The sequence below is a fragment of the Oncorhynchus gorbuscha genome, linkage group LG17 (assembly GCF_021184085.1).
Source record: "Oncorhynchus gorbuscha isolate QuinsamMale2020 ecotype Even-year linkage group LG17, OgorEven_v1.0, whole genome shotgun sequence".
NCBI lineage: Eukaryota > Metazoa > Chordata > Actinopteri > Salmoniformes > Salmonidae > Oncorhynchus > Oncorhynchus gorbuscha.
Genome location: NC_060189.1, coordinates 22,359,067 through 22,431,155, shown reverse-complemented (window position 1 = coordinate 22,431,155; position 72,089 = coordinate 22,359,067). Strand labels below are relative to the sequence as shown.

At 43.7% G+C, this 72,089-nt stretch overlaps 1 protein-coding gene across 1 annotated transcript; it reads right to left on the bottom strand.

Annotated features, from left to right (window-relative positions):
- Positions 1-28,917: 28,917 nt before the first annotated feature.
- On the bottom strand, positions 28,918-49,880 carry LOC124001297 (bcl-2-modifying factor-like). The gene is made up of 4 exons (XM_046307971.1): positions 49,748-49,880; positions 44,814-45,010; positions 44,205-44,395; positions 28,918-29,787 (listed from the first exon to the last, which is right to left on the bottom strand). Exons 2-4 carry the CDS (start codon positions 44,983-44,985, stop codon positions 29,671-29,673), a joined length of 480 nt encoding a protein of 159 aa, XP_046163927.1. The 5' UTR covers positions 44,986-45,010; positions 49,748-49,880; the 3' UTR covers positions 28,918-29,670.
- Positions 49,881-72,089: the final 22,209 nt, after the last annotated feature.

The following is a 72,089-nucleotide window of genomic DNA, read 5'->3' as shown; positions in this document are numbered from 1 at the left end:
CAAACTCGCAAAGGAAAAACGGAAAGACAAACAAAAACAGCGACACGACAAATTGCAAGACACTTACCTGAACTGAAACCTGGAGATCATGTACGACTACGAGACATCACTAGAGGAACCTGGATGCAGCAAGGGTATGTGCAGAGAGAAGTTGCACCGCGATCCTATGAAATCCAAACGGAGCATGGATCACAACTGAGACAAAAGTCAGAACACCCTGACTGACAATTAACGCTGTCCAACTGTTTCAGGAAGCACTTCAGCAGAACAACCAAAAAGGAATGTCAGAAAGGCGTATTAAGAATTGCTAAAAGAAATCAATAAAGGGGAACCTAGACTGAATGTTGGGTTTATGTGAAAAGAAATAGGGCCACAATAGAGTATTGTTGGACAGACTATATTTAATTGAAAAAATACCTTTTTTTCAGGAAAACATTTTTTGGGGGAAAGAAATGTGTGTTATTGAAAATAGCATGTTATTCAGGTTGAGAAAACAAATGTGATGTGACATGTGTAGTTACATAGAAAAGTAGTTTTCTTTTAAAGGAAAGAAGATGTGTTGTTATGTGTTAATAACATTTAGACTACGTTACCCAGCAGGCTATGCGGGAGGCGGATGGTTAAAGAATGTCTTGCATGGCTAAACATAGAGTTTTCTAGCTGAAGTATATGTTCATTAAAAGTAGTTAAACCTACACCCCGGTTTGTTATTATATAAGGAACCAACATAACATGGTGTCAGATTGGTCATCGCTATGAAGAGACAGAGATAAGAAAGGAGTAACTCTGCAAATTTCCGCAACGAAAATTTAACATTCTACCACAAGTCAAGTGATGTGAGTAGTCGAAGATGCTAGCTTGCAAACATAACACTTCTAGTTCTACTTCTTGTTCAACATCTAGTCCTACTTCTAGTCCTACTTCTAGTCCTACTTCTAGTCTTCTAGTCCTACTTCTAGTCTTACTTCTAGTTCTACTTCAAGTCCAACTTCTAGTACTACTTTTTGTTCTACTTCTTGTTCTACTTTTAGCACTACTTCCTGTTCTATTTCTAGTCCTACCTCCTGTTCTATTTCTAGTCCTACTTCTAGTTCTACTTCTTGTTCTACATCTAGTACTACTTCTTATTCTACTTCTAGTACTACTTCTAGTCCTCCTCTGCCAGTTCACATTCTCTCTGTCAGGTCTAACGTTCCTGTGCCGCTCTTGTGGCTGAGAAGACATATCATGTGATGAAACAGGAAAGAAGTCCCCTATGAGTGGTTTGACTGCAGTTGAGGGCACCTACCCGTCTGCCTGTTCTGTTCTGGCTCGCATCAAGACTGTCAGTGGCCATGATCCTCCGTCTGTAGAAACCACAGACTCACCGCTATCTCTCCGGCGTCACAGCCGTTTGCAGGGGAGGGTCCACCCACACCACACCATACTACACCACACCACACAACACAACACAACTGAACGGCACCACAATCTGACACATAGGAACCCGGTCAACCCAGTCCCTACACAGCAATGCACTATCTGCAATGCATGGAACACCTGAGCTACATAATCTGTTTGTTTTGTGTATAAATGTAGCAAACTGGGAAGGTAGAGGTTTCACACATCAGCCCACTGGAAGACTGATGACTAAATCAACAATGATCTTTTGGCTTCCTGTTGTGTCTGGCTTCAAGTTCGTGCATGAAATGCAGCAAACTGAGAGACTATTGTCTGACCTTTATTAAGGAACTCACTCACACAAGCCAACAGGAAGTTACAGTGCATTTGGAAAGTATTCTGACCCCTTTTCCACATTTTGTTACGTTTAAGCCTTATTCTAAAATTGATTAAATAGTTTTTCCCTGATCAATCTACACACAATACCCCATAATTACAAAACAAAAACATTTTTATTTTTTATTTTAAATATCCCATTTACATAAGTATTCAAACCATTTACTCAGTACTTTGTTGAAGCACCTTTGGCCGCGACTACAGCCTCGAGTCTACTTGGGTATGACACTACAAGCTTGGCACACCGGTATTTGGGGAGTTTCTCCCATTCTTCTCTTTTGATCATCTCAAGCACTGTCAGGTTGGATGTGATGTGGAGCGTCGCTGCACAGCTATTTTCAGGTCTCTCCAGAGATATTCGATCAGGTTCAAGTCTGGGCTCTGGCTGGGCCACTCAAGGACATTCAGAGAGTTGTCCCACAGGCAGTCCTGCATTGTCTTGGATGTGTGCTTCGGGTCATTGTCATGTTGGAAGGTGAACCGTCACCCCAGTCTAAAGTCCTGAGCACTCTGGAGAAGGTTATTATTAAGGATATCTCTATACTTTGTACCTTTCATCTTTCCATCGATTCTGACTAGTCTCCTAGTCCCTGATGCTGAAAAACATCCCCACAGCATGATGCTGCCAACACCATGCTTCACCGTAGGGATGGTGCTAGGTGACGTGGCGCTGGGCATTCAGGCCAAAGAGTTCAATTTGGTTTCATCAGACCAGATAATCTTGTTTCTTATGGTCTGAGAGTCTTTAGGTGCCTTCGGCATACTCCAAGTGGGCTGCCGTGCCTTTTACGTCCGTCTGGGCACTCTACCATAAAGGCCTGATTGGTGGAGTGTTGCAGAGATGGTTATCCTTCTGGAAGGTTCTCCCATCTCCACAGAGGAATTCTGGACTTTCAGAGTGGGTTCTTGGGTTCTTCGTCATCTCCCTGACCAAGGTCCCTCCATCCTGATTGCTCAGTTTGCCCGTTTTGGTGGTTCCAAACTACTTCCATTTAAGAATGATGGAGGCCATTGTGTTCTTGGGGACCTTCAATGCTGCAGACATTTTTTGGTACCCTTCCCTAGATCTGTGCCTCGGCACAATCCAGTCTCAGAGCTCTACAGACCATTCCTTCGACCTCATGGCTTGGTTTTTGCTCTGACATGCACTGTCAACTGTGATACCTTATATAGACAGGTGTGTGTGCCTTTCCAAATCATGTCCAATAAATAGAATGTACCACAGGTGGACTCCAATCAAGTTGTAGAAACAATTTTTTTAGTCTCATAGCAAAGGGTCTGAATACTTATGTAAATAAGGTATTTCTGGTTTTTATTCATAATAAATTTGCAAAAATGTCTAAAAACCTGTTTTAGCTTTGTCATTATGGGCTATTGTGTGTAGGTTGATGTGAATTTCTTTAATTCAGTGGTCACCAACCGATTGATCGCTTGCGCTTTTTTTCTTTGTGTTTTGCTTTTGGAGGTAGACACTTGATTCAGAAGCCCGCAGACCGGGAGAGCTGTGGCTAAATTTAGTTGTGCTGGCCAATCATAGCTCAAATCACTGTGCCCACAGCTTCCATGACCAGGCCACAGCAAAGTTTGATAGCCTACATGAGATTGCATAACTTTTAAAACCATGACCAGAGACAGACTCTCAAAGAAATCAGCAGATGCTGTTTTTAAGAGTGGGTTCATGTTTAAGTGTATATTCAGCACTGTCAACAATGTTTTTATTCAACACAATTACAAAACATAAAACGCTGCTGTAGCAGCAATGAATGAGTAGCCAAGTGTCTCCATAGGCCTGCGTTTTTATTATTAACTGCCCCCCTCTTTTTTAATATTCCTCAGGAAAGGATTTGACCTAGTTTTTTCCCCGAGTTGCCAGTATTCTTAAAGGCACCATGACAGATGCAGGTACCATCAGTCCACTAAAATAAAAAAGCTAATTATTTGCTAATTATTTCAATTCATGCTCAGCTGTGCCTTGCAAGCACTACACCAACTGGTCTATTTTGTTATCAAAGCTTGAGTTTGAAATATAATATGGTCTGAGAAGAACAATATTGGCAGGCCAGGCAAAAAGCCAATATATTGTGATAATGTATAAGGCCTACTGCACAGACCTCATTCCTACAGAACTGTTTTTGATAGGTTAGTTTTACATTTTTAAGTGATGTTAAACATTTCTCAGATCTCGGCATGCTTTTTGAATGAGAAAGTGATCTTGACTCAGAAAAGGTTGGTGACAGCTGTAGTAAATCATGGGCAAGGCAGTCACCAAAATGAAGTTTAAAATACAAATGTTACACATCACTCACTGTTGATTAAATTCACTGTTTTTTAAATTTTGATCTCCACATCTGACTGTCTTTGAACTGAATAATTTATGAGGAAATCTGTTCATTTGAGTGTCTGTATTTGTTTTGTTATGCTGTGTTTCCCGAGTGGATTCAGCTGGGGTTCCATGCCAGGTTATTTTCAATACTTTTAACAAAGTCAATATCCAAAGTGCAATTTAAAAAATAATAACGTAATTGCTGAAGTACTACTGAAGTACTACTTGGAATGATAACCTTCATACAAGAAACTCTGTACTATTCCCCAATGTTATTCATGAGATACAGTGAATTTGTTGTTTTGTTTATCTTGAGGAATGTTTTCATGTGTTCCCATGGTACAGTAGTGTCATCAGGTTAATGATGAGCTGCCAGCTCAGAGAAGATCATGGGAGTCTGAGTCCATCCCAGGTGGCTTTCAGCTCCAGATGTCTGTATGTTATCTCTTAGAGGAGTCTGGGTTCAGGAGTTTACACGGTTCCACTGAGTAATAACGCCAGCCCTCAGCATTAGGGATGAGCCTGTTGATTAGCTGTGATGGCTGGCACTGTGACCTCAGTATGTGAATGAATGACAGTTGGGACAGGACCCACATGAAAAAATATTTCTGTTTACTATAGAATACCACACTATTTACAATAGAATTCTGTAGTAAACTGAAGTATACTGTTGAATACTATACTACATGCTGTAGTATCCCTCGGTCATGTGTAGTACTTACTATAGAATGTTGTAGTAGACTGTATTATCCAGGGTGAAAAAAACACTACAGTAATGTTAGTAAAAACACTACAGTAATGTTAGTAAAAACACTACAGTCCGCAAAAACACTGCAGTTTTTAACTATAGTAAATATTACAGTATTTAATTTGTGTATACATTGCCAACACTCTCCCCCATATCTCAATTTGTGCCACCCATAAGTGAGAAACCTACATGCCAAGTATAGAGTAGACCATATATTGTGTTCCCTACAGGTTATAGAAAGGAGCAGAAGCTCTGAACTATCCAACACCAGTCCTATCTACCTACAGGTTATACAGTACCAGTCAAAAGTATGGACACACCTCTACTCATTCAAGGGTTTTTCTTTTATATTGACTATTTCCTACATTGTATTATAAACTATGAAATAACACATATGGAATCATGTAGTAACCAAAAACGTGTTAAACAAATCTAAATGAATTTTAAAATAGCTTTGCACACTCTTGGCATTTTCTCAACCAGCTTCATGAGGTGGTCACCTGAAATGCACTTCAATTAACAGGTGTGCCTTGTTAAAAGTTAATTTGTGGAATTTCTTTCCTTCATAATGCATTTGAGCCAATCAGATGTGTTGTTACAAGGTAGGGTAGCGGTGGTATACAGAATATTGCCCTATTTGGTAAAATACCAAGTCCATATTATGGCAAAAACAGCTCAAATAAGCAAAGAGAAATGACAGTCCATCACTACTTTAAGACATGAAGGTCAGTCAGTCGCAAAAACCATCAAGTGCTATGATGAAAATGGCTCTCATGAGGACTGACACAAGAAAGGAAGACCCATAATTACCTCTGCTGCAGAGGATAAATTCATTAGAGTTTACCAGCCTCAGAAACTGCAGCCCAAATAAATGCTTCACAGGCTTCAAGTAACAGACACATCTCAACATCATCTGTCCAGAGGAGAATGCATGAATCAGGCCTTTATGGCCGAATTGCTGAAAAAACCCCACTAATAAATGACGCAAATAATAATAAGAGACTTGCTTGGGCCAAGAAACCCGAGCAATGAACATTAGACTGGTGGAAATCTGCCCTTTGGTCTGATGAGTCCAAATTTGAGATTTTTGGTTCCAACCGCTGTGTTTTGTGAAAAGCAGAGTAGGTGAACGGATGATCTCTGCATGTTTGGTTCGCACCGTGAAGCATGGAGGAGGAGGTGGGATGGTGTGGGTGTGCTTTGCTGGTCAGTGATTTATTTATAATTCAAGGCACACTTAACCAGCATGGCTTCCACAGCATTCTGCAGCGATAAACCATCCCATCTGGTTTGCGTTTAGTGGGACTACCATTAGTTTTTCAACAGGACAATGACCCAACACACCTCCAGGCTTTGTAATGGCTATTTGACCAAGAAGGAGAGTGAGGGAGTGCTGCATCAGATGACCTGGCTTCCGCAATCACCAGACTTCAACCCATTTGAGATGGTTTGGGATGAGTTGGACCGCAGAGGAAAAGCAGCCAACAAGTGCTCACAATATGTGGGCACCCCTGCAAGACTGTTTCAAAAGCATTCCAGGTGAAGCTGGATGAGAGAATGCCAAGAGCGTGGAAAGTTGTCGTCAAGGCAAAGGGTGGCTACTTTGGAGAAACTCAAATATAAAATGTATTTTGATATGTTTAACATTTTTTTCATTACTACATGATTCCACATGTGCTCTTTTATAGTTTTGATGTCTTTACTATTATTCTACAATGTAGAAAATAGTAAAAATAAAGAAAAACCCTTGAATGAGTAGGTGTGTGCAAACTTTTGACTGTTACTGTAGACAATTTGCTATTTATCGAGCAGGTTTCCTCAAGGAGAAAGCCTCCACTTCTATGTTTGTCACACTGTGATCTGTTTCACCTGTCCTTTTGCTTGTCTCCATCCCCCTCCAGGTGTTGCCCATCTTTCCATTATCCCCTGTGTATTTATACCTGTATTCTCTGTCTGTTTGTTGCAAGTTCGTCTTGTTCGTTCAAGCTAACCAGCGTTTTTCCTGTCAGCTCCTATTGTTTCCCAGCCTCCCTTTCCTCGTCCTCCTGGTTCTTGACCTTTGCATGTCCTGACTCTGTACCCGCCCGCCTGACCTCTCTGCCTGACCCTGAGCCTGCCATCCTGTTTCTTTGCGCCACCTCTGGATAACAGAACTCTGCCAATCCCTGACACTGAGTCCACCTGCCGTCCTGTTCTTTGCCTTACCCTGGTTCTTCGACCCCTGCCTGCCTTGACCTGTCTTACCTGTCCCTGTTGCTACAATAAACATTGTTACTTCGACAGTCTGCAACTGGCTCTTACCTTGATTCCCGTTAATGTTAAACATAAAATAAATAAAAACACTCTAGTAAACACTACAATAATGTCCGCCACAACACTACCGTAAATGCTACTGTATACTACAATCTGAAAAATCACTACAGTAATTGCTACAGTATACTACAATCTGTAAAAATACTACAGTAAATGCTACAGAGTCAATGTGCGGGGGCATCCGGTTAGTCGAGGTAGTTGCGGTAATATGTACATATAGGTAGAGTTAGTGACTATGCATAGATAATTAACAGAGAGTAGCAGCAGTGTAAAACAGTAAAAGAGAGGGGGCAATGCAAGTAGTCTGGGTAGCCATTTGATTAGCTGTTCAGGAGTCTTATGGCTTGGGGTAGAAGCTGCTAAGAAGCCTTTTGGACCTAGACTTGGTGCTCCGATACACCTTGCCGTGCGGTAGCAGAGAGAACAGTCTATGACTAGGGTGGCAATAATCTTTTACATTTTTTGAGCCTTCCTCTGACACCCCCTGGTATAGAGGTCCTGGATGGCAGGAAGCTTGGCCCAAGTTATTTACTGGGTCATACGCACTACCCTCTGTAGTGCCTTGCGGTCGGAGGCCGAGTAGTTGCCATACCAGGCAGTGATGCAACCAGTCCGGATGTTCTTGATGGTGCGGTTGTAGAACTTTTTTGAGGATCTGAGGACCCACACCAAATCTTTTCAGTCTCCTGAGGAGGAATAGGTGTTTTCGTGCTCTATTCACAACTGCCTTGATGTGTTTTGACCAGGACAGTTTGTTGGTGATGTGGACACCAAAGAACTTGAAGCTCTCAACCTGCTCCACTACAGCCCTGTTGATGAGAATGGGGGTGTGCTCGGTCCTCCTTTTCCTCTAGTCCACAATCATCTCCTCTCCATCTCATCGTTGTCGGTGATCAGGCCTAACACTGTTGTGTCATCGGAAATCTTTATGATGGTTTTGGAGTCGTACCTGGCCATGCAGTCATGAGTGAACAGGGAGTACAGGAGGGGACTGAGCACACACCCCTGAGGGGCCCCCGTGTTGAGGGTCAGTGTGGCAGATGTGTTGTTACCTAACCTTACCACCTGTCAGGAAGTTTGGGATCCAGTTGCAGAGGGTGTTGTTTAGTCCCAGGTTTCTTAGCTTAGTGATGAGCTTTGAGGGCACTATGGTGTTGAATGCTAAGCTGTAGTCAATGAATAGCATTCTCACATAGGTGTTCCTTTTATCCGTGTGGGAAAGGGCAGTGTGCAATAGAGATTGCATCATCTGTGGATCTGTTGGGGCGGTATGCATATTGGAGTGGGTCTAGGGTTTCTGGGATAATGGTGTTGATATAAGCCATGATCAGCCTTTCAAAGCACTTCATAGCTACAGACCTGAGTGCTACAGGTCAGTAATCATTTAGGCAGGTTACCTTCGTGTTCTTGGGTACAGGTACTATGGTAGTCTGCTTGAAACATGTTGGTATTACAGATTCAGTCGGTGATAGGTTGAAAATGTCAGTGAAGAACCTTGCCAGTTGGTCGGCGCATGCTCGCAGTACACGTCCTGATAAGCCGTCTGGCCCTGCGGCCTTGTGAATGTTGACCTGTTTAAAGGTCTTACTCACATCGGCTACGGAGAGCGTGATCATACAGGCATCCGGAACAGTTGAAACTCTCATGCACGTTTCAGTGTTGCTTGCCTCAAAGCGAGCATAGAAGTAATTTAGCTTGTCTGGTAGGCTCGTGTCACTGGGTAGCTCGCAGATGTGAGTACAATTGGTTAGGTGGCCATAAAATGGCAGCCATCCCTCCTCCTCATTCTTATGCTATGATGTCTAAATAAGTCCCTTGCACAGACGTTGAAGATGGGTTCTGTTCCCAGCTGCTGGACACATCAGGCCTGCTGGGGTTTAGCAGTGCAGAGAGAGGCAAAGAGCCAATCTACTACCTTGTTGTCATCAGAACTTGGCTCTGCTGGCCCTGCAACTCGTGCAATTTTTTAGATGAGATGGCAGCCATCCAAGCCTGGAGTAAATCAGCACTGTCCGTCAGTCAACAACAGCCAGCACAGAGAGGAGGGGAAGGAGGAAGTGTGCATATGAGAGAGAGGATGAGGGAAGGGAGGGGGAGCATGAAAAAATTTGTGGAAAATTATGAGTGGGGGAGGGAAGACAAGAGAGATCGAGGGCTTGGTCTGTTTTTGTGAAACCTGAGCTGGGAAAAATGTCTCTGAGTTTAACACTTACCCAAAATGTTTTGCAGTTGTTACTGTTAGGAGGGATCCATTGCGTGAGCCAACACACGCAGGCACAGAACCGTACACACGTACATGCAGAGCCGCATACACAGCCCTGGTGTGCTTGTTTTTCTCTGTCTCTGCCCCATCCCTCACCACACTTATGTTATCAAGGTGAGGCACACACACACTAACAAGGCAGCCTGACGTCTCTGGCCTGACGTCCAGCCAACTGTCTCCAGAAAAACTGTCTCCACCCACTGAACCGGACCGGCTTCTGCCAGGAGGCTCTATCAGCTCTTTATCTGCAGCCTCCCTGCCTCGCTGTCTCTCAGCAAGGGGCTGTCTGGAAACTGGGCATGAGCAAATGCTGCTCTCATTACTGAACACCTCATGCAGAGTGAACACAGAGGGTTGAGACTGGTGTGTCCTCAGGAAACCACAGTGACTGCCTTATTTTATTCTGAAAGGAGCTTTTTCCTGCCAATTAATTCTCAACAATACCCAGCCTTGTTTATGTCCTGTATATTGTATATTGCTTGAGCCTCCTCAAGTGATGTTCCAAAGCATGGATTATCAGACACATGAAACAACAGCTGCCTGCGGTGGGAAGGTTTACAGTTTGAATCCTTTAATTAGGGTTTAAATGTAATAAGATAAGCATAAAAAGATAACATGTAAAAAGTAGCCCACAAAACAATAGGCAGCAGGAGACAAAAATGGCAAGTTCACTAGGTTTATGTGCTTTACTTGGAGGATTTTAAATCCCTCCCCTTGACCGCAGGATACTGCTAGTGTTTGTGAGTCAGAGATTGTGTGTGTGTGTGTGTTTTGGGTGTAACTATCCTTGTTGGGGCTAGAACAAGGACAATTCTGACAAGTGGTAACAGAAGGAAATAGGCTATTTTAGGCTTAGGGGTTAGGTTTAGGGTTAGGGTTAGGGTTACAACTAGAGTTTAAGGGATCATTTGGGATTTTGGCAATAGCCCTTTATCTACTTCCCCAGAGTCAGGTGAACTTGTGGATACCATTTGTAATGTCTTTGTGTCCAGTATGAAGGAAGTTAGAGACATTTTCTTGCGTTAATGCTAACTAGCATTAGCACAATGACTCGAAGTCTATGTTACAGTATCTGCTAGCATGCTATCAGACACCATAGACTTCCAGTCATTGCGTTAACGCTAGTTAGTAATTACACTAGAGCTAGTAAGCAACTTCCTTCAAAGTGCACACAGAGATATAAAATTGGTATCTACAAGTTAATCTTACTCTGGGGAACTAAAGGGCCTCATTGCCAAAATCCTGAAATATCTCTTTATGGTTAGAATTACGGTTGGAGTTAGGGGTTAGGGTTAGGACATAGGGTTTTGGGGATAAGGTCAGGGTTAAGGTTAGGGATTAGAGAAAATAGAATTCTGAATGGGAATCAATTGTTTGGTCCCCACAAGGATAGTTAAACAAACATGTGTGCGTGTGCATGTGTGCTTTTATCGTGTGCCAAGAGTGTGTAAGTGTGCGTGCATATGTATGTGTGTGCTTGTCCTTCTGCTTGCGTGTGCTTCACAGCTGTGCGGTTTGGAGTGACTGGCGCTCAGCAAAGGACTGGGCTCTGCCGGGTTTCTCTTGGTTAACAGAAGAGAACTCACAGTGCTGCACAGTGATTGCACAACTTATTTTCTAAAGAAAATGTACAGAGACGGCTGCAGAATAAATTAAGAACCAATGGAGAAACAAAATACAGAATATGGACAGAGTCAAAGAGATGAACTCTCACTGTCCCAAATCACATGAATTTAACAACACTTGCAGCCCCCTTCTCAATGACTTATGCATGCCAAGGTCTTAAAGCCTCAGTCTCTAAGCATGAATTAAATGCATCTATACCACAATAGTACATCACTTTCATAACCTTGTATACTAATTGGGAAGGGGTTGAACTGAAGTGAATTAATGTTTCATGCACAGATATAAAAATCCCACACTGTGTTAAAATCCCACAAACACATTGTCTTCAATTACAGAAAATAAAATAATAAATTATTGTCCTTTCAGTATTGACCGATCCATCTGCTGATAGTTGTGATTTGTTGTGATTTGATAGCAGAGCAGGGCTGAGGGCTAGAAGGGCTGGGAGGCTTGAGTTGAGGCTTGGGATGGCGGCAGGTAGCTTAGAGGTTAAGCGGTTAAGTGTGTTGGGCCAGTAAGCGAAAGGTCGCTGGTTCTAATTCCCGAACTGACTAGGTAAAAAATCAGTTGATGTGCTTTTGAGCAAAGAACGTAACCCTCATTGCTCTGGATAAGAGCATGTGCTAAATGACTAAAACATAAAACCGGATGGGAATGGGGACTGGATGATGGAGGGCTTCGGGACTAGAGGGCTGGTGAGTCTGTGCTAGAGCTGGACGATAAACTGAAAATGATCTATTCTCCGTCAGGAAACTGAAAAGTTTTGGCATGGATCCTCAGATCCTCAAAAAGGTTCTAGAGCTGGACCATCGAGAGCATCCTGACTGGTTGCATCACTGCCTGGAATGGCAACTGCTCGGCCTCCGACCGCAAGGCACTACAGAAGGTAGTGCAAATGGCCCAGTACATCACTGGGGCCAAGCTTCCTGCCATCCAGGACCTCTATACCAGGCGGTGTCAGAGGAAGGCCCTAAAAATTGTCAATGAATCCAGCCAACCTTGTCAAAGACTGTTCTCTCTGCTACCGCACGGCAAGCGGTACCGGAGCGCCAAGTCTAGGTCCAAGAGGCTTCTAAACAGCTTCTACCCCCAAGCCATAAGACTCCTGAACAGCTAATCAAATGACTTCCCAGACTTTTGCGTTTGCCCCCCCCCCCTCTCTTACACTGCTGATACTCTGTTGTTATCATCTATGCATAGTTACTTTAATAACTCTACCTTCATATAAACTCAGCAAAAACAGTAACGTCCCTTTTCAGGACCCTGTCTTTCAAAGATAGTTTGTAAAAATACAAATAACTTCACAGATCTTCATTGTAAAGGGTTTAAACACTGTTTCCATGCTTGTTCAATGAACCATAAACAATTAATGAACAAATACCAGTGGAACGGTCGTTAAGACACTAACAGCTTACAGACGGTAGGCAATTAAGGTCACAGTGATGAAAACTTAGGACACTAAAGAGGCCTTTCTACTGACTTTCTACTGAAATACACCAAAAGAAAGATGCCCAGGGTCCCTGCTCATCTGCGTGAACGTGCCTTAGGCATGCTGCAAGGAGGAATGAAACCTGCAGATGTGGCTAGGGCTACAGGGAGACAGAACGGACAGCTTATCATCCTCACAGTGGCACACCATGTCTAACAACACCTGACGGGATCGGTACATCCAAACACCACACCTACAGGACAGATACAGGATGGCAACAACAACTGCCCGAGTTACACCAGGAACGCACAATGCCTCTATCAGTGCTCAGACTGTCCGCAATCGGCTGAGAGAGGCTGGACTGAAGGCTTGTAGGCCTGTTGTAAGGCAGCTCCTCACCAGACATCACCGGCATAAACGTCACCTTAGCGGACAAACCCACATCTCTGGACCAGACAGGACTGGCAAAAAGTGCTCTTCACTGACGGGCCGCGGTTTTGTCTCAACAGGGGTGATGGTCGGATGCGCGTCTGTCATCTAAGGAATGAGCGTTACACCAAGGCCTGTACTCTGGAGTGGGATCGATTTGGAGGTGGAGGGTCCGTCATGGTCTGGGGTGGTGTGTCACAGCATCATCGGACTAAGCTTGTTGTTATTGCATGCAATCTCAACGTTATGCATTACAGGGAAGAAATTCTCCTCCCTCATGTGGTACCCTTCCTGCAGGCTCATCCTGACATGACCCTCCTGCATGACGTTGCCACCAGCCATACTGCTCATTCTGTGTGTGATTTCCTGCAAGACAGGAACGTCAGTGTTGCCAGCGAAGATGCCAGCGACGAGGCCAGTGAAGAGCCCTGGATCGGAGGGTGAGGGCTAGGGCCATTCCCTCAGAAATGTCCAGGAACTTGCAGGTACCTTGGTGGAAGAGTGGGGTAACATCTCACAGCAAGAACTGGCAAATCTGGTGCAGTCCATGAGGGGGAGATGAACTGCATTACTTCATGCAGCTGGTGGCCACACCAGATACGGACTGTTACTTTTGATTTTGACCCCCACTTTGTTCAGGGACACATTATTCCATTTCTGTTAGTCACGTCTGTGGATCTTGTTCAGTTTATGTCTCAGTTGTTGAATCTTGTTATGTTCATACAAAGACTTACACATGTTAAGTTTGCTGAAAATAAAAGCAGTTGTCAGTAAGAGGACGTTTGTTTTGCTGAGTTTACATATTGCCCCAAATAACCAGTGCCTCCGCACATTGACTCTGTACCGGTACCCCCCTGTATATAGTCACGTTATTATTATAATAATATAATAATAATATAATATGCCCCCTTTATACTTACAGTCACGTTATTATTATTTTACTGCTGCTCTTTAATAACTTGTTACTTTTATTTACTTATTCTTATCCATATTTTTTTTAACTGCATTGTTGGTTAGGGGCTCGTAAGTAAGCATTTCACTCTAAGGTGAAATGTGACTAATAAAATTTGATTTGATTAGTTTAAACCACATTCCAGCCGGTTTCTATTCCACAAGTTACCACCGGCTAAATCTTTGACGTTAAAATGCCCATTTACTCTGTTCCATCTGATTGCGCAATCCACTGTCTCATCAGCCCAGCCAGGCAATTTTTCTTTTAGACTAACATTTAGTTTTCAACAGCGGAGATTTGTATAAACCTTGCTGCCTGTTTCTGACATTTGCAATATTGTTTCAACATTCAAATTCGATCTCCAGCTATCCCATGGTAATGAACGTGTTGGGAGTCTGGATGAGACAGATAGGCAGGCAGCTTTTCTCAGCCAGTTGAAATCATGAATCAGCATAATGTTTTATGATATATACAAAGAACTATCAATAGAACTATCAACAGGTCAAATGAAATGAAGTGCAGCTAGTTTGCTGTCTTTCCATCTTCATTTTGAAGTGACTGTGTTGGCTGTGTTGTGGGCTAGCTCCTCTGAACAACAGTGTCCTGATGAGAGAGCACATTTCTACGCCAGGTGAAATTGAGCATTATTAGGTCATTGTTATGGATGTATCCAAGTGGTCACTACAAAACAGCAAAAGCAAACCTAAATGCAGCTACTTTGCTGTTATTCTGGCTGCACTGTTTGACGTTACTGTAATTTAGCCATAGTTGGCTAGATAGCAAGCAAGGGGCAAGAAAATTGCCATCCAGTATGACAATCGAACATTTAGAAAGAACCACTGGGTCCATAGATACAGAACCAAAGGACTGAACTGGGTCGTGTCTCTGGCAACCGAACCGATAGAATGAATGACCAGCCGGCTTGGGTAGCAACCCTTGATCTGTGTCAGGACTATTTATTGTGGAAGGATGAAATAGTATGAATAAATTAATAAAAGTAAAGTTTTAATGACAATACAGTGGCTTGCAAAAGTATTCAGCCCCTTGGCATGTTTCCTATTTTGTTGCATTACAACCTGGAATTAAAATAGGTTTTTGGGGGGTTTGTATCATTTGATACTTTACTGATACCCTATCACTTTAAAGATGCAAAATATTTTTTATTGTGAGACAAACAAGAAATAACACAAAATAAACTGAAAACTTGAGCGTGCATAACTATTCATAACTATTCCACCTTTGGCAGCAATTTCAGCTGCAAGTCTCTTAGGGTATGTCTATTGGTTAGAGCGTTGGACTAGTAACCGGAAGGTTGCAAGTTCAAACCCCCCAGCTGACAAGGTACAAATCTGTCATTCTGCCCCTGAACAGGCATTTAACCCAATATTCCTAGGCTGTCATTGAAAATAAGAATTTGTTCTTAACTGACTTGCCTAGTTACATAAAGGTTTTTTAAAAGCGTGGCACATCTAGCCACTGGCATTTTTGCCCATTCTTCAAGGAAAAACTGCTCCAGCTCCTTCAAGTCGGATGGGTTCCACTGGTGTACAACAATCTTTAAGTCATACCACAGATTCTCAATTGGATTGAGGTCTGGGCTCTGATTAGACCATTCCAAGACATTTAACTGTTTCCCATTAAACCACTCAAGTGTTGCTTTAGCTGATGGTTTTCTCGGGGTGATGAGAGGTGTTTGGTTTGTGCCAGACAGCGTTTAACTTGATGGCCAAAAAGCTACATTTTAGTCTCATCTGCCCATTTTCTTCCATTTTTTTCCTTCGTCCATATGTTTGAGGAGTCTCCCACATGCCTTTTGGCGAACACCAAACATGTTTGCTTATTTTTTTCTTTATTAAGCAATGGCTTTTTTTCTGGCCACTCTTCCGTAAAGCCCAGCTCTGTGGAATATACGGCTTAAAGTGGTCCTATGGACAGATACTCCAATCTCTGCTGTGGAACTTTGCAGATCATTCAGGGTTATCTTTGGTCTCTTTGTTGCCTCTCTGATTAATGCCCTCCTTGCCTGGTCCGTTTTGGTAGGCGGCCCTTTCTTGGCAGGTTTGTTGTTGAGCCATATTCTTTTCATTTTTTTTATAATGGTGCTCTGTGGGATGTTCAAAGTTTCTGATATTTTTTTTTAAACCCAAGCCTGATCTGTACTTCTCCACAACTTTGTCCCTGACCTGTTTAGAGAGCTCCTAAGACAGCTGCCTCTGATTGGGAACCACACTCGGCCAAAACCAAAGAAATACAAATCATAGAATGCCCACCCCACATCACACTGACCTCACCAAATAGAGAAATAAAACGACTCTCTAAGGTCAGAGCGTGACAGTACCCCCCCCCCCTAAAGGTGTGGACTCCCGGCCACAAACCTTGAACCTATAGGGGAGGGTCCGGGTGGGGACCGTCGCTGCAGGCTCCGGACTGGGGACCGTCGCTGGAGGCTCCGGACTGGGGAGCATCGATCATCACTGGAGGCTTCGTGCCATGGATCATCACTGGAGGCTTTGTGCCATGGATCATCACTGGAGGCTTCGGGCAATGGATCATCACTGGAGGCTTTGTGCCTTGGATCATCACCGGAGACACTGTGCGTAGAGCCGGCACAGGATATACTGGGCCAAGGAGGCGCACTGGAGGTCTGGAGCGTAGAGCTGGCACGTGGAGTTGGCTCAGGTCTATAACCTGACTCCACCAATCCCCCCGTGTGCCTCCCCCCAAATTGTTTTGGGGCTGCCTCTCGTGCCTGCTTCGTCGTGCCAACTCCTCGTATCTTCGCCATTCCGCCTTTGCTGCTTCTAGCTCCCCCTTAGGACGCCGATATTCTCCAGCCTGTGTATGATATACCTAAGTATGATTCCCAATCAGAGACTACGATAGACAGCTGCCTCTGATTGGGAACCACACTCGGCCAAAACCAAAGAAATATAAAACATAGAATGCCCAACCCACATCACACCCTGACCTCACCAAGTAGGGAAATAAAATGTCTCTCTATGGTCAGGGTGTGACAGGGGGATGAATAATTTTGCAAAGCACTGTATGTAAATCATTATTTGAACATGTTCGTAACCTGTTGTGTAAAAGTGATAATTCCCTCGAAGCTGGTGTTTTGAGGATATATTGGTATGGATTTTCAGGCATTATCACTGAAATAAACATATTGTTCTATTTATAGTTTTGTGATAATTCATTACATTTATCGTGATATGGATTTTTGTTCATATCGCCCAGCAATGACTCTGTGCCGACTGGGAGGTTAGCTGTGTTGGAGGGGGCTCTGTTGCCCCCAGCATACCCAGTACAACTTAGCTCAGCCTATGCACTCTGGCTTTGTTGACTTAGCTGGTGTTCCCATGACAACTGTAGACTTTCCTGGAGCCAGATGTGTACAGAGAAGAGTAGAGAATGTGAGAATACTTCAGTGTTTGTGTTCGCTATGACATGGCTGAGGTTGTTATTTGATATGTAGACTATTGCCTTTCTGCAGAAGTAGCATGGAAATAACTCTGGGATAAAGTGTCAAGCAACAGGATGGTGTTACTATTCACTGTCAATGGACTATTATAAACTCTTAGTAATAATGTTCATTTGGTGGATCACTGCCTCTTACTCAAACAACAACACAACAGTACTTCAGGTAGTGAGTCAGAGGCCATGGGCACCTCCAGTATTATTTTAGCCAAAGCACAGACAAGACAATTAAAGGCAAAAACAAACAATGCCAAAATACACAATGCTATCTAAAGAACCATCTTAAACAAAAGAGAAAAGTGCTATAATCATGAGGTTGGTTTATCTCCATTTTAATATGTCTTCCCAGACAGCACTAGTCCCCTGCCATCAACTTCATCTGGCATGCAATCAAGAGAGCCACAGAGTTGTTTTGGTGCTGTCACTCAATCAGGAGGTACCTCCCAACCCCCCCTTGTTCTCATCCTAGCCCCCCTCTTTACAGCCCACTTTGCAGATGCTTTCAGACTAGGAGGGATGTCGTTACAGAAGCACAATATCAACAAACAGAACAAAGAAAAACTGGAAAATGTTACACATAAACTTGGAACATATACATTTACAGAAAACTCTGTCCTTTTTTTCACAACAGCCAGACAGGGTGCCTCATTGCCTGGCAGAGAATACAAACAATTGATGTACTAACAAACCGACCTATCCATGTAGCCTATCCAGCTCTATATGGTCCTCTTTGTCCCTGATAATAGGGTAAAATTGCTATTGTCAAGGAGTAATTCATGTCATAGTAGACACATTAAAATGAGCTGTAGTCACTAGTTGCTCCCCCAGTAAATGTCTGTCTGAAATTATAGGTTAATGAAATGAGTGTGCTGCTCATAGGTGGTAATTTAGTAATTACCTATGTGTTTGGGTGAGATGGTGTGAGATGAGATGGTGTTGGGTGAGAGTACAGTCCTGGGGGGGATTCTGTGGCTGGGTGGGACACAGGGGGTGATGAGGTGCCTGTCAGCGCTAATTTGCTGTTATTCTCCAGCTCATAGCTACTTTATTCACTTAATGATACTGTGCCTATCTGATGCCTTTAACACAACTGTCAGCCTCTACAGAGAGAAAACCGAACCAGTACTTGGCAGAGGCCAGACCGAATGACATGTAGAGATTGACTCTGTGCTGGTTTTGTTGTGTTCATCAGCTGAGCACAATCAGTCTTCTTTTCTCGGTTCTCTTGTGAGCCACCCCACTCAGCCAAAGGCTCCAGTCACGGAGGCTGCACTGCATCGATTGGCTTTGCAGACATAAACAAGAGCTGCACTTGCAAGTGACCCATGGGCCTGACCCCAGAGATAGACGCTCCCTCTAATGGGTGTCTCTTTCAGCGGGCGGTCCGTGGAACAGAGAAGCCATTGTTTGTGCCAGGAACAGCCAAGACTCAAGCCCACAAAAGTGCTGAGCCAAGAGGAGCAGGCTAGAGAGCCAGGGAACTATGGGCCCTTCCTCCTCCTCCTGCTGCAAGGCAGAGCCTCAGCCTTCCACTCCCTGAGGGAGAGTTAACCCAGGAGAGGATTGCCACCCCCCCCCTCAGAGCAGAGCCATGCTAACAAAGCAATCATTGCACTGATAACACCTGGTCTGGCTGCTTCACTTGTTTTGATCACACATCTTTTATCACCTTTATCTTTTCTTAGTCTCTTGTTGCTTTTTGGAGGATTTGAAGACATTTTAGGAGATACTTTAAATGACAAACCTATAGTAGCTAGAAGTGAGAAGCCACCACATCCTCTGATGCACACAGGCCTGGGAGTTCTCCTGCTGGAAGTGGCCAAACAGGTGAGTCGGGTGTCAGTGAGGTGTGAAATCTTACTTGGCAGCCATGACAATACGCTTGCCACACGTCAGACCTGGGGGAGGTGACTTTACACACAGCACACAGCGTTAACTAGTCTATTCAACTCAGCCTGAGCTGAAGAGCAAAATAACACTGGGTTTTACTGCAATTTGTTGTAATGATGATCCCTTGTATGATATGGTGCAAAGAAATTGACATGAACCTCACATATTGAACATGAGGTTTATTTTACGTTGTGGTACTTGTGTATGTCATGTATGTATAAAAACAACACCTTTATCTCACAAGAACATTCACAAGTGATTATATAGTCATTATAAACACCATGTTAGGAACCACACCCTGATATTCCACCACTGTTAGGCATAAGGGACATTCATGCATATATTTGTCATCAGCAGTATCGCAATTGCAGTCGCAGTATAGGTCGCCAGGTCACAATTGTAAATGAGAACTTGTTGTCAACTTGCCTACCTGGTTAAATAAAGGTGAAATAAAAATAAAATAAAATATCAAGCCCCCTGGTCTGACAGTCCCAGTAGTACTGTATAAGTCATCTGCAGGCATGGCAGCCGTGGCTCTGACCTTTGTAGAAGTGACAGTAATGCAGAGTGAGGGGACTTCATGGACACATCCTCCTAACCAAGGCTCTGCTGGAGACCAGGGCACAGGTTGTCTGTAGTAGCTACTCATCCTCAGTATTACCAATGCCCTGCTAGACAGGCCTGTGTGTGTGTGCATGTTTGTGTGTGTGTGTGTGTGTGTGTGTGTGTGTGTGTGTGTGTGTGTGTGTGTGTGTGTGTGTGTGTGTGTGTGTGTGTGTGTGTGTGTGTGTGTGTGTGTGTGTGTGTGTGTGTGTGTGTGTGTGTGTGTGTGTGTGTGTGTGTGTGTGTGTGTGTGTGTGTGTGTGTGTGTGTGTGTGTGTGTGTGTGTGTGTGTGTGTGTGTGTGTGTGTGTGTGTGTGTGTGTGTGTGTGTGTGTGTGTGTGTGTGCAGTACTGCTAGTTAGACAGTCATGAGTGTAGGCTGAAGGCCCCATCGCTCCCAATAAATGAATGAGCACTCAGCAGGAGGGATGTGACGGGCACTCCCACTGACAAACACCTGGCTAACTTCTAATGGCTAGCTGGCAATCCTCAGATGCTTGGATAGTTTTAAGTGGCTTCATTTCACAATGATGCTTATAACAAATGGACAACATGATGTTGGATGTTGGAGGAAAGAGAATAATAACTTCTACCTCAGCACTACAGTACTTGCATGGAAGCAAAGAATTTATCAAGTAACCACACAGTTGAAGTCAGAAGTTTACAAACACTTTAGCCAAATACATTTAAACTCAGTTTTTCACAATTCCTGACATTTAATCCTAGTCAATATTCCCTGTCTTAGGTCAGATAGGGTTACCACTTTCAAAAATAATTTCTGGGCACCATGGTGTCTTGTTTCTCTTTCAAAGAAATCAAAGACTGTTCTATGCAGGTTATTGCATTGTCAATGGTCTGCTATACTACAGACACACAGCTAGTTCAGCACATGACAGATTTGAAAGAACACTGTACAATATCACAGGGACTGCTCAGGGACGCATCAGATCTACAGACAAAACATACTTTCCAGTTCATGTTGATTACAAAAGAATGCTAAAGTAGACTAAAAGGATTGAACCCATAACCAATGCCCGGTGACAAAAAAAATTGGCAAATGATCTGCATGGTACTGATCCAGCTCCAAAGCACTGACCAGACAATGGTCATACTGTAGTTATGTACAGTTGAAGTCGGAAGTTTACATACACCTTAGCCAAATACATATCTCACTGGTCACCCCCAAAACCAATAGTTTCTTTCCTTCCAGTTCTCTGCTGCCAATGACTGGAACGAACTGCAAAAATCACTGAAGCTGGAGACTTTAATCACAGCTGTCAGAGCAGCTCACAGATCACTGCACCTGTACATAGCCCATCTGTAAACAGCCCATCTATCTACCTCATTGTAATGGCGTTCTTCGTTTGTTGAAAGAGAGTCGGACCAAAATGCAGCGTGGTTGTTACTCATGTTCTTTAATGAATGAATCGCGATACATGAAATAACTATACAAATACAAAACAACAAACGGAACGTGAAAACTAATTACAGCCTATCTGGTGAACCAACTGGTCCTGTGTAGAGCATGGCGCTAATTAGAGCAGCCTATCTGGTGAACACTACTAAATGGCATTATAGACTACACAGAGACAGGAACAATCACCCACGAAATACACAGTGAAACCCAGGCTACCTAAATACGGTTCCCCATCAGAGACAACAAGAATCACCTGACTCTGATTGAGAACCGCCTCAGGCAGCCAAGCCTATACTAGACACACCCCTAATCAACCACAATCCCAATGCCTACAAAAAAAACCAATGTGACAATACAATAAACCCATGTCACACCCTGGCCTGAACAAATAATTAAAGAAGACACAAAATACTAAGACCAAGGCGTGACACTCATCCCCATAGTGTATTTATTTATTTATCTTGCTCCTTTGCACCCCAGTATCTCTACTTGCATGTTCATCTTCTGCACATCTACCATTCCAGTGTTTAATTGCTATATTGTAATTACTTCTCCACCATGGCCTATGTATTGCCTTACCTCCCTTATCTTACCTCATTTGCACACACTGTATATATGGGTCTTCCAAATGGACAATGACTCCAAGCATACTTCCAAAGTTGTGGAAAAATGGCTTAAGGACAACAAAGTCAAGGTATTAGAGTGTCCATCACAAAGCCCTGACCTCAATCCCATAGAGAATGTGTGGGCAGAACTGAAAAAGCGTGTGCGAGCAAGGAGGCCTACACACCTGACTCAGTTACACCAGCTCTGTCAGGGGGAATGGGCATGGGAATGGGAATTCACACAACTTATTTTGGGAAGCTTGTGGAAAGCTACCCGAAAAGTTTGACCCAAGTTAAACAATTTAAAGGCAATGCTACCAAATACTAATTGAGTGTATGTAAACTTCTGACCCACTGGGATTGTGATGAAATAAATAAAAGCTAAAATACATAATTCTCTCTACTATTATTCTGACATTTCACATTCTTAAAACAAAGTGGTGATCCTAACTGACCTAAGACAGAGAATATTTACTGTGAGTAAATGTCAGGAATTGTGAAAAACTGAGTTTAAATGTGTTTGGCTACAGTATACAGTGGGGAGAACAAGTATTTGATACACTGATGATTTTGCAGGTTTCCCACTTACAAAGCATGTAGAGGTCTGTAATTTTTTATCATAGGTACACTTCAGCTGTGAGCGACGGAATCTAAAACAAAAATCCAGATATTCACATTGTATGTTTTTTAAGTAATTCATTAGCATTTTATTGCATGACATAAGTATTTGATCATCTACCAACCTGTAAGAATTCCGACTCTCACAGACCTGTTACACTTTCGTTAAGAAGTCCTCCTGTTCTCCACTCATTACCTGTATTAACTGCACCTGTTTGAACACGTTACCTGTATAAAAGACACCTGTCCACACACTCAATCAAACAGACTCCAACCTCTCCACAATGGCCAAGACCAGAGAGCCGTGTAAAGACATCAGGGGTAAAATTGTAGACCTGCACAAGGCTGGAATGGGCTACAGGACAATAGGCTAGCAGCTTGGTGAGAAGGCAACAACTGTTGGCGCAATTATTAGAAAATGGAAGAGGTTCAAGATGACGGTCAATCATCCTCAGGCTGGGGCTCCATGCAAGATCTCACCTCGTGGGGCATCAATGATCATAAGGAAGGTGAGGGATCAGCCCAGAACTACACGGCAGGACCTGGTCAATGACCTGAAGAGAGCTGGGACCACAGTCTCAAAGAAAACCAGTAACACACTACACCGTCATGGATTAAAATCCTGTAGCGCACGCAAGGTCCCCCTGCTCAAGCCAGCGCATGTCCAAGGCCCGTCTGAAGTTTGCCAATGACCATCTGGATGATCCAGAGGAGGAATGGGAGAAGGTCATGTGGTCTGATGAGACAAAAATTGAGCTTTTTGGTCTAAACTCCACTCGCCGTGTTTGGAGGAAGAAGGGTGAGTACAACCCCAAGAACACCATCCCAACCGTGAAGCATGGAGGTGGAAGCATCATTCTTTGGGGATGCTTTTCTGCAAAGGGGACAGGACGACTGCACCATATTGAGGGGAGGATGGATGGGGCCATGTATCGCAAGATCTGTTAGCAACCTCCTTCCCTCAGTAAGAGCATTGAAGATGGGTCGTGGCTGGGTCTTCCAGCATGACAACGACCCAAAACACACAGCCAGGGAAACTAAGGAGTGGCTCCGTAAGAAGCATCTCAAGGTCCTGGAGAGGCCTCGCCAGTCTCCAGACCTGAACCCAATAGACAATCTTTGGAGGGAGCTGAAAGTCCGTATTGCCTAGCGCCAGCCCCGAAAACTGAAGGATCTGGAGAAGGTCTGTATGGAGGAGTGGGCCAAAATCCCTGCTGCAGTGTGTGCAAACCTGGTCAAGAACTACAGGAAACGTATGATCTCTGTAATTGCAAACAAACGTTTCTGTACCAAATATTAAGTTCTGCTTTTCTGATGTTTCAAATACTTATGTCATGCAATAAAATGCAAATGAATTACTGAAAAATCATACAATGTGATTTTCTGGATTTTTGTTTTATATTCTGTCTCTCACAGTTGAAGTGTACCTATGATAAAAATTACAGACCTCTTCATGCTTTGTAAGTAGGAAAACCTGCAAAATCGGCATTGTATCAAATACTTGTTCTCCCCACTGTATGTAAACTTCCAACTTCAACTGTAAGTGTATGTAAACTTCTGAATTCAACTGTTTTACCAGGGGACATTTTTTGGGGAGAAAACAATTGAAGCCATTTACACTTTCAATATAATTTTATTGAAAAAAAAGTACCAATAAAACAGAACAAGTAATTCAGAAAAAGATTTGTTGAGCAAAGCTCTTATATGTACAGCATATTGCACTACATAACAAATTGTCCTTACTTCCATAATGTATCAACAAAAATAAAACACAAAAAAAGAATTGAGTGCACAGTACAGTCTTGAAAACACACAGTCAATGTTCACAAAAATGCTACATTTTCGCTGGGTCTCTTTTCTTGGGAGTACAGAGAGTGTGTGATAATCAAGACTTAGTTGAAACTGAGCAGTTAAAGGCATTTTCCAGGTGTCAGTAATACATGTACAGTTAATCAGTTCCTAAAAAAGGACAATGTTTCTTGGTTATGATTTAACCTCAGAGGTCATATGGAGCACAACACGAAAATAAATGGTTCCGTTTTGACGGTATCGTTGGAAACATGTTTACACCAGAACCAGTGAAAAAAGGAATGTTTCAAGCTCATTTATATACAAAAAAGCCCTTGATCTCATTGGACTTGTTAAAAAGATCGAACAGGTATTAAAAACGATTTAAAAGCCTCAAAACTGTCCCTATAAAAGCTGACCCTTTCATATGAAAAGACATTAAAAAAGTTAGGAAAGACAATTGAGTACGAAATGGTCTCATAAAAAAGGTACATTTAAAGAAAGTGGACAAAATAAATCAAGACACTGACGGTTTTTCCATAATATACAAAACTCACTGTATAGCGTTCCTGTAGCTTTGCACAGTGCTGAGATATGGCAAGTATATGTCTATCTCCAGTACACAGCTTCAGAACCCCCTCTGAAAAATAATTTCTGGGCACCATGGTGGCTTTTTTCTCTTTCAAATAAATCAAAGACTGTTCTATGCATCGTCAATGGTCTGCTATACCACAGACACACAGCTAGTTCAGCACATGACAGATTTGAAAGAACGAACCAGAGTACACTGTACAATATCACAGGGACTGCTCAGGGACGCATCAGATCTACAGACACAAAGTACTTTCCAGTGCATGTTTATTACAGAAGAATGCTAAAGTAGACTAAAAGGATTGAACCCATATCCAATGCCCAGTGACAAAAAAAATGTTTTGGCAAATTATCTGGACGGTACTGATCCAGCTCCAAAGCATTGACCAGACAATGGTCATACTGTAGTTATGTACAGTTGAAGTCGGAAGTTTACATACACCTTAGCCAAACACATTTAAACTCAGTTTTTCACAATTCCTGACATTTATTCCGAGTAAAGATTCCCTGTTTTAGGTCAGTTAGGATCACCATTTTATTTTAAAAATGTGAAAAGTCAGAATAATAGTAGAGAGAATGATGTATTTCAGCTTTTATTTCTTTCATCACATTCCCAGTGGGTCAGAAGTTTACATACACTCAATTAGTATTTGGTAGCATTGGCTTTAAATTGTTTAACTTGGGTCAAACGTTTCAGGTAGCCTTCCACAAGCTTCCCACAATAAGTTGGGTGAATTTTGGCCCATTCCTCCTGACAGAACTGGTGTAACTGAGTCAGGATTGGAGGCCTCCTTGCTCGCACACGCTTTTTCAGTTCTGCCCACAATTTTTCTAAAGGATTGAGGTCAGGGCTTTGCGATGGCCACTCCAATACCTTGACTTTGTTGTCCTTAAGCCATTTTGCCACAACTTTGGAAGTATGATTGGGGTCATTGTGTTAAGTTTTACTGTGGATATAGATACTTTTGTACCTGTTTCCTTTGCAAAGGTCCTTTGCTGTTGTTCTGGGATTTATTTGCACTTTTCGCACCAAAGTACATTCCTCTCTAGGCGACTGAACACGTATCCTTTCTGAGTGGTATGACAGGTGCGTGGTCCCATGGTGTTTATACTTGCGTAATATTGTTTGTACAGATGAACATATTACCTTCAGGCGTTTGGAAATTGCTCCCAAGGATGAACCAGACTTGTGGAGGTCTACAATTTCTTTCTGAGGTCTTGGCTGATTTCTTTAGATTTTCCCATGATGACAAGCAAAGAGGCACTGAGTTTGAAGGTAGGCCTTGAAATACATCCACAGGTACACCTCCAATTGACTCAAATTATGTCAATTAGCCAATCAGAAGCTTCTAAAAGCCATGACATTTTTGGGAATTTTCCAAGCTGTTTAAAGGCACAGTCAACTTAGTGTATGTAAACTTCTGACCCACTGGAATTGTGATACAGTGAATTATAAGTGAAATAATTGTTGGACAAATGACTTGGGTCATGCACAAAGTAGATGTCCTAACCGACTTGCCTAAATTATAGTTTGTTAACAAGACATTTGTAGAGTGGTTGAAAAATGAGTTTCAATGACTCCAACCTAAGTGTATGTAAACTTCCGACTTCAACTGTAGCTAAACTGATCTGTGATCTTTCCAGAATGAACACTGAGATTCTACTGCTATCTGCTGAATGGCTAACGTGACATGGTTGATTCATATAAATGCCTTAACCGATTGGGCCCATTTCTGGAGATGACTTCCCTCAGGGAAAACACTTCGCAGATAACCATCGTTCTATACAGTCAAACAAATGAATTATATACACATTTTTAAAAAACAAAAGGAAGAGAAATTGCACACAAAATCCATACAGTAGAAAAGGGTGAATATACAAAAAATAAATAAAAATTAAAAAACGGAAAACAACGCTAAAAGTCCTAAAGGAAATGGATGAGCAGTACACATAGATGTAGGCTACAGTAGAGCGAGAGAAGCGAGTTTAGGGACGGTTTAAGGGCTACAGTGAGACAGGAGGCTACGGTGACTGGCTCAGCATTCAGGATCTGCAGGAAACAACAAACAACAAAAACAGCGATGTTCAGCTCATCTCTCACTGCCCCACATGGTTCTAAATTAGTCCCTGCCTCAACAGACAGAGCAAGCGTCATCATCTGACCAGTCTGTCTAAAGAATACCTTTATATCTATGGTTATGTATCTAATATATTTCAACTGGTGCAGACAACAGAATTGGACCGAACCACTCCATTCCTTTGTCATTCTACTCTACATGGGAAACTGTTATTTGTATTTTCTCTGGCACTGAAACATACATGTAACTGCCAAAATAATGGAAACACTTGAGTAAATGAGGGATGCAAAGTATATTTTAATCAGGTATTTCCACACAGGTGTGGTTGCTGAGTTAATAAATGAATTAATATCCCATTATATATATATGTTTTAAAAGGTTGGGCAGGCCATTATTTTGGCTACCATGGCTATGCCCCCATAGGATGACAATGTCCCCATCCACAGGACACGAGTGGCCACTGAATGGTTTGATGAGCATGAAAATGATGTAAACCATATGAAATGGCCGTCACTGTCACCAGATCTCAACCCAATTGAACACTTATGGGAGATTCTGGAGGGGCGCCTGAGACAGCGTGTTCCACCACCATCAACAAAACACCATATTATTCCAAGCACTTGTAGAATCTATGCCAAGGGGCATTGAAGCTGTTCTGGCTCGCGGTGGCCCAACACCACCCTATGAAGACACTTTATATGGGTGTTTCCTTGATTTTGGCAGTTACCTGTTTCTCCAGCATTCTAAATTATGGGTTGAAAGAAAGCACTGATTATACAGACAGAAGATGACACAGAAGATGGCTGTAGGACCAAATTACCAAGAGTTGTGTCTGAAATTACAGCCTCATGATGTATACTTCTCCTTCAAAATGGGCAAAAAGTAAAGTACTGTCGGACTAAACATAACCATATTAACAGGAGTTGTGTCTGAAATTACAGCCTCATGATATATACTGCTACTTCAAAATGGACAAAAAGTGAAGTAAAAAGGCAATAAAATGTACAACAAACAGCATCTTCAAGAATACAGCAGTGTCTTCAAAAAGATTCATATTTCAATAGTAATTACAGTCTTGCATACTACCAGTTCATTTCGAATCTCAGACACGTTCTCTTGTCAATTGGATTATCAGTGGTGATTTCTAAAGTTACACCACAGGATCTGAGGACAAAGAACTAATAGAAGATCACTCCACTGGTTAAAAAATATATATAAAAGCCCATGCAAGAATCCTGAGAGGAGGGAAGATGTTGTTGTTTCACATGTTTGTTTTGGTGTCCAGAATACAAGTGCATCTCTGGCAGTGGGTTAGAGAGCACATCGATTGGAGGGCTAAAAAACATTGGAATTTCAATGAGGCATTCATTTAACCAGCATCACTTGTACCTCAGATGTTTTATTCTAATGATAACAGGCCATATTCAGTCACTTCCTGGGAAGATATAGCTTGGTCATGTGAATGAAAACATTGTAATGTTACCATTGCAAATCAGATACAGTTAAAAACCTTCATTTAATGACAGAGGTTGGCTTTGTAACCGAATCTACTCCTGACTGATGTACTATAGTGCAAACAGTGTGGATGCATAGCTCCACTTGAAGGGCCTGGTAGTCTTAAAACAAAAAAAATGATCAGCACAATCTCTCTCACAATGACTGGGGTCCAGTTCGGGGATTTATGAACTTAGTAAAAGATAACTCTGAAATAAACTATGATTGAAAACCTGGTGTTCTCTCTGAGTAACTCGTGGGATCCACTTTTGCTTTGGAAGTTGTATCATGGCTGCGGGTAGATGTTTTGGGAGTGCTGTTGGAGGGGGGTTGGGGGGGTGGGGGGGGGGGGTCCTAAAGAGTATTTTTCTCTGCTAATACAGCAGTAATAAAGGCCTAGTTCACAAATGTTATGAGAAAATGTTCTATATATATATATATATATATATATATACACTTTTTATCATAACATTTATATATATATATATATACACTTTTTTTATCAAGGGGTGCTGTAGCACCCCTATTTCCCACGGCTATGTACTGGATCTACCTTCACACCACAAAGTGGCATTTACCACATCGGAAGCCAATGGATGTTTCATTATTTTTGGTGACAATGGGAAAAACAACAATTATTGAAATCAAAACAATAAAAGTGACTGGAAGAGCAAAGAATAATCAACATGTAATATAACAGTATACACAACCCCATTGAGGAGAAGGTTGAGGTGAAAAATGCTTTGTTCTGAGAGACTGCATCTTTGGAAATTAGTAAGTTATCAAGTTTGACCAATTATTTCCTGGAAACTTCAGAAAAGAAAACCCTATGAACCACTCTTCTTTCCCTTCTTCAGATCCCTCCATCTCTTTCTTTCTTCTGCTTGGTTCTTGTCAACAGTCATTGGGTTGTGGTAGAAGACATTGACAAGGCATTCCCGGGACCATGGAGGTCATTCAAGATGTACACATACGGAAGTGCAAACAAATTCAACAGGAATAATGTACTGTACAAAATACTACATCAAACAATTACCAAAATAAGGACATCGTCCAGTAGAGGAATCTCGTGAAACAACATGGCATCTTCTTGGAAAAAAACAACCTCGTAAAAAATGGTTGTCTCCGTCCCGCGGGGACCTTTTCTCTTTTGTAATTTTTCCCCAACAGACCCGTGTTAAATTTGACAGTGCCATTTGGAGTCCAGTTCCTGTGGGAGAGGGGTAGTCTGGGCTGGGCTGGTCCTCTCCATCACCTCCACCCTGCTCTTCCCCCTCCAGCGATGGCCTCCTGCTCAAACAGCAGGGTGAGCAGAGCCGAGGCCAGGCGCCACCACAAGGGCCTCATGTTCCTTTGGTTTCGGTGATACTGCAACAAAACAAGGGAGAAATACAACAGAGTCAGAACAGCATAAGGACAGGGAACTGGCCTAGTCAATTAAAAAATGTCATCATTCCTTTACCAGGGTCTTCAGTTGGAGCTGTGGATGTGTGCTGGTGTGTGATGGGTGGTGATAGTGATTGAGAGAGATCAACATGGTGAATTGAGGAGGGATAGGTCATAACCAGACACCGGAACGTCTATGATATTCTCACAACAGGCCGTGTGTGTGTCCAGCACTACTTATTAATGCAGGTTCTTTGTGTACAGGATTGAGAACCCTAACCCCAGCCAATGTAACACTAACTTCCACCCCACCCCATGCCACAGACACATTCATTGCATAGCAAGTCTATGGAAACAGAATCAACAGCACATCAGGAGCAGCCTCCCTCTCCCCCTCAGGCTGGAGAGCCAACTGGATGGTGTGTGATTTGGAGGATAAAGCTATCTCTGCCATAGAGGAGGAGATAAGATAATTGCACTATATAGGACTAGAGAGCACTTGAGGAGGGGCGTGGATCCACAGGAACATATCTCAGTATGAGAGCTGAGCTTAGCTCCACAGACGAAACACAGACACTACCGGACCTGATAACACCACAGCTATTTCAGATACACGTCACACATCAACAAAGAGCAAAAATAGGCTGGATAAAAAGCTTTGACAAAAAAAAGCTTAGCACATTGCCAGTGTCAGACAACATTCTCCCGTTGTAAACCAATTCCACCAAAGCGTGACTGCCGAGTTGACTTGTTTCTTAACATGACATCTGATGCAGCATCTGTGTGCAAGCCCAGAAATCAACCTGTTTACAACTAGCCTGCACTTTGCAATGTGATAAGACTCTTCCATCCTATCATCTCTTCCCTCTGCTCAAACCTTCTCCAACCTATCTCCTGATTCTGCCTCCTCAACGCTCCTCTCCTCCCTTTCTGCATCCTTTGACTCTCTATGTCCCCTATCTTCCAGGCCGGCTCGGTCCTCCCCTCCCGCTCCATGGCTTCCACTCATTGCGAGCTCACAGAACAGGGCTCCGGGCAGCCGAGCGGAAATGGAGAAAACTCGCCTCCCTGCGGACCTGGCATCCTTTCGATAAAACCACTTTCTACCACTCTAAATTTCAAGCATCTGCCTCTAACCCTAGGAAGCTCTTTGCCACCTTCGAATCCTCCTCCCCCTCCCACACCCTCCTCCCTCTCTGCAGATGACTTGTCAAGAGTCGACGACATCCGATCCTCGTTTGCTAAGTCAAACGACACTCTGGTTCTGCTCACACTGCCCTACCCTGTGCTCTGACCTCTTTCTCCCCTCTCTCTCCAGATGAAATCTCGCGTCTTGCCCAACAACCTGCCCGCTCGACCCTAACCATTTCCGGAGACCTTCTCCCTTAACTTATCCCTGACCGCTGGCTACGTCCCTTCCGTCTTGCGAGAGTTGCACCCTTCTGAAAAATACATCCCTCCGATGTTAACAACTACAGACCAGTATCCCTTCTTTCTTTTCTCTCCAAAACTCTTGAACGTGCCGTCCTTGGTCATATCTCTCTCAGAATGACCTGCTTGATCCAAATCAGTCAGGTTTCAAGACTAGTCATTCAACTGAGACTGCTCTTCTCTGTATCACACCGCTAAAGCTAACTCTCTCTCCTCTGCTCTCATCCTTCTAGACCTATCGGCTGCCTTCGATACTGTGAACCATCAATCCTCCTCTCCACCCTCTCCGAGGCATCTCTGGCGCGGCCCACGCTTGATTGCGTCCTACCTGACAGGTCGCTCCTACCAGGTGGCGTGGCGAGAATCTGTCTCCTCACCACTCACCACTGGTTTCGCTATACACCAAGTCACTTGGCTCTGTCATAACCTCACATGGTCTCTCCTATCATTGCTATGCAGACGACACACAATTAATCTTCTCCTTTCCCCCTTCTGATGACCAGGTGGCGAATCGCATCTCTGCATGTCTGGCAGACATATCAGTGTGGATGACGGATCACCACCTCAAGCTGACTTCGGCAAGACGGAGCTGCTCTTCCTCCCGGGGAAGGACTGCCCGTTCCATGATCTGCCATCACGGTTGACAACTCCATTGTGTCCTCCTCCCAGAGCGCTAAAATCGTTCTCAACTAACATCAAGACGGTGGCACGTTCCTGTAGGTTCATGCTCTACAACATCCGCAGAGTACGACCCTGCCTCACACAGGAAGCGGCGCAGGTCCTAATCCAGGCACTTGTCATCTCCCGTCTGGATTACTGCAACTCGCTGTTGGCTGGGGTCTAGTGTTCAACCTTCCCAAGTTCTCTCCACGTCACCCCGCTCCTCCGCTCTCTCCACTGGCTTCCAGTTGAAGCTCGCATCCGCTACAAGACCATGGTGCTTGCCTACGGAGCTGTGAGGGGAACGGCACCTCAGCATTCCAGGCTCAAAAGTTGATCAGGCCCTACACCCAAATAAGGGCACTGCGTTCATCCACCTCTGGCCTGCTCGTCTCCCTACCACTGAGGAAGTACAGTTTCAGCCCAGTCAAAACTGTTCGCTGCTCTGGCTCCCCAATGGTGGAACAAACTCCCTCACGACGCCAGGACAGCGGAGTCAATCACCACCTTCCGGAGACACCTGAAACCCCACCTCTTTAAGGAATACTTAGGATAGGATAAAGTAATCCTTCTCACCCCCCTCCCCCCTTAAAATATTTAGATGCACTATTGTAAAGTGGCTGTTCCACTGGATGTCATAAGGTGAATGCACCAATTTTGCTCTGATAGCGTCTGCAAATGACTTAAATGTAAATGTTTAGCCCCATACAGTGAGATGAACTTTGCAGAGCGTTGCATAAGCTGGTGCCAGTTTCAAACAGGCTCATGCACTTTCCACACCCGCACCCGTTTTTGTAAAAAGAAGAAATACATTATTGTATAGCCATCGGATATTTGAGGTACTACTGGGAATATTGATAGCACTAGTTTTGTGATATAGCATTTATCAAAAGTTAAGCTCGGGATATTTTGATAATTGCATAACAACGAAAGAAGTCAACGACAACTGGGCGCTGATGACGTGTATGTCGATTAAGGCAGCCCCCCCACACCTCTTTTATTCAGATGGGTTGGGTTAAATGAGGAAGACACATTTCAGTTGATGCATTCAGTTGTACAACTGACTAGGTTAACACAATATATTTGATCAACAAACACTGCTACGCCACACAATGACAATGTGAGGTCGACCGATTATGATTTTTCAAAGTCCAATGCCGATTATTGAAGGACCCAAAAAAAAGCTGATACCGATTAAATCGGTCGATTGTTTTTATTTATTTGTAATAATGACAATTACAACAATACTGAATGAACACTTTTAACTTAATATAATACATCAATAAAATCAATTTAGCCTCAAATAAATAATGAAACATGTTCAATTTGGTTTAAATAACGCAAAAACAAAGTGTTGGAGAAGAAAGTAAAAGTGCAATATTTGCCATGTAAGAAAGCTAACGTTTAAGTTCCTTGCTCAGAACATGAGAACATATGAAAGCTTGTGGTTCCTTTTAACAGGAGACTTCAATATTCCCAGGTAAGACATTTTAGGTGGTAGTAGTTATTATAGGAATTATAGGACTATTTCTCTCTATACGATTTGTATTTCATATACCTTTGACTATTGGATGTTCTTATAGGCACTTTAGTATTGCCAGTGTAACAGTATACAGTATAACAGCTTCCATCCCTCTCCTCGCTGCTACCTGGGCTCGAACCAGGAACACATCGACAACAGCCACCCTCGAAGCAGCGTTACACATGCAGAGCAAGGGGAACAACTACTTCAAGTCTCAGAGCGAGTCACGTTTGAAACGCTATTAGCTAGCCATTTCACACCAGTTACACCAGCCTAATCTCGGGAGTTGATAGGCTTGAAGTCATAAACAGCGCAATGCTTGAGCTGCTGGCAAAACGCACGAAAATGCTGTTTGAATGAATGCTTACAAGCCTGCTGGTGCCTACCATCGCTCAGTCAGACTGCTCTATCAAATCATAGACTTAATTATAACATAATAACACACAGAAATACGAGCCTTTGGTCATTAATATGGTCGAATCCGGAAACTATCATTTCGTAAACAAACGTTTATTCTTTCAGTGAAATACGGAACTGTTCCGTATCTCTAAGTCTAAATATTGCTGTCACATTGCACAACTTTCAATGTAATGTCATAATTACGTAAAAATCTGGCAAATTAGTTCGCAATGAGCCAGGCGGCCCAAAATGTTGCATATACGCCGACTCTGCGTGCAATGAACGTAAGAGAAGTGACACAATTTCACCTGGTTAATATTGCCTGCTAACCTGGATTTATTTTAGCTAAATATATACTTCTGTGTATTGATTTTAAGAAAGACATTGATGTATAAATATAGGACAAAAACACACATCACAACAAGAGAGACACCACAAAACGACATGAAGAGAGACCTAAGACAACAACTTAGAATGGCAGCAACACATGACAACATAACGTGGTAGCAACATAACATGGCAGCAGCACAACATGGTAGCAGCACAAAATATGGTACAAACGTTATTTGGGACAGACAACAGCACAAAGGGCCATTGCCAAGAAGGTAGAGACGACAATACATCACGCGAAGCAGACACAACTGTCAGTAAGTGTCCATGATTGAGTCTTTGAATGAAGAGATGGAGATTAAACTGTCCAGTTTAAGTGTTTGTTGCAGATCGTTCCAGTCGCTAGCTACAGCGAACTGAAAAGATGAGCGACCCAGGGATGTGTGTGCTTTGGGGACCTTTAACAGAATGTGACTGGCAGAACGGGTGTTGTTTGTGTCAGATAGGGGGGAGTGAGGCCTAAAAGGGTTTTATAAATAAGCATCAAGCAGTGGGTCTTATGACGGGTATACGTAGATGACCAGTTTACAGGGGAGTATTGAGTGCAGTGATGTGTCCCATAAGGTTCATTGAAGGCAAATCTGATGGCCGAATGGTAAATAACATTTACCCTTACCTGCCAAACTATAAATTACGTCTACTTAATCTAGCATGGGTAGGATGGTCATTTGAATCAGGGTTAGTTTGGCAGCTGGGGTGAAAGAGGAGCGATTACAATAGAGGACACCAAGTCTAGATTTAACCTTAGCCTGCAGCTTGTGCTGAGAGAAGGACAATGTACCTTCTAGCCATACTACCAATTACTTGTATAAGGTGACTACTTCAAGCTCTAAACCCTCAGAGGTAGTAATCACACCTGTGGGGAGAGGGGCGTTCTTCTTACCAAACCACATGACCTTTGTTTTGGAGGTGTTCAGAACCAGGTTAGGGGCAAAGAAAGCTTGTTGGACACTAAGAAAGCTTTGCTGTAGAGTGTTGAACACAACATCCAGAGAGGGGCCAGCTGAGTGTAAGACTGAATCATCTGCATATAAATGGATGAGAGAGCTTCCTATTGCCTGAGCTATGTTGTTGATGTAAATTGAGAAGAGCGTGGGGCCTAGGATCGAGCCTTGGGGTACTCCCTTGGTGACAGGCAGTAGCTGAGACACTGCACTCTTTGAGAGAGGTAGTTAGCAAACCAGGCCAAAGACCCCTCAGTGACACCAATACTCCTTAGCCGGCCCACAATAATCGAATGGTCTGCCGTATCAAAAGCATTGGCCAAGTCAATAAAAATAGCAGCACAACATTGCTTGGCAATGGCAATGGTGACATCATTGAGAACCATTAAGGTTGCAGTGACACATCCATAACCTGAGCGGAAACCACATACCAGAGAGAATACTATAGACATCAAGAAAGCCAGTCAGTTTGTCCAACACTTTTGATAAACAGGGCAACATAGAAATAGGCCTATAACAGTTATGATCAGCTTGATATCCCCTTTTAAATAAAGGGCGCACCGTGGTTACCTTCCAAGTAATGGGAACTTCCCCAGAGAGGAGAGACAGGTTAAAAAGGTCAGAGATAGGCTTGGCGATGATAGGGGCAGCAACTGACCCAGATGGTTTTTGGGGTCAGGTTTAATCAGCTCCTTTAGCACCTTGGACACTGCAGGGAGAAAATTTGTAGCAGGGCAGGGGGAAAAGAGGGAGGGGCATCGGGGCTGGTCGCATTAGAAGGGGTGGGAGATGAGGAAATGTTGGACGGGCAATGAGGCATGGCAGAGTCAAATAGGAATAGGAACTTAATGAAGTGGTGAGTAAACAGCTCAGCCATGTGCTCTTTGTCAGTAACAACCACATCATCAACATTAAGGGGCATGGGCAGCTGTGAGGAGGAGGATTTATTCTCCAGGTCTTTAACAATTTTCCAGAACTTCTTGGGGTTAGACCCACAGTGAGAGAACTGCTCCTTAAAGTAACTAACTTTGGCCTTCCGGAAATCCTGAGTGCTCTTATTTCTCATTTGCCTGAACGAGAGCCAGTCAGCCGGAGTATGCGTGTGCCGAGCATCATCACTTTAACATAAGCCTGATGTGTTTTGTCAGAGCCTCAGGATGCAGGCAACCTGTCTGACAGGCAGCGACCAGTGGCCAGAGACTCACAGCTCAGGACAGGAGTGCAACCAAGAGGCAGAAGTGGACAGGAATACAGATATGCCCATCTCAACAACCACAAGCATTTTTCCCCACCCCCTCATGTGTGCTGTAAAGAAAATAGAGTGCCCTTATAGAACAGTGAGAAGATAAGGAAAGGAAACACACACACACACCCTAGGGACATTCAATGCTTACGCTTTCAACACTCATCGAAAGCACCAGAGGAGTCTTTACAAAAACACACTATTGTAACTCAACTCTGCTCCTCGCCCCCATGCAGACTGTGGCAGTCTTCCTGTCATTGTGTCTGTCATTACTGTCATGTCAGCCTACTCTGCTCTGGGGACCTCTGCTCCGTCCCCTCCAGCCTTCTCATACGGAGGAGCAATTTATCTGTCAGCACCAAAATGCTCCTCTTATACTCTTAAGCACCTTAAGCCCTTTCCCTGCCACGATGGTAGGATGATATGGAAATGGGAGGGTGTTGAGCCATAATACACAGTATGCCATGTCTCTTCATTTATGAGTCAATCAAAGAGATGAATGTTAAACTGTGTTTGAAAGCCTGCTTATGCCCTACATAATTGCAATAACCCAACAAGAGGGAGAAATGGAGGGATGGCGAGAGAGACATCAACATTGAAAAGTGGCAGTCCAAGTGAGTCTGAAAGATGAGATCACACTCACACACACACATACTCGGTCTCATGCATGCATGCACACACACACGCACACCGTGTGTTCGTAAACTCAGCAAAAAAAGAAAACTTACTCTCACTGTCAACTGTGTTTATTTTCAGCAAACTTAACGTGTAAATATTTGTATGAACATAACAAGATTAAACAACTGAGACGTAAACTGAACAAGTTCCACAGACATGTGACTAACAGAAATGGAATAATGTATCCCTGAAAAAAAGGGGGGGGGGTCAAAATCAAAAGTAACAGTCAGTATCTGGAGTGGCCACCAGCTGCATTAAGTACTGCAGTGCATCTCCTCCTCATGGACTGCACCAGAATTGTCAGTTCTTGCTGTGAGATGTTACCGCACTCTTCCACCAACTCACCTGCAAGTTCCTGGACATTTTTGGAGGGGGAATGGCCCTAGCCCTCACCCTCCGATCCAACAGGTCCCAGATGTGCTCAATGGGATTGAGTTCCAAGGCTCTTCGTTGGCCATGGCAGAACACTGACATTCCTGTCTTGCCGGAAATCACGCACAGAACGAGCAGTATGGCTGGTGGCATTGTCATGCTGGAGGGTCATGTCAGGATGAGCCTGCAGGAAGGGTACCACATGAGGGTGGAGGATGTCTTCCCTGTAACACACAGCGTTGAGATTGCCTGCAATGACAACAAGCTCAGTCTGATGATGCTGTGACACACCGCCCAAAACCATGATGGACACTCCAACTCCAAATCGATAGCACTCCAGAGTACAGGCCTTGGTGTAACGCTCATTCCTTAGACGATAGACGCGCATCCGACCATCACCTTTGTTGAGACAAAACTGTGACTCGTCAGTGAAGAGCACTTTTTGCCAGTCCTGTCTGGTCCAGAGACGGTGGGTTTGTGCCCATAGGTGACGTTGTTGCCGGTGATGTCTGGTGAGGACCTGCCTTACAACAGGCCTACAAGCCCTCAGTCCAGCCTCTCTCAGCCTGTTGTGGACAGTCTGACCATTGATGGAGGGATTGTGCGTTCCTAGTGTAACTCGGGCAGTTGTTGTTGCTATCCTGTACCTGTCCCGCAAGTGTGATGTTTGGATGTACCGATCCTGTGCAGGTGTTGTTACACGTGGTCTGCCACTCTGAGGACGATCAGCTGTCCGTCCTGTCTTCCTGTAGCTCTGTCTTAGGCGTCTCACAGTACAGACATTGCAATTTATTGCCCTGGCAACATCTGCAGTCCTCATACTTCCTTGCAGCATGCCTAAGGCACGCTCACGCAGATGAGCAGGGACCCTGGGCATTTTTCTTTTGGTGTTTTTCAGAGTCAGTAGTAAGACCTCTTTAGTGTCCTAAGTTTTCATAACTGTGACCTACCGCCTGTAAGCTGGTAGTGTCTTTTTTAAATATATTTTTTATTTTTTACCCCTTTTTTCTCCCCAATTCCGTGGTATCCAATTGTTAGTAGCTACTATCTTGTCTCATCGCTTCAACTCCCGTACGGGCTCGGGAGAGACGAAGGTTGAAAGTCATGCGTCCTTCGATACACAACCCAACCAAGCCGCACTGCTTCTTAACACAGCGCGCGCATCCAACCCGGAAGCCAGTCGCACCAATGTGACGGAGGAAACACCGTGCACCTGGCAACCTTGGTTAGCGTGCACTGCGCCCGGCCCGCCACAGGAGTCGCTGGTGCGCGATGAGACAAGGATATCCCTACCGGCAAAATCCTCTCTAACCCGGATGGCGCTAGGCCAATTGTGCGTCGCCCCACAGAACTCCCGGTCGCGGCCGGTTACAACAGAGCCTGGGCGCGAACCCAGAGTCTCTGGTGGCACAGCTGCAGTACAGCGCCCTTAACCACTGTGCCACCCGGGAGGCCCGTTAGCTGGTAGTGTCTTAATGACCGTTCCACAGGTGCATGTTCATTAATTGTTTATGGTTCATTGAACAAGCATGGGAAACAGTGTTAAAAACCCTTTACAATGAAAATCTATGAAGTTATTTGGATTTTTATTAATTATCTTTGAAAGACAGAGTCCTGTCTTTTTCTGAGTTCATGTGGGTGTGTGCATTCATGCAGCACGGAAATGAGTGTACCTACCTCACTGCTGAAGACTTATATACACAACAAAACCACAGTGCCAGGAATAGCAGACATGGGCTAAACTTGAGATCACGCATACAAACCACACGGATCTGTTTTGGGTTAGTCTGTACAAGCATCACTCAACAGCAGCCAGACAGGCAGAGAGAAACTCTCAGAGACTCAGGCTTGTATAACTCCCTGGGCTGAGTGGGCTCTGCACACAAGAACAGTAATTCTGTCCACTCGAATGACAAGAGAGTTTAATCAAGAACTGAAATAACACCTAACTGTTGCTTACTATGTAGGTAATCAAAGTCAATATTCCAGATCCACTATTCTCTGGGATTCGGAAATCTAAAAAACAATGCCTCACGCGGTTGTTTTTTTCCTTAGCCTCTCTGGGGCAGGGGGAAGTATTTTGAAGTTTGGATGACAAACGTGCCCAAAGTAAACTGCCTGTTACTCAGGCCCAGAAGCTAGGATATGCATAAAATTGGTAGTATTGCATAGAAAACTCTCAGTTTCTAAAACTGTTAAAATATTGTCTGTGGGTATAACGGAACTGATTTTGCAGGTGAAACCCCGAGGACAATCCATCCAGGAATATATTTTTTTGTCATTTGACTTTCTTATGGTTTTCTATGTGAATGTCTCATAACTAGGACTCGGGTTGCAGTTCCTACGGCTTCCGCTAGATGTCAACAGTCTTTAGACATGGTTTCATGCTTGTATTTTGAAAAACTAAGACCTTTTGGTTAGTGGACACTGATAACATGAAGTGCCGGTTTGCTTGCGTGACCATCCTTCGTTGTTTTTCCTTTCTATTGAATACACAATTGTCCAGTTGAAATATTATCGAGTATTTAGATAATTGAGGATTCATTATAAACATCATTTTACATGTTTTGACAAACTTTACCAGTACTATTAGGATGTATTCGTCTGCATGTTTTGACCGCCTTTGAGCCAGTGGATTACTGAACAAATTGTGCCAACCAAACAGAGCTTTTGGGATATAACGAGGGACTTTATCGAACAAAACGATCATTCATTGTGTAACAGGGGACCTTAGGATTGCAAAAAGATGAAGATCTTCAAAGGTAAGTGATTTATTTTATCGCTAACTGTGCAGGTTATGAATTTATATTAATGCAGGAAGTACGTGAGGTACTATCCTCAGACAATCAAATGCTATGGTTTTGCCGTAAAGCCTATTGTAAATTGGACCACGTGCTTCGATTACCAAGATTCTAAGCTAAAGAATCATCTATGACACTTGTATTTTTATTAATTTTTAATATTAGCAATGTTGTATTTTGAATTTGGCCCTCTGCAATTTCACCGGATGTTCGCCAGGTGGGAAGCTACCGTCCCACCTGCCCGGGAGAGGTTCATTGCTGAGGTAGCAGTGTGTGAGTGTGTGAGCCCTATCGCGCTGAAGCTTCAGGATATGACATCACATTGTTCTCATACTAACTGATGTTACTTGTTGTGTTTATTACCCAGTGAGAAACGAGAGAGACAGAGAGAGAGAGAGAGAGAGAGAGAGACTTCCATTATACCCTGCCCTGGCCTGTCTCTGCTGAGGCTAAGCTGTGTGTCAGTCAGTGTATCATAGCCCTAGTGTAATAACGCCTGCCTGCAATGTCCTGTGTCATATCAGATGAGTCACAGTGCACTGTGGCTGCCGGACAGAAGTCTGTGGTATTAATAAAATCTCAGCGTGAGTGTGGGAGAAAAAATGCATTCTGTTTCCATGAATCATCCTTGAGATGTTTCTACATCTTTATTGATGTCTACCTGTGGTCATATTCAAATTGTTTGGACATGATTTGGAAAGGCACACACCTGTCTTTTATAAGGTCCCACAGTTGACAGTGCATGTCAGAACACAAACCAAGCCATGAGGTTGAAGGAATTGGCCGTAGAGCTCAGAGGCAAAATTGTGTCGCAGTACAGATCTGGGGAAGGGTACCAAAAAATATCTGCAGCACTGAAGGTCCCCAAGAACACAGTGGCTTCCATCAATCTTAAATGGAATCATTTTGGAACCACCAAGACTCTTCCCAGAGCTGGCCGCCCAGCCAAAATGAGCAACCGGTGGAAAAGGGCCTTGGCCGATGTTCACTCTGACAGAGCTCCACAGTTCCTCTGTGGAGATGGGAGAACCATCCAGAAGGACAACCATCTCTGCAGCACTCCACCAATCAGCTAGATGGAAGCCACTCCTCAGTAAAAGGCACATGACAGCCCGCTTGGAGTTTGCCAAAAGGCATCTAAAAGACTCTCAGACGATGAGACAAGATTCTCTGGTCTGATGAAACCAAGATGGAACTCTTTGACCTGAATGCCAAGCCCCATGTCTGGAGGAATCCTGGCATCATCCCTACGGTGAAGCATGGTGGTGGCAGGATCATGCTGTGTGGATGTTTTTCAGCAGCAGTGACTGGGAGACTAGTCAGGATCGAGGGAAAGATGAACGGAGCAAAGTACAGAGAAATCCTTGATGCAAACCTGCTCTCAGGACCTCAGACTGGAGCGACGTTTCACCTTCCAACAGGACAATGACCCAAAGAAGAGATCCAAGACAATGACGGAGTGGCTTCGGGACAAGTCTCTGAAAGTCATTGAGTGGCCCAGGCAGAGCCCGGACTTGAACCCGATCAAACATCTCTGGAAAGACCAGAAAATCGCTGTGCAGCGACACTCTCCATCCAACATGACATAGCTTGAGTGGATCTACAGATTAGAATGAGAGAAACTCCCCAAATACAGGTGTGCCAAGCTTGTAGCGTCATACCCAAGAAGACTTGAGGCTGTAATCCCTGCCAAAGGTGCTTTACTGAGTAAAGGGTCTGAATAATTATGTATACGTAATATTTTTTATAAATGTGCACAAAGTTCTAAAAACCTGTTTTTGCTTCGTCATTATGGGTATTGTGTGTAGATTGAATACTTTCAGAATGCACTGTAGCTCAGACACACTGGTAGGATTGTCAAATGTTTGCCTGCCTTAGCACCTGTCAGTGTCGGCAGTATGAACAGTGTCGGCAGTATGTTGTGTTCACACAGCAAAGACCTTGAAGTCGTCATCCACAGCCTTGTTAAAATACTCCAAACCAGATGGTGGCAGTAGCAGTAGCATTGTTTGAAAAACGCATGTCTGTGAGTGTTGCTTAATTTATGGTTTAGATTCCAATGAAATCTAGATAGCTATGTTAAATATTGCTATTTTGTAGAAATCCCAGATGGCCACAGCTAGATAACTACCTAGCAAGATGATGAAGAAACTACTTAATTCCCTCTCCATAATCTCATACTGCCAGTGCCGGCCCATAGCCAATTTTTTTGCTAGCTACCTAATGTTAGTATATTCGCTAGCTAGCACAATATAGCTTTCTAGCTAGCTAAGGACACTGCACTAACTTGGCAGCTAACACAGGCAGTTGTTTCACAGACACTAATCCATTGTGATTTAAAGGTGCACTACAGAGAAATCGCTCAGCCATTTCCTGGTTGCTAAAATTTGAATAGTTCACCTAATTTCAGTTGTGACAAAAAAAGCAAGTATAGTGTAGAGATCCTTGTGCCATCTAAACTGCTGTGAAATATATTTTCCATAACCAAAAATGTATTTTCACAAAACTTGTGGTGGTGTACAAGACAGGGAAGCATAGGCATAGTGCACATAGAACCGATCTACCCCTTCTTACACTTGTTTTCCATAAAAATGACAGATCTATAATTTACATTTCTATGTGAATTTGGTCGGGTCCCCCAAAAAGTTACATATTGCAGCTTTAATTATGTCAATACTAACTACAGTGTTAGCTAGTTTGGAGGAAGTATTTAGTGTTGTGTGCATTGCATTGCGTCTGTGTACTTAACTAGTTACCATCCCATAGCCTACATTGCATATGAAGTATGACTGGCTCATGACATTTAACCATGAATGTACAGAGAAAATGTGTTATTTTTTCCTTTTTGTTGTCACTCCTGATGGCTCCCCCACATGGGGGTTCGTGCTCTCTGATTGGCTCAAAGTCAAGTAGTTGGCCACTGACGAGCTTTGCAATTCTACAAATAGAAATGGCAGGTTCGTTGCTACTGGGGCGGAATGCAGCAGGTACCGCTTTTGTTCTAGCAAGTGAAGGAATGACCTCCCACTGTGGTAAGTACCTAGTCAGCAGTCTATTGGCAGTGAGATTCTCTGTGTGTTTCATGCTTAAGACTCAATTCATGAAAGAGATTTTAAGGAAATGCAAGACGGTTTTCTTAAGTTGGTCAGACTCCCTAACCACAGCTGTTCACCTGGGCTCACGCGCCAAGCTTCGGGTTACAATATTAGTTTTTTCATTTTAGTTATTTAGCCGACGCTCTTATCCAGAGTGACTTACAATTAGTGCATTCATCTTAAGATAGCTGGGTGAGACAATCATATATCATAATCGTAGCAAGTACAACATGTTTACCTAGTCCGGTCACTTCAGCTTAGTCTCTGTGTGAGAATGTGTTGAGTGTGTTTATGTGTGTAAGAGTGTCTTTGACTCTGTGTTTTCCTTTCCCTCTAAATGTGCCATTGGTGCTCTGCAGAAAGAAACTCTCAATGATCCACGGTTCTACCACCAATACAACCTAACCTATAGTATGTCAAGAGAGAATAGTCTGACTACTTCAATGCAGCCAGTACATGAACTAAAAGTGTCACCACGACCATAGTATACAGTGTTTGGTGTGAACTCCTCCATGCCCCCTGTGGCGCCGTGGCAGCATAGGGAGGAAATGGGGTGAGAAAGGCAGAGAGAAATAAACAGGAAGCTGAGACCGGGAGGGAAGGGGTGAGTGTGGGAAAGGCTGCCCTGGTTAAGCTACGTCTTGGGGGGGGGGGGGTAGAATTAGAGGTCAGAACACTGGGCTAATGCATGCTCACTGACTAGCCAAAACAAACACGGGACACTGAGACATGACCACAATGGATGCCCGTAAAGAAGCCACTTCTGCTGCTCAGTCTCTCTCTCTCAGCAGACCTCTGAGTATAGTAGGTCTGCTCAGTGGACTTTAGCTGTGCTGTGCAGTCAGTCACGGGGGGTATTCTCACCACTTGAAGGTGTTCTTGGTGGAACTGGTCTCCGATGAGTTGGAGTTTCTGTCCAATGCAGACCTCTATGCTGCGTGCTGGCAGCTGGGGCTGCCGATTGAGCCGCTCCATCCCCCCTCGCTCTCCCAGAGGCCCCTGGTCTCCAACACTCTCAAACTGCGCTGGGAAGTGCAATCGAAAGCCTGCGTTGCCTGTGGGAAAAAAGCCATAGATACTGGTCAGGTCAATATCTTAATGTTCATTGAGAGTGCCATATGCTCTGCAACTCATAACAACGCCAAAGTTCAGATACAGTAATCTCTTCCATTACCAGTGCTATCTGTAGTGTGACAGGACAGAGAGGGCATCACTGAGAGACAGCTATCCTTGGTGTTCTAGTAAAGTGTCAGTTATACAGGTATGGCCTGTTGTCACATCAGGGCCAGGCTAAATCACCTAATGGCGCCATCTGAATGGGAAAGCAGCTGGGTACACTACACACAGGTCATAAAAGCTGCTGTGGCTGGGACTATCAGGCGCCAAGAGCAGAGTACAGCAGAGCTCCACTCTTATCTATTCCTCACACTGTGTTTGCGTGGGTGTGTGTTAACATAGTGTGTGTGGCCGTACCGTAGAAGAGTGGTCTGGGCTCCTGGGCCACCCCGCAGGGCAGCATATTATTGGGCAGTGGCAGGACAGGGCTGGGTGTCTGGGTTCCCCTGTCCTCGTACTTTATCTCCCTGAAGTCTGTGCGCCAGCAGTGGGAGTCTGGCTCAAACACATCATCCTCCTCATCGTCCATACGGCGGCGATCTGCCAAGACCTGCCTAGGGGAAGAAGACAGAAATTGAGAGGGAGTTGGGCCTATTGCTCTGCTAAGACTTCCTTTGACTACTGTTTTGATAAATTGAGATCATTACCTTCAAATCAATGTGGATTCTAAACATGTCTGTCTCTGTACTAATGAGATGACCTCAGGCAGAGTACATTTAACATTTAATTATCATTAAAGACAACTTTCTAATCCATAATAACTACCCTTCCATAAATAAAACCCACGCTGGCTGATCCAGACAGAGCAGACCCAGGTCAGTGGGGGATATCTATGTGGAACAGAAAACTAGCAGAGATCTGCTCAGTCTGTGGTTGTGAAGCACACTGCTGATTTAGACAAATCGTTCAGCTCATCACAGTCATCAAACCACACAATTGGCTGCGGCTAATAGACTTGTTGGCTAAATGTACCTAAATCGGGGGTTTGGTTGAGCGAGAGGCAGTCTCCATCTCTCTCCGATTTCAACCCAGCAGACCTGTGGCTAGCTTGGTCCCTCATACAGTCCAAAGGATTGAGACTACAACATGCAGAGTAGCCTAGACAACAAATTATTTGCATATCTGACTAATAGGTTTATATGGCAAAACTGAAGCTTGGTCTCTAAAGACTTGCTTATAATAAATAGTTCATGACAGTTGTAAAAAACAACAAAAAAGTTAAAAGATTCTGTACAACATTGCTTCAAGATCACACTTAAGGATCCCCCCAGTACTTCCAGTGTTTCAGGCCCTAGGCTAGCAGAGACAATAATCTTGGTTAACCCAGAACTAAAGTAAACTAGACTAGCGGCCAAATATCCCTTCCTCTTCCGAAATTCAAAAGATGCTAACACCTGTGAAAATGTGATTTGTCCAAAGCACCGGAACTAATACTGTCCAATCTCTAGATAACAAGGTGGATGAAATTAGGGCACAAGTTGCCTTCCAGAGAGACAGAGATTGTAACATTCTCTGTTTCACGGAAACATGGCTCACTTGGGATATGTTGTCAATCGAGAGCATCCTGTCGGGCTGTATCACCACCTGGTACTGCAATTGCACTGCCCTCAACCACAAGGCTCACCAGAGGGTGGTGCGGTCTGCACAACGCATCACCGGGAGCAAACTACCTGCCCTCCAGGACACCTACAGCACCCAATGTCACAGGAAGGCCATAAAGATCATCAAGGACAACAACCACCCGAGCCACTGCTGTTCACCCCGCTATCATCCAGAAGGCGAGGTCAGTACAGGTGCATCAAATCTGGGACCGAGAGACTGAAAAACAGCTTCTATCTCAAGGCCATCAGACTGTTAAACAGCCATCCCTAACATAGAGAGGCTGCTGCCAACATACAGACTCAAATCTCTGGCCACTTAAATAAACTGACGTAATAAAAGTATCACTATTCACTTTAAATAACGCCACTTTAAGAATGTTTACATATCCTACATTACTCATCTCATATGTATATACTGTATTCGACACCATCTACTGCATCTTGCCTATGCCACACGCCATCGCTCATCCATATATTTACATGCACAGTACATATTCTTGTTCATCCCTTTACATTTGTATGTATAAGGTAGTTGCTGTGAATTTGTTGGATTAATTGTTAGGTTTTACTGCATAGTCGGAACTAGAAGCACAAGCATTTCACTACACTTCCATCAACATCTGCTAACCATGTGTATGTGGCCAATAAAATTGGATTTGATTTGATTTGCTCCACGCATGACAGCTCTACTGTACCATTTATGCTTACGTAGTCTGTCCACAAGAGATTAGCAGACAACAATCTCCCTGCTTGGTTCATTCACAGCATTGCAACCTTCAGCAATATGGGGGTCAAACGAGTTATGAAAATACTTCTGAAATGTAAGTAACCTTTGTGAACCCTTTCAGAACTCTCCATCAAGCCTTTAATGCAGGGTTAGGCTACTAACACACCACTTCCAAATGAGAGTGCAACAAATGGGTAATGACAGCCTTGGAGGAAGAGCGACAGATCCACTCTCGTCTTCTCTCCTTGGATTTGTCAACATGCCAGCTTCTGAGGACATTTTTTAATTTATTCACCCAAAGAGATTTGCCTCAGTCTCTTTAGTGCCTATTATTCTGGGGTTTGCTATGCCACGCTGTATGCATTCATACAAGTATATGCATTGTATGCATTCATACACTAAGTGGTTTTCCCTATGTGGAAAACCACGTAGTGCTTTGTTCTGGCAAACAAGACAAGAACATGGAAGTTGCAAGAAAATACAGTGTATTCAGAAAGTTCAGACCCCTTGACTTTTTCCACATTGCATCAATCTACACACAATACTCCATAATGACAAAGCAAATACAGTTTTTTAGACATTTTTGAAAATGTATTAAAAAAACATACAACTGAAATATCACATTTACATAAGTTTTCAGACCCTTTACTCAGTACTTTGTTAAAGTATATTTGGCAGCAATTACAACCTTGAGTCTTCTTAGGTATTTTGCTCCTCTCATCTTTCCCCCAATCCTAACTAGTCTCCCAGTCCCTGCCATTGAAAAACATCCCAACAGCATGATTCTGCCACCACCATGCTTTACCATAGGAATGGTGCCAGGTTTCCTCCAAACACATTCAGGCAATAAGAGTTCCATCTTGGTTTCATTTGACCAGAGAATCTTGTTTCTCATGGTCTGAGATTCCTCCAGGTGCCTTTTGGCAAACTCCAAGCGGGCTGTCATGAGGAGTGGCTTCCATCTGGCCACTCTACCGTAAAGGCCTGATTGGTGGAGTGCTGCAGAGATGGTTGTCCTTCTGATAAGATTCTCCCATCTCCACAGAGGAACCCTGGAGCTCTGTCAGAGTGACCATCTTGGTCACCACCCTGACCGAGGGCCTTCTCCCCGATTGTTCAGTTTGGCCAGGCGGCCAGCTCTAGGAAGAGTCTTGGTGGTTCCAAACTTCTTCCATTTAAGAATGATGGAGACCACTGTGTTCTTGGGGACCTTCAATGCAGCAGACATTTTTTGGTACCCCTCCCCAGATCTGTGCCTCGACACAATCCTGTCTCTGAGTTCTACGGACAATTCCTTCGACTTCATGGCTTGGTTTTTGTTCTGACATGCAGTGTCAACTGGGCGACCTTATATTGACAGGTTTGTGCCTTTCCAAATCATGTCAAATCACTTGAATTTACCATAGGTGGACCGCAATCAAGTTGTAGAATTATCTCAAGGATGATCAATGGCAACAGGATGCACTTAAGCTCAATTTTGAGTCTCAGAGCAAAGGGTCTGAATACTTATGTAAATAAGGTATTTCTGTTTTTTTGTTTGTAATACATTTGCAAAATAAATTGAACACCTGTTTTTGCTTTGTCATTATGGGGTATTGTGAGTAGATTGATGAGAGTAAGAAATGATTGTATCAATTTTAGAACAAGGTTGTAACATAACAAAATGTGGAAAAGATATACTTAGGTTATTTCTCTTACTACTTCCATTCAGTTCTCTGCCACAAACCAAAGTCTGCCCTTTTAAGTGTGTCAGCCAGTGGCTCCCCCTACTGCATTGGGTTCATGGATTTACAAATAGCCTACTATCACTTAATACAACTCGAAACACCACCTTCACAGATACTGACAACACACTCACATCAGCTCAGCTTAACATTCACACCCCTACACCTCTTGAGCACAGCACTAATGTCATAAACAACACATAGTTGAACGTTATACTCAGAGTCATGTACACACCACAAATAATACTCTCCACCACAAAGAAGACCCTACACCACAAAGAAGACCATCACCCCCCAAAAAATACTACACACGTGCAGTGTACATACACACTCACAGAGACACAAATGCAGCCCCCTGTAATAATTCTCTACCCCCATCACACTATATCCCACTATTTGGAAATCTGACAGTGATAACTAGTTCTTTATCTGTGTCCCTGCATATAGTTATTTGGGAGAGTGGGGTTTCGGATAAGGAGTGTGGTCAAGACGGGTGGGTCAGGCAAAGGACACTAAAACCATTCGCGTAACTGACATTATATGGGCTATACTACCCCAGAGACACTGAACTGTGAGATATGACAATGACAACCGTCTCTCTCAACTCATTTATTGTGCGGCCGCAGATAATCTTTATTCTCTTCTTTATCGTAACGCGCTCTGATTATTTCAGAACAACCTGTAATAGCTGTCTTATTACACTTGCTTATTCCTTTGTTTATAAGCCATGCACGTTAATAATCAAAGTTGAACGAATTACATAGTCGACAATATAGATGTGCTCTTTTCCAGTGTGAGTCCCTGGTTAAATTGCGTGCTTGTTTAGAGTTTAAGTAAACCAACCAGAAGCTGGAAATGCCGACACCGTGCAGACAGACCGTAGCTCTACAGAGATCGCAGCGCGAAAAGTAAAACAGCCTACAAGGTTGGCTACGATTGTTGTCATAATACAACACCCCACAACTACTGTCAAGACAAAAGTTAGTAAAATATTCATCCGATGGCATATATCGGTGAGAAATAGCCACATAATGGGTCGGTAAAGTCACTCTATCCCAGTGGCTATACAGGGATGTTGTGAGAGACAATGTAGCGGCTCAATGATGACACACAATGTCCAAGATTTTACAGCACAGGCAGGTCTTTCAAACTATGCAGACCAGCAAAACAACAATGTAAAAAACAACAGGTTAATGACAGTGTTCAATCCTATTTGATACATTAAGACTCGGAACTCACCACAAGATAGTCCTTAGTGTATAGAAAAATGAAAAGGGTATATTTTCACTGTAAACCCAAATGGGTTTAGTCCGTACTCAGTATCACCCCACGCAAACTTTTATTCTGTGTGAGACAAATAGCAACAAGCTGATTTCATTTCACAGACGTCAGCTAGAAAATCACCCGCCCTCAAACAGGGCGTGAACACAGAAAAAAAAATAGGCTAAATTGAAGTGGTCTTAAAGAAGCATCCGTACGTTAGGCCATTTTTATTGTTTTATAACGTGACTCGTGTATGGCCCTTTAAGATATTTTTCGCGTTTTGTTCTCATAACCAATCAGAGTGTTTGTTTTGATCCCGCCTTCAAAATAGTGTATTCAGACACGTGGACGGGAAATTCCCTTGTGCACGAGACAGCTTCAGTTTTGAAATTCCCTTGTGCACGAAACTGTTTCGGTTTATTGATTATTCTTAGCTGATTGAACTGCTATCAATGAAAGTAAGAACAAGTGAGCACAAAGGGTTTATAGACTACTACTGTATTACTGTATAATCTGTATAATAAGAGTAATGTCAGTAGTATTATGAGTGACAAAAAACATTGAATGTTATAGGTTACACTATGCCCACTCAATAGTTTTGCAATGACCAGAGCAATGACCTGCGCGGAATACAACATGTGTAGACCTTACCATGAAATGCTTACTTACAAGCCCATAATCAACAGTGCAGTTAAAGAAAGAGTTAAGAAAATATTTATCAAACTAAAATAAAGAACTATAAACACTAACACCATACAATAACAATAACGAGGCAATATACATGGGGTACCAGTACTAAATCAATGTGCGGGGGTACAGGTTAGTCAAGGTAATTTTTACATGCAGGTAGGGGTGAGGTGACTATGAAAAGATGATAAACAGTGAGTAGCAGCAGTGTAAAAAAACTATTGGAGGGGGTGCCAATGTAAATAATCCGGTTGCCATTTGATTAATTGTTCAGCAGTCTTAACAGCTTCTACCCCCAAGTCTTAAGGAGCCTTTTAGTCCTAGACGTGGCGCTCCGGTACCGCTTGATGTGCGGTAGCAGAGAAAACAGTCTATGACTTGAGCGACTGGAGTCTCAGACAAATTTTTTTCCTCTGACACCGCCTACTATATAGGTCCTGGATGGCAGGAAGCTTGGCCCCAGTGATGTACTGGGTCGTACGCACTACCCTCTGTAGAGCCTTACAGTCAGATGCTCTCGATGGTTCAGCAGTAGAACCTTTTGAGGATTTTTGGGACCAATGCAAAATATTTTCAGTCTCCTGAGGGTGAAAAGGTGTTGTCATGCCCTCTTCACGACTGTCTTGGTGTGTATAAGGTGAATGCACCAATTTGTAAGTCGCTCTGGATAAGAGCGTCTGCTAAATGACTTAAATGTAAATGTAATGTAATGTTTGGACCATGATAGTTAGTTGGTGATGTGGACAACAACAAACTTGAAACTCTAGACCCACTCCCCTACAGCCCTGTCGATGTCAATGGGGCCCTGTTTGGCTCACCTTTTCCTATAGTCCTCGATCAGCTCACATTGAGGGAACAGTTGTTGTCTCTGACCTCCCTATAGGCTGTCTCATTGTTGTCGGTGAACAGGCTTACTCACTGTTGTGTCGTCAGCAAACTTAATGGTGGTGTTGGAGTCGTGTTTGGTCATGCAGTCGTAGGTGAACAGGGAGTACAAGAGGGGACTACGGAAACACCCATGAGGGGCCCCAGTGTTGAGGATCAGCATAGCAGACCTGTTGTTGCCTACCCTTACCACCTGGGGGCGGTCCATCAGGAAGTCCAGGATCCAGTTGCAGAGGGAGGTGTTTAGTCCCAGGGTCCTTAGCTTAGTGATGAGCATTGTGGGCACTATGGTGTTGAATGTTGAGCTGTAGTCAATGAACAGCATTCTCCATAGGTGTTCCTCTTGTCCAGGTTGAAAGGGCAATGTGGCGTGTGATTGAGATTGCATCATCTGTGGATCTGTTGGGTGGTATGCGAAATGGAGTGGGTCTAGGGTATCCGGGAGGATGCTGTTGATGTTAGCCATAACCAGCCTTTGAAATCACTTCATGACTACAGACATGAGCGCTACGGGCGGTAATCATTTAGGCAGGTTACCTTCTCTTCCTTGGGCACAGGGACTATGGTGGTCTGCTTGAAACATGTAGGTATTACATACTCCGTCAGGGATAGGTTGAAAATGTCAGTGAAGACACTTGCCAGTTGGACCGCGCATGCTCTGAGTACATGTCCTGGTAATCCATCTGGCCCCCGGCTTTGTGAATGTTGACCTGTTTAAAGGTCTTGCTTACATTGGCTACCGAGGTCGTGATCACACTTTCATCCAGGACAGCTGGTGCCCTCATGCATGCTTCAGTGTTGCTTGCCCCGAAGCGAGCATAAAAGGCATTTAGCTCGTCTGGTAGGCTCGCGTCACTGGGCAGCTCGTGGCTGGGTTTCCCTTTGTAGTCCGTAACAGTTTTCAAGCCCTGCCACATCCGACGAGCGTCAGAGCCAGTGTAGTAGGATTCAATCTTAATCCTGTATTGAAGTTTTGCTTGTTTGATGGTCCGTCTGAGGGCATAGCGGGATTTCTTATAAGCTTCCGGATTAGGGTCCCGTTCCTTGAAAGCAGCAGCTCTAGCTTCTAGCTCTATGATGATGTTGCCTGTAATCCATGGTTTCTGGTTGGGATATGTACTTACGGTCACTGTGGGTTCGACTTTGTCAATGCACTTATTGATGAAGCTGCTGACTGAGGTGGTATACTCCTCAATGCCATTTGATGAATCCCAGAACATATTCCAGTTTGTGCTAGCGAAACAGTCCTGTAGTGAAGCATCTGCTTCATCGTTAAAAAATCTATATATATATTTCACCTTTATTTAACCAGGTAGGCTAGTTGAGAACTAGTTCTCATTTACAACTGCGACCTCGCCAAGATAAAGCATAGCAGTGTGAATAGACAACAACACAGAGTTACACATGGAGTAAATGATAAACAAGTCAATAACACAGTAGAAAAAAAAGAAAAAGAAAAAAAAGAGTCTATATACATTGTGTGCAAAAGGCATGAGGAGGTAGGCGAATAATTACAATTTAGCAGATTAACACTGGAGTGATAAATGATCAGATGGTCATGTGCAGGTAGAGATACTGGTGTGCAAAAGAGCAGAAAAGTAAATAAATAAAAACAGTATGGGGATGAGGTAGGTAAATTGGGTGGGCTATTTACCGATAGACTATGTACAGCTGCAGCAATTGGTTAGCTGCTCAGATAGCAAATGTTTAAAGTTGGTGAGGGAGATAAAAGTCTCCAACTTCAACAATTTTTGCAATTCGTTCCAGTCACAGGCTGCAGAGAACTGGAAGGAAAGGCGGCCAAATGAGATGTTGGCTTTAGGGATGATCAGTGAGATACACCTGCTGGAGCGCGTGCTACGGGTGGTTGTTGCCATCGTGACCAGTGAACTGAGATAAAGTGGAGCTTTACCTAGCATGGACTTGTAGATGACCTGGAGCCAGTGGGTCTGGCAACGAATATGTAGTGAGGGCCATCCAACTAGAGCATACAGGTCGCAGTGGTGGGTGGTGTAAGGTGCTTTAGTAACAAAATGGATGGCACTGTGATAAACTGCATTCAGTTTGCTGAGTAGAGTATTGGAAGCTATTTTGTAGATGACATCGCCGAAGTCGAGGATCGGTAGGATAGTCAGTTTTACTAGATTCTAGATTTGATTTTGGATTGGAGATGTTTGATATGAGTCTGGAAGGAGAGTGTACAGTCTAGCCAGACACCTAGGTAATTATAGATGTCCACATATTCTAGATCGGAACCATCCAGGGTGGTGATGCTAGTCGGGCGTGCGGGTGCAGGCAGCGAACGGTTGAAAAGCATGCATTTGGTTTTACTAGTGTTTAAGAGCAGTTGGAGGCCATGGAAGGAGTGTTGTATGGCATTGAAGCTCATTTGGAGGTTAGATATCACAGTGTCCAAGGAAGGGCAAGAAGTATGCAGAATGGTGTCGTCTGCGAAGAGGTGGATCAGGGAATCGCCCGCAGCAAGAGCAACATCATTGATATATACAGAGAAAAGAGTCGGCCCGAGAATTAAACCCTGTGGCACCCCCATAGAAACTGCCAGAGGGCCGGACAACATGCCCTCCGATTTGACACACTGAACTCTGTCTGTAAAGTAGTTGGTGAAACAGGCAAGGCAGCCATTAGAAAAACCGAGGCTACTGAGTCTGCCGATAAGAATATGGTGATTGACAGAGTCGAAAACCTTGGTCAGGTCGATGAAGACGGCTGCACAGTACTGTCTTTTATCGAAGGCAGTTATGATATCTTTTAGTACCTTGAGCGTGGCTGAGGTGCACCCGTGACCGGCTCGGAAAGCAGATTGCACAGCGGAGAAGATACGGTGGGATTCAAGATGGTCAATGATCTGTTTGTTGACTTGGCTTTTGAAGAGCTTAGATAGGCAGGGCAGGATGGATATAGGTCTGTAACAGTTTGGGTCCAGGGTGTCTCCCCCTTTGAAGAGGGGGATGACTGCGGCAGCTTTCCAGTCCCTGGGGATCTCAGACGATATGAAAGAGAGGTTGAACAGGCTGGTAATAGGGGTTGCGACAATGTCGGCGGATAGTTTCAGAAATAGAGGGTCCAGATTGTCAAGCCCAACTGATTTGTACAAGTCCAGGTTTTGCAGCTCTTTCAGAACATCTGCTATCTGGATTTGGGTAAAGGAGAAGCTGGGGAGGCTTGGGCGAGTAGCTGCGGGGGGGGGGGGGGGTGATGGCTGAGGTTGGAGTAGCCAGGAGGAAGGCACTGCCAGCCGTTGAGAAATTATTGTTGAAGTTTTCGGTTATCATGGATTTATCGGTGGTGACCGTGTTACCTAGCCTCAGTGCAGTGGGCAGCTGGGAGGAGGTGCTCTTGTTCTCCATGGACTTTACAGTGTCCCAGAACATTTTGGAGTTGGAGCTACAGTTAAAGCCCTGGGCTAGTAGGAGCGTCTGCTCCGACGGAGGCCGGATGAAGGCACAGGGGATGGAGTATTCATCGGCAGACCAGTCGTGGTGGTGCGGCGGGGCGCCGCGTCGACAGAGAATCCAAGCCAGATGGCGAAAGAGGTATTGTGGAATTTAGTTTGCTAGCCGGGAGATGTGCCTGGCTCACGGCTAACTGGTGCTAGCTTCGTGGCAGTGGCGTTAACCACTATATCCAATCGGTAGCAGCAGTGATCCGGTGCCAAGGTCCAGAGTTTACAGCAAGAATCCGGTGGAGTATTGGGCTCTAGCCGTGTATGAGTGGGGTTCAGCTGAAGAGCTGAGTAGGCCTGTAGGTGGGCCTCAGGGATAGCTTCGGTACTGGGTACCACGGTGAGTGCAAGCTAGCTGTGAGCTAGCTAGCTGCAAGCTGTGAGCTAGCAAGCTGCAAGCTAGCTGTGAAGATCAGAAGTAGTGGTCCAGGGATTACGGCAGGAATCCGGCGTTGTTGTGGAGAGACAGTCCGATACTGGTAGACTAGCGAGTATTATCCAGGCTAAAAACAGGGCTGGTATCTCGGCAGAAGGTAAAAGCCGCTAGCAGTGGCTAACAATGACTAAATAGGTTGTAGCTAATTAGCTGGTTAGCTTCTGGAGGTTCTTGAATGTGTTCTAAAATTTAAAATAATAGCGATTCCGTATCACATTGGGTGAGGCAGGTTACCGGAAGGTATAATCGAATTAAAAATCGAAAAGAGATAAATTGAAATATATATATAGAAAAAAATATGAAAAATACAAAAGTACACGAGAGGACAAACAAACACGTCTTCACTGCTACGCCATCTTGGTATCCATCTGACCACTTCCGTATTGAGCAAGTCACTGGTACTTCCTGCTTTAGTTTTTGCTTGTAAGCAGATATCAGGAGGAGAGAATTGTGGACAGATTTGCCAAATGGAGGGTGGTAGAGAGCTTTGTATGCATCTCTGTGTGTGGATTAAAGGTAGTCTAGAGTTTTTGTCCCCTCTGGTTGCACATGTGACATGCTGGTAGAAATGAGATAAAACTGATATAAGTTTTCGTGCATTAAAGTCCCCGGCCACTAGGAGCACCACTTCTGGATGATTAAAGCTAATTTCCTGCAATTCTAGGTATTTTGACATGGCTTAGGCCTATGACCAGGGTGGAAGAGTGTAAAATAAAGGTATATTCAGGTGTATTCAGGATGCTTTGAACATTAAATGGACACTCAAAATTCGATGACTTTGTTACTTTGACATTTTTGGAGGATGACATTTAAAGTATGCTAATATTATTTTTAAAACACATTTTTTAGCTGGTTTGACACTTTATTCAGACTTAGGGAGGAACAGTGGGAAGGTTGGAAGAAGAGATTGCTCTCCGTTCTCAGGTGTTACCACTACACCAAGACTCTGCACAGGTAATGTTAATATTAAAAGTTGATTTGCAGTGGGTAACCAAATCATAGATTGCAGTCTCCTTGTCCATAGATTGCTTTCAAGTTAAGGACACAAACATTTTGTATTTTGTCTTTTGGGTGAACTCCATTTAAAATAGGGCCAGAAGAAAATCCTGCATGCTCTCCAGGAGGGTTGGCCACCCATAGTCTATGTTTCCCAAGAGCTGGGTGTTTGAAAATGTTGTTGTTATACCAATTCATTTCTCAATCACCCAACCTTCGAGAAACATAAAGTGCCTTTAGAAAGTACACAGACCCCTTAAATTTCTCCACATTTCGTTAGGTTACAGCCTTATTCTAAAATGTATTAAATTATTTTTTTCCTCACCAATCTACACACAATACACCATAAAGACAAAGCAAAAAAATGTTTTTAGAAAATGTTGCAAATTTATTTTAAAAAATAAAAAACAGAAATATCACATTTACATATGTATTCAGACCCTTTACTCAGTACTTTGTTGAAGCACCTTTGAGTCTTTGATGGGATGACCCTAGAAGCTTGGCACACCTGTATTTGGGGAGTTTCTACCATTCTTATTTGCATCTCATCTCAAGCTCTGTCAGGTTGGATGGGGAGCGTTGCACATCTATTTGCTGGAGTGTTGCTGCACAGCTATTTTCAGGTCTCGTTGTCCTGTTGGAAGGTGAACCTTCGCCCCAGTCTGAGGTCATGAGCGCTCTGGAGGAGGTTTTCATCAAGGATCTCTCGGTACTTTGATCCGTTCATCTTTCCCTCTATCATGACTAGTCTCCCAGTCCCTGCCTCTGAAAAACATCCCCACAGCATGATGCTAACACCACCATGCTTCACTGTAGGGATGGTGCCAGGTTTCCTCCAGACATAACACTTGGCATTCAGGCCAAAGAGTTCCATCTTGGTTTCATCAGACCAGAGAATCTTGTTTCTCATGGTCTAAAGGTATTTTAGGTGCCTTTTGGCAAATTCCAAGCGGGATGTCATGTGCCTTTTACTGAGGAGTGGCTTCCATCTGGCCACTCTACCTTAAGGGCCTGATTGGTGGAGTAATGCAGAGATGGTTGTCTTTCTGGAAGGTTCTCACATCTCCACAGAGGAACCCTGGAACCATCGGGTTTTTGATCACCTCCCCGACCAAGGCCCTTCTCCCCCAATTGCTCAGTTTGGCCAGGCGGTCAGCTCTAGGAAGAGTTTTGGTGGTTCTTAACTCCTTCCATTTACGAGTGATGGAGGCAACTATGTTCTTGGGGTCCTTCAATGCTGCAAACATTTTTTGGTACCCCTCCCCAGATCTGTGCCTCAACACAATCTTGTTCCGGAGCTCTACAGACAATTCCTTCGACCTCATGGCTTGGTTTTTGCTCTGACGATTGAATTTGCCACAGGTAGAATTACATCTATTTGTAGAAACATCTCAAGGATTATCAATGAAAACCAGATGCACCTGAGCTCAATTTCAAGGCTCATAGCAACGGGTCTGAATACTTATGGGGTATTGTTTGTAGATTGCTGACGATTTTTATGCATTTAATCCATTTTAGAATAAGGCTGTAACAAGAATAAGGCTGTAAAAAATGTAGAAAAAGTCAAGGGGTCTGAATACTTTCCGAAGGCACTGTATAATGAATATCAATATTAAGGTGGTTTGTGACTACTAGTTAAAGAACCTTGCCATCATTGTACTCTACATAGACAAAAGATGATGCGTTTGAGTTGTGAGTCCCCCTACCATGTCTGCCTACCCCCCACCATCATGTGCACAATACTAAAATGTCAAAAACTTGATTACTGGAGCATTTAATAGCCAATGCTAATTTGTATGGTTTATTAAAAGCTGTACATGATTGGTTGCAATAATACATAGCCTCATATAATTCATTTTCAAAAGACACAAATTGTCCAAACAGATTCTGATTTGTCTGTTTGACAAAATTATTGTCATAGTTCCAAATCAGGTCACCCTACAAAACTTCCCAACTAAAACATACTGTTTAGGTCTGTCTGCTTTCTTTTCGTTGTCACATCCTAAAAGTTGCTACATGGGCAATCTGGCGTCTGTATTGGTCGTTTTCATCATTTATGTTGATACGGCCTCTGCAGAAATCAGGGCATTCATACTTCTTGTACATCGCGAAGCAGTACAGAGCTGATGAGCAGAACTCTGATGAACGATAGTGTCAAGGAAGTGCTGGAAAAGGCATTGTTCGTCACCAAACTGTTCCTGGATGGTTGGGAGAAGTTTCTTTCAGAGGATGTGTTGGTACCTTTCTTTGTTCATGGCTGTGTTCTTAGGCAAAATTGTGAGTGAGCTCAGCCCTTGGCTGAGAAGCAACCCCACACATGAATGGTCTTAGAATGCTTTACTGTTGGCATGACACAGGACTGATGGTAGCGCTCACCTTGCCTTCTCCGGACAAGCTTTTTTCCAGATGCCCCAAACAATCGGAAAGGGGATTCATCAGTGAAAATGACTTTACCCCAGTCCTCAGCAGTCCAATCCCTGTACCTTTTGCAGAATATCAGTCTGTCCCTGATGTTTGTCCTGGAGAGAAGTGGCTTCTTTGTTGCCCTTCTTGACACCAGGCCATCCTCCAAAAGTCTTTGCCTCACTGTGCGTGCAGATGCACTCACACCTGCCTGCTGCCATTCCTGAGCAATCTCTGTACTGGTGGTACCCCGATCCCGCAGCTGAATCAACTTTAGGAGACTGACCTGGCGCTTGCTGGACTTTCTTGGGTGCCCTGAATCCTTCTTCACAACAATTTCACCGCTCTCCTTGAAGTTCTTGATGATCCAATAAATAGTTGATTTTGGTGCAATCTTACTGGCAGCAATATCCTTGCCTGTGAAGCCCTTTTTTTGCAAAGCAATCATGACGGCACGGTTTTCCTTGCAGGTAACCATGGTTGAACCAGAGGAAGAACAATGATTCCAAGCACCACCCTCCTTTTGAAGCTTCCAGTCTGTTATTCAAACTCAATTAGCATGACAGAGTGATCTCCAGCCTTGTCATCGTCAACACTCACACGTGTTAACGAGAGAATCACTGACATGATGTCAGCTGGTCCTTTTGTGGCAGGGCTGAAATGCAGTGGAAATGTTTTTGGGGGATTCAGTTCATTTGAATGGAAAAGAGGGACTTTGTAATTAATTGCAATTCATCTGATCACTCTTCATAACATTCTGGAGTATATGCAAATTGCCATAATGCACACTGAGGCAGCAGACTTTGTGAAAATTAATATTTGTGTCATTCTCAAAACTTTTGGCCACGACTGTACATAAAACAGCACTATCATGATGCTCTTTTTACTCTAATCTTGAGGGGAGTTTCTATAAAACATGTGTCCAATCTCCTTGATGCCTTATATAACTAAACCAATCTAAACCAATATCCTTCAATGTGCTGCAGTTCACAGTGCTGTGTCAAGACAGGACAATGATAGAATTTCTGCTCATGATGATGTTAAATTGAAGGCACTGATACTCAGATTTCAATATGATTTGGAGCACAGTTGAAAGATCAACGTGCTGACTATAGAATAGACGAATTAGAAAAATAAAGCAGTACTTTTCAATGCATGAGATATAAGAGATGTGCAGTGAGTGTCAGAAGAGGGTCAAATGCATGTGTCTCACGTCCAATGCGTGAGGGTTGGCAGCTCTTTTTCTAAACAGATGTAATACTTGTCTGTGGCAAAATGTTGTGTTCATATTTAGGATGACATTATTGGGTTTGTTCTGGCACTACCAGAAATAGAAAAGTGTGTTCTAGAGGGTCGTGCATCTTGCAAGAAAATTTAAGTAGATTATAGCCCCCAACCCTTAACCTCCCTAACCTCCCTCCGGGGCCATGTTTTGTAAAGGGAGATTTGGTTGGGGGGCCTCAAATGCTGATGCACTCGCACATTACGAAATGTAGGGGTGATAACTCCGGTGTCCTGGCTAAATTCCCAATCTGGCCCTCATACCATCATGGCCAAGTAATCATCCCCATCTTCCAATTGGCTCATTCATCCCCCCTCCTCTCCCTTGTAACCATTCCCCAGGTTGTTGCTGTAAATGAGAATGTGTTCTCAGTCAATTTATCTTTTAAAATAAGGGTTCAATAAAAGAAATCAATAAAAGATCGCTTGAAAAATGAGGCGACGCACAATTGGCGCAGTGTCGACAGGGTTAGCAGAGGGTTTGGCCGGCCGGGATGTCCTTGTCCTATCGCGCTCTAGCAACTCGTTGTGGCGGGCCGGGCGCATGCATGCTGACTTTGGTCACCAGTTTTACGGTGTTTCCTCCGACACATTGGTGCAGCTGGCTTCCGGGTTAAGCGAGCAGTGTGTCAAGAAGCAGTGTGGTTTGGCAGGGTCGTGTTTCGGAGGCTGCATGGCTCTCAACCCTCACCTCTCCCGAGTCCGTATGGGAGTTGCAGCGATGGGACAAGACTGTAACTACCAATTGGATATAATATCAAATCAAATTTATTTATATAGCCCTTCGTACATCAGCTGATATCTCAAAGTGCTGTACAGAAACCCAGCCTAAAACCCCAAACAGAAAGCAATGCAGGTGTTGAAGCATGTTGGCTAGAAAAATCTCCCTAGAAAGGCCAAAACCTACGGAGAAACCTAGATAGGAACACGGCTATGAGGGATGGCCAGTCCTCTTCTGGCTGTGCCAGGTGGAGATTATAACAGAACATGGCCAAGATGTTCAAATGTTCATAAATGACCAGCATGGTCAAATAATTGATTTGGGACAGGTAGCACGTCCGGTGAACAGGTCAGGATTCCATAGCCGCAGGCAGAACAGTTGAAACTGGAGCAGCAGCACGGCCAGGTGGACTGGGGACAGCAAGGAGTCATCATGTCAGATAGTCCTGAGGCATGGTCCTAGGGCTCAGGTCCTCCGAAAGAGAGAGAAAGAAAGAAAGAGAGAAAGAGGGAATTAGAGAGAGCATACTTAAATTCACACAGGACACCGGATAAGACAGGAGAAGTACTCCAGATATAACAAACTGACCCTAGCCCCCGTCACTTAAACTACTGCAGCATAAATACTGGAGGTTGAGACAGGAGGGGTCAGGAGACACTGTGGACCCATCCGATAATACCCCGGACAGGGCCAAACAGGAAGGATATAACCCCACCCACTTTGCCACAGCCCCCACACCACTAGAGGGATATCTTCAACCACCAACTTACCATCCTGAGACAAGGCCGAGTATAGCCCACAAAGATCTCTGCCACGCCACAACCCAAGGGGGGGCGCAAACCCAGACAGGAAGATCACATCAGTGACTCAACCCACTCAAGTGACGCACCCCTCCTAGGGACGGCATGAAAGAGCACCATTAAGCCAGTGACTCAGCCCCTGTAATAGGGTTAGAGGCAGAGAATCCCAGTGGAAAGAGGGGAACCGGCCAGGCAGAGACAGCAAGGGCGGTTCGTTGCTCCAGAGCCTTTCCGTTCACCTTCATACTCCTGGGCCAGACTACACTCAATCATATGACCCACTATAGAGATGAGTCTTCAGTAAAGACTTAAAGGTTGAGACCGAGTTTGCGTCTCTCACATGTGTAGGCAGACCGTTCCATAAAAATGGAGCTCTATAGGAGAAAGCCCTGCCTCCGGCTGTTTGCTTAGAAATTCTATGGACAATTAGGAGGCCTGCGTCTTGTGAAAGTATGTACGTGTAGGTATGTACGGCAGGACCAAATCAGAGAGATAGGTAGGAGTAAGCTCATGTAATGCTTTGTAGGTTAGCAGTAAAACCTTGAAATCAGCCCTTGCCTTGACAGGAAGCCAGTGCAGGGAGGCTAACACTGGAGTAATATGATCAACATTTTTCGTTCTAGTCAGGATTCTAGCAGCCGTATTTAGCACTAACTGAAGTTTATTTAGTGCTTTATCTGGGTAACCGGAAAGTAGAGCATTGCAGTAGTCTAACCTGGAAGTAACAAAAGCATGGATGAATTTTTCTGCATCATTTTTGGCCAGAAAGTTTCGGATTTTTGCAATGTTACATAGATGGAAAAAAGCTGTCCTTGAAACAGTCTTGATATGTTCGTCAAAAGAGAGATCAGGGTCCAGAGTAACGCCGAGGTCCTTCACAGTTTTATTTGAGACGACTGAACAACCATTAAGATTAATTGTCAGATTCAACAGAAGATCTCATGACAAAGGGGTAAATAATATATAATAATATTACAAAATCTATAATTAATTTTGACGTGTTTGCAGAGCACATTTTAGTTGAGCAATTTTAAATCTAGCTAAGATGTTTGGTGCAGTATTTCTCAATTAAAAAATGTGCATGAAAATTAGTTGTCTGTTGTTGAATGACAACAAAGATTGTATTGAAGACTGCCTACTGTTGACCAATCACTGACGAAGGGGTGTAGACTTCAGCTACCGACTTCGGCCTCCAGAAAAAATGTTGTGTGCCCGGACAGTCCAAAATTCCAAAATAAACAAAAACATAAAAAAAATACTGTCATAATATATACAGAAACTCTTCCATATTGTTTTGTTCTGGGAAGCATGCGTACGCCTTTAGTGTTTGGGGCCCTACATGCAGCACTAGTCTGCGTATAGGCAGAGACGGCACTGCCTCCCTCCCTTATGAAATCAGCAGAGAGATAATAATGTCTTTAATTTATTTCACACATAAACTATGGTTGTTTGCTATGATCATATTACCCAAAAGCCTGCCATTGAATTTGGCAATGCTTTTAGAGTTTCCATCTCCCTAACAGAACTCGCTGGGACTGGGATCCTGACAAAACATATCAGGCCAACCTGTCATGTTACCTTTATTTGACATCCACTATTATGGCCAATTTGGATGCAGTGCGCATTGAGTCCTGGGCTCAGCTCAGTTTGCAGGGCTGACCAGGGTAGGGCTGACCAGGGCAGAGCTGACCAGGGTAGGGCTGACCAGGGCAGGTGCTGGTTGTTATGATCTGCTTCCCCTCCTCCCCTCAGGGGTATCACTGATCAATAAACACTTGGACAGCTGGGGCAGAGCGTGACCCTGAATTCTCTCATAGAACAAGACAATCACCCTGCCCCCAACTCCTCTAGCTCCCAACTCTATCAACTGTGATGTCCCAGGATGGGGGCTGTGTGAGAAGTTGTGGTTCGCTCTGTCCACTTTGAATGAGTTGGACTCTCTGCCTGGTCTTTGTCCCTCCTGCAGTGTATTCAGGGAGGTGGAGATGTTCCGTGGAAAAGAGGTTGGCTTTTTTCCCAGTGTGATATTTAAACAATAAGGCTTGGGAGGGTGTGGTATATGACCAATATACCACGGCTAAGGGCGGTTCTTAAACACAACGCAACACGGAGTGCCTGGATACAGCCCTTAGAGGTGGTATATTGGCAATGTACCACAAACCCCTGAGGTGCCTTATTGCTATTATAAACTGGTTACCAACGCAATTGGAGCAGGAAAAATACATGTTTTGATGTACCCATGGTATATGGTCTGATATGCCACGGCTTTCATCCAATCAGCATTCAGGGTTCGAACCACCCAGTTTATAATGGAATTTGATCACTCTTGCATGAGCGACCACTGACAAAAACAAAGCTGAGAGGAGATGAAGCTTTGATGATGGCAACATGCTTTGTGCATCAACAAAACAAAACAGGAGTTTTCAATTTATCACTTTCAAGTTTGTTGAGGAGCAAAAATAATCTAGTACATACACATGTAGTAATTGCGTCATAATAGGTCATCATTGGCCCATGCAAAACAAGTGGAAGTAGAATATTGTCCCATAAGAAAACATAAACACACAGGGGTTTAAAACTGTCATTTTATTCTTGCCTGCCCATTGTCATTTGAGAAGTAACCTTTTGACAGTGCAGCTGTCATGAGAAGTGTTTATGCCGGGACCTTTCCAATTGAGTCAGCAAACTCTCTTTGAGGGAAATGAGTCATGCCTTACAAACGGTTAATTTCATTTCTTTGAATGTCTTGTACTCTGGAAACCAAACAGCACTCTATTTGACAGCTTTGACAACAGTTCTGTATTATGTCAGATCCTTAAATAGCCTCTTGTTTTTGTCTACAACACCATGTAATTTTAGGAAGCAGAGTGGCTTAGTCTGCCATTACATTTTATAGCCTGTGTTTATACTTTTGTTGCCAGATGAAGTGTTTATATTTTTGCCTGGGATTAATTTGATTTATTTTCTAAAGCTGATGTATAAACAGATAAATATGATTATGTTGGTCCACAGAAGGCCTGAGCTGAACCCAGAGTTGTGCACTCTGTCTTGAACCCCAGAGGCAGGGACAACTCCACCCAGAGTTAATGCTGAGTTTGCTGGCCCTCTGCCAGTTCATCAAGCTATCACCAGGCTCAAGAGGCGGCCACCAATATTTATCTCCTCACTCTGAGGTGATGGATAAATATCTGCCTTTACATCAATGGTTAATCTCATGGTTTAAGTCCTCTGTTAACCAGTTCAATGGAGAAAAGTAAAATAAAATGTTGGATGATTAAACAAGTAATAATGAATGATAATAGGGTTGTATGCCATTCAGTGTGATGTATCAGACACGAAGAGCAGTCAGGTTCATTTTGTCCCCAAGCTACTCCCAAGAGGCACACATATAAGCATTTTGCTTTAATAGAGCTGCATCTCTCCGGCTACGCTATCTAGGAGCATAAATATTGCAGTCAACAAAACATTTTAAATCTCTAGTGGCACCTGTTTATGGGCATATTTCCTTCACAATCTATATTTTGTCTGTTTATTGATACAAGCTATGTTGCATAAAGGCTTTTTATGAATGATTATGAAAATACTGTCATTCGTAGAGCTTTGCAACAGAGTCAGGGTACTCAGTTCCTAAGGAAACTGTGAATGGGGGGGAATAAACAAGATCCCATTGAAGACTCAGAAGCCTTGAGAGGCAAAGCCAGCATCACTTTCTGACAGCTCTCTGTAAAAGACTGAGAAGAGCAGACACACACACACACACACACACACACACACACACACACACACACACACACACACACACACACACACACACACACACACACACACACACACACACACACACACACACACACACACACACACACACACACACACACACACACACACACACACACACACACACACACACACACACACACACAGACACACAGACACACACACAGACGGCTGCACAATCAAATGCTCCACTTCCTCAACAACTTCAAAAACCCATCGTACCTTATCTATTTATCTATCTCTCACTCTCTCACACACAGATTCCGTTGCCCACCAAAACATGTCCAGCATGTGCATCCTGCCTAGAAAATGGACATGTTCCATAGCAACTGCATCTGCATGGCCAGCCAGTTAGAAGAGGCAAGTAAGGTAAACTGACCCAATGACAGAGATCACATTCAAGAAGCCCTGGTAACTGAGGGGGCTTTCCACTTGTCCTCAGAGGCTGTTCCTCCAGTGACTTGCCCTTGTGTCATTGGCACTAGGAAACACCCAGATCTCTCTGTCCTTTCTCTAAGCGCACACCACACATTTTTACTCTGCCATCCCCCTTATTTCAGGATTCCTCCAAGAATTCATCAAAACAGGTAGGGTTTGTGCTGAGGGGTGTCTCGCGACTGCGTGACAGTGTCATGAACACTCAATGTCGACAATGGAAGATGAGGTGTGAAGGACGGGAGGCTCAAGCTTGAAGGACCTGGAGCAGAATCAGGGAAAACATAACAAGATAGAGCAGTATGGTGCACATGCAACACACACACACACACACACACACACACACACACACACACACACACACACACACACACACACACACACACACACACACACACACACACACACACACACACACACACACACACACACACACACACACACACACACACACACACACACACACACACACACACACACACTGCTCTGCATAAGCCTTCTGCTGGATCAGTCTGTTGTCATACCATCAGTGATCTGTTGTTTTTGTTGAGAGCTGAATGACTGGCAGACATTTAAATGCAACATCTAAAGCTTTATTACAGTTACTGTGATTGAACATGCCAAAGGTTTAATAAAAACCTGTGATAAGGATTTTCAAAGATCATATTGCTTTGTAATGCACCACTATTATTATTCCAACTCACTGCTGCTTTTAGTTAGGCCCGTGGCATCATACCAGACATACTGTATCAGAAAATCGGATATCAAATGTTACAGCCCAGCAAAATTATTGTTAGCCTATAGTCATGGTATTTATTTCCAGGTTGGTCTTCTTTAGCTGGAGACAGAAATGACAAGGTGCTTGTCTGTCTGCACTGCAGCCCTTTGCAAGTGTTCTCAGGTGAAGACAGGTTGAATAATGTAACAGGCAGTGGGGGGTAGGGGGTAATGTGTGTCTGACCCCAGCCTCTTCAGACAGAGCGAAAGGGAAATCATGAAGGTGAGGAGAACGGACTGCCTGGTTATGAAGCAATGACACATGATCTGGCCTGGTAACTGAGAGGCCAGACACAAATGGACAGCTTTTCACTCTGTCAGGTAAACATACATCCATCCCTAGCTCTTCGCAGCAGTTGTTCTATACAAAGGGCCTTGTTCTGTTTTGGAGGTCATTCTTTCCCAGTTTGAGTCTTGTCCCCTAAAGTGTCAATGCCAGACCCAGTTCCACCCACGTCAAAACCATCACCCTGCCTTGCTTGTGGGTGTCTACGGTTTGTAGGAGCTGTTGAGATATGTAACATCTTTAGCCTCAATTGCAATCTAAGCTACTGCGGTATCTTGGTATGAATGTATTCTATGTTTGCACTTTTAAGCCGCTAACATAATCCCGGTAGAGTCTGAGATCACCGGAGTCACTTAGTGTGCAGCCCTTTGTCAATGTCTTCACTAATGTAGTGCATATCAGTCAATCAGAGTGGAAATCATTTCAGCGGCTTTGACCTAAGATTTGACCTAAGATCTGTCAGTGTCCATCAGAAGTCCTGCTCATGATTATGAATGCCGTCCAACAGAAGACCTTAACATGGATTTCTATATTGTTTTGGAGAATTATGTGACATTGTTATGATCTTCCTGTTGACATACAAACTATTAGATCTGGCTTATTGGCCTCTTCAATCAGGTCAAATCAACCTCAGGAGAGAATCCATGAAACACAAAACAGCTTGACTCAAACCAGACAGGACAGCAACAACACACAGCTGTTGTCAGACACGCTCTATGTTACCTGAAAATAGAGCCATCCAACTGGGCACACACTGGTTGAATCAGCGTTTCCACGTTGTTTCAATGAAATGATTGATTTCTGTGCCAAGTATGTTAGGTCTGTTCCTATGTGCATCTTGTATTTCTCAGCCATTACAAACATCTACATTTCTGGCTGCTTTACAACAGGGATTCCCTGAGGAGCGAAGAGAAGAATGAAGTAGCATCTCTGACTGCTACTCTTAAACCTTCCCTGACCTGCCCACCATCAGAACGCCATTGTGACTGCAGGAACATGTCCTCTTCCTTTCATCTCGGCTCTGTAGGACATATTTAAGACCCATTAAAATCCAAAGATTCTCCTAACTCGGGTGATGCCAGAATCAATTGGAATGCCTTCTCTATCTCCTAAACAGTTGATAGAGTTTTCAGATACTGGGGCCATTGGTTACCCAGTGTGTGGAGAGTGATTGAATAATGGCTTAGTGAGACCCTGAGTGGTGTGTGGAGCTGTTGTGATCTGCTTAGTCCTGTGAAGATCTGAGAAGATCTGAGACATACACACACATAGTCGTCTGGCGTCTGCACGCACACACACACATAGAGGATGACTGTGGGAGAGTTGACCTGTCACCCTGCCTTAACAAAGACACCCTGTCCGATGTGAGGCACACATTAAAGTAATTCCCCCCACAAGGCGGGCATGTCCAAACAGCTGTGGACATGACTGTCTCTCTGAAGTGAGGGAGTAGAGGGAAGACAGCCCAGTGGTGGCCATGGTGGAGGAGAGGATGGAACAGTGGATGAACAGCATGGAGACCACTCCCTGTGAATGAGTCAATCTGACACTAGGCTTATAACAATACAAAGAGCCCTCAAATTAACAAAGGCTGTTCTCTCACACATCTCCACCAATAATAAGGTGGAGGAACCTTAGAAACCTCTTAGGAACCTTTGATATGCTGATATTTATCTCCATTTTTTTTTCATTTTGTTATTATTACTTTCTTATTTTTTTTTACAAACCTCACTCATAACATCAGTTGCCAGAGGCACTTACTAAAATCTGTTAATGATCAAACTAAACATCTCAAATATGATTTGACAGTCAATGGGCAGTACAGACCTACTATATACAAAATATGTCCATTTGAATTTACAGTAGAGACAGAGACAGGCCAGCGCCATGGTCCTGTAAGTAGATCAGGGTTTGTTTATAGGAGGTTAATTACCTGTGTCTGTCTGAAAGTGGGCCCATGTGGAGGTCCAGGTAAAGTCAAGAGCCTCTGTATGGAAAAGGATCGTTGATGGCATCTGTCATCAGTTCCTAATTCTACCGCCTGGGCTGTGTGGATCCAGTTTCTGCTACTAAACACCTAGGATTCATATTTAATCACACTTCATTATCTCACACAATGTAGGAAGCAGACAGACCCTTACCTGACACCAGACATGGTCAACACCCACACTGAAAAAGAAAATCACACCATCCCCTGCCAACAGAAATAGCACACACACACACACACACACACACACACACACACACACACACACACACACACACACACACACACACACACACACACACACACACACACACACACACACACACACACACACACACACACACACACACACACACACACACACACACACACACACACACACACACACACACACTTTTTTACTATTCCACCAGACAGAAGTCTCAAAAGTACAACCAAAAGTGACTCAAGCCTTTGATGTGTAGAAGTCCACAAAGTTTTTAATTTCTCAGCAAGTTAGTTATTTTATCCCAGATACCCTGGCCTCATAGTTTCTGGTTCAAAGAGCAGAAGAATATAATCAAGCCAATCTTTTATCCACACAACAACAGCGGCCGGTTTTGAAGGTTGGTTATCAGGTTAGAGTCAGCATGATGTCATTCACGCTCAGGGTAAGTAGTCTAATATTGGGACATAAAATATGATTTTGGTCAGGCCACATTGGGATTGATGGGCCCTATTATAAGTAGAGTATCTAGCAAAATATGCCAATGCAAAGGATTTACATCCCATTTGATCTTCAGTTTTTTAGGACTACATGCTGGCGATACTTATTTTACCATCACAAAACAATAGGATGATTAAATAGGTCTTGTTTGTGTATAAGAGCATCTGCATGTGTGTGTGCACGTCTGCACTCGTGTGGGCTTTTGTGTAAATGTGTGTGAGCGTCGGTGCACACATACAGGGTGATCAGTGAGAGTTAGCTGAGGGCCACCTGGAGAGCTCCAGTATAATCTGCCAAAACCTCAGTGACATGCTTCAGCAGGCCCTTTCAAGCCCCGGTCCCAGCAATTTGTACTTACACCGGCCTGGATAATTATCCTCCGCTTGTCATTCCAGCTCTAGGACTCCAGCCAGCAGTAACTTTAGCCACCCCTGAAAGATGCAGGAGATACAGTATTAACAAAAAACTCCAATATCTCCTTTCTTCAAGCTGTGACTTGAAGAACAATTAGACCTGATCTTATTAGGCTGAGTTCTCTGTTTATGAGGTAAATCAGTTCACTCAGGAGAAATAATTGATTGAATTGAGAGTGGATTTTCTAAACATGCTTGTTGAGCTATTCATAGAATGGCTTACATTTTCAATCACCCAAACGGCTGGCATACTCAGCCCCTGTAATGCACAAGGATGATGCCATGGATATGACATGGATATTTCAATAATTTCCTGTGTGTCAATTTAAATAGTTTAATAGAAAAACACATAGACAAGATATATTGCTTGAGGTAATACCCTAATACAGTTTTCATTTTTACCAAGTTTTTCCAGTCATTGAATGTTGTCCCGGTCACATTGGTGCCATCTATTATAAAACATATGGAAATCTGCGTAGTCGTTGTCCACTGCTTTATCTCGTCTTTTAGGCTCAGCATACAAGTGTAGGATCTTAATTTGATCACCCTGTTGTTGCAGGAAATGTCCGTGCGGTGTGGACGCACGGCTCTCGACCTTCGCCTCTCCCCAGTCCGTACGGGAGTTGCAGCGATGAGAAAAGACTGTAACTACCAATTGGATGTAAAAGGGGTAAAAGTTTAAAAAATTAAAAAACATGTCCATTATTTATAATTCACATTTCCTGTTGCTGCAGGATTATTTTCCTGCTCTGAGAAACTGGTCAAATTAAGATCTGTCATCTGAAGTTGGTATCAGCCCAAACATAGCAGTAGAAGTGTAAACAACACATTTAAGAGTAATTTGACCCTGAGTAGGGACAGGTAATCAGAGAGTGACCTCAGACACAGCCAGCTCCCATTTCTCCTCATCGCCACAAACAGGCAACAGTCACACCAACAGAGAAAGTCTTCATCAAGATCTCATAAACACACACGCAGACACACATGCAGGCACATACACACAATGATATAAAATACCTTGTCATCTTCAATGTGATCTTAGCCTCTTCATTATTAATCTCTATCAGTTTCAAATAATGGTTATCATTATCGGGGCCAAAATCTAAATGAGCTGGTGAGGAAAACATGGTGAGATACTGTAATGGAATACGCTTGAGGTGTCACAAGGTTTAAAGCTGAATTATTCATTGAAGAGGAGCACCAGAGATAGAAAATCAAGCCTGTCAACTGAAATATTAGCTGGTGGACAACATCATATATTAGTCCAAGAATGCTTTTTAATGTATATTCCATTAAAAATGTACACCAACGTCAAGAAGAGCTCCCCACCACCCCCAGGTCCCCAGACAGCCCCGAGATGCACAGTTCTCTGGGTGCATTGACCTCATACACTGGGTCTGCTGTGTGTGTGTGTGTGTGTGTGTGTTTCTGCGCGTGCCTGTGTGTGTATATGTATGTGTGTGTGGTTGCAGGGGTGGGGTCACTCCGTCCACTGGGTTTAGAGGCCCGCCCAGCAGACTGTTGGCATGGTAGATGGGTGGGAGGGTGTAGTGACCTCTAACCTGGGTTACGTGAACCCCCTCGTGGGTAATGATGAAGTCAGATTCACTAATAGACAGAAAACAAAAGTGCTGTCAGTCATTCTGGACTGGACATCAGCAACAGCAACACAGGAGAATTCCACTTGGCCAGGCAGGCTCTGAGCACATGGCCCCAAGTCTGCACTTATGTGATATTGATAATGGAAAAATGCGTGGCTTTTACAGTAATGATTATGACTTTAAGTGTTGTAGCAAGGAAAATGGACTGTATATTGCCATGTGTGTTTTTACACAGGTACTTAGATACCATTATGTCTTCAGATGAATTGGATATGCACATCGTAATTATTGTCATCCCACTGCAAGTGCTTTCATCAATTGGACGTTTTGCTGTATCACAATTAAAGAAAAATCCTGGAATCAAATCAACAACTACTGATGAGATTTTCATGAGATGAATGTACTAATATATATGGACCCACTGTGCACAGACGTCAATTCAACGTCGATTCCACGTTGGTTCAAAGTAATTTTGTTGAAATGACACGGGAACAACGTTGATTCAACCATGGGGTGCCCAGTAGTGAGTATGTGAGAGCATATGGAACGTGTGTGACGTCTTCTATATCAATATGGAATATAGAATTAGCCTAAACTCTTTCCCATTCCTCGTGTGTATGGTAACCTGTATAGCATGGTTCCCTAACTGGCAGCCCGTTAGCAG

Excerpts from the sequence above, each read along its gene's own strand:
- LOC124001297 (XM_046307971.1), bottom strand. The coding sequence starts at position 44,985 with ATGGACGATGAGGAGGATGATGTGTTTGAGCCAGACTCCCACTGCTGG. Across the intron at positions 44,396-44,813 it reads GCCCAGACCACTCTTCTACG|GCAACGCAGGCTTTCGATTG; the intron begins GTACGGCCACAC and ends TTTTTCCCACAG. Across the intron at positions 29,788-44,204 it reads ACCAAGAACACCTTCAAGTG|TATCACCGAAACCAAAGGAA; the intron begins GTGAGAATACCC and ends GTTTTGTTGCAG.